Source organism: Zootoca vivipara, chromosome 15, assembly GCF_963506605.1.
Source record: "Zootoca vivipara chromosome 15, rZooViv1.1, whole genome shotgun sequence".
NCBI classification, from domain to species: Eukaryota; Metazoa; Chordata; class Lepidosauria; order Squamata; family Lacertidae; genus Zootoca; species Zootoca vivipara.
In genome coordinates, this window is record NC_083290.1 from 42264981 (window position 1) to 42336374 (window position 71394).

Genomic DNA, 71394 nt, shown 5'->3' on the forward strand with positions numbered 1-71394 from the left:
TGTCTGTGGTAGATCACTGCTAGATCACTGGCACCCCTAAAAAAAGCTCACCCAAAATTTTCCTCCTCCCTAAAAAAAAGCTGAACTATGACCTGAAGCCCTAAACAAAAATGGGCCTCCCTCCCTCCTAAAAGAAGCTCAACAAGTTTGACCTAAACCCAAAAAACCAGGGCTTCCCTTCCTTAAAAAAACTCAACAGCTTTGACCTGAACCCCCCAAAAGGGGGTAGATCACTCCCAGTTTTTAACTCTGTGAGTAGATCAGAGTCTCTTGGGAGGTGGCCACCCCTGCATTACAGTAATTTAACCTAGAGTTTACCAGAGTGTAGGCAGCACAAGCTAGACTATCCCTACCCTGATAAAGTTGCTACTGAACTACTAGGAGAAGCTGATGCAAGGGACTCTGAGCCACTAAATACTCTTGTGCCTCTAGTGATAGCAGTAGTTCCAGAAGTACCTGTGCACAGGCTGAACTCCACCTATCCAATCAAAGGAGCCATGCACTAACAATGCTTCAGTCTTATATGGAATGAGCTTCAATTTATTGGCTCTCATCCAGCTCACCACGGGAAATTAATGCTGGTCTAGTGCCATATATGCCACTGTAAAGGAAAATTAGGGTTAAATGCACATGAGTGGGGGCGGGGAGGCAGGCAGGGAGTAGGAGTTACAGAAACATGCCCAACTGTAGATTTATATAAAGCAGCTGCATTCACACAGCACTTTATTCCATTTTCCTGATGTTAATCTAACTTAATTTCCACATTACATTTGAGCTTTTATATGAAGTAAAGCCACTTCCAGAATACAGCAAAATATAGAACAAATAACATGGAAATGAGCACTAAACTTTATCTGTATTCCACTGTATTTCTGGAAGTGGTTTTTGCATTGTGTGAAAGCTCAGAAGATATATTGTGGAAATTAACAGTTACAGAAATGTCTGGGAAAGGAATAAGCTGCCCTAGGACTGCATCTCTCACACTGACATTCAACTGTGTCCCTTTTCTAACATTTCTTACCATGGGATTTAGCTTTCAAGCTATCAACATAAAAATATAATAATGAGAATAGAAACCCAGAGTTTTAATCCTTACGTGGCCAAAATGGCACCACTCACGGACAAGGAGGAACCTCGACATTTTGTATAAGTGCAGAACATCTTTCCGGGGAAGTCGACCCCCCCCCCAAAAAAAACCTTAAGAAGGCGAGGCCTTGAGCATGCAGAGTCGGTTCATAAGGCTAACTGCTTGGATTCAATAACGGGCGGGCGGTGGGGGGGGGAGAAAAGTCCAGGGAAAGGGCGTGGCTGGCTAGAACCCTGGACAGTCGTGCTCTGCACCACAACACTTCATTGCAGGTAATAGTAACAGTGAAATTATATCTTTAAAGAAAGAGCACGACAAAAGACTTGACGGGTTGCGAACTAGGCGTGGCTAAAAAAGGGAAGAGGGTGGACCCAGTCGGGCTCCCTGCTCTGGGAAGACCGGAAAAGGCAAGGGGTGGCTGGCTGGCCGGGGAAAGGCTCCGCCTGCCCTTCCCTTTGCGCAGACAGTCTCGCTCTGCTCCTTTGGCACCCAGTCCTTCGAGCTGTCGTAGCTGCGTCAGAGCCTCCCCGGCGGTATAAATAGGAGCGAGCGTGAGCAGCAGTCCGCAGAGCAGCCTCTCCCCTTCTGTTCGACGGCGGCATCTTCTTCTCTTCCTCTTTCTCCCCTTCTCGCAGCGCCCGAGCGGCAGCCGACACCATGAGCACCTACGGCTACGAGACTTACTTTCCGTCGTACAAGCGGCGCTACGTGGACAGCTCCCGGATGCATCTGTCCAGCGCTCGGAGCAGCAGCGGCGGCGGCGGCTATGGGGTGGCTCGCTCCACTTATTCGAGCCTCTCGGCGCCCGTCTCGTCGGTGTCGGTGCGCCGGAGCTACACGTCCTCCTCCTCTTCCCTGCTGCCCTCGGTGGACAGCCTGGACCTGACCCAGGTGGCGGCGATCAGCAACGACCTGAAGACCATCCGGAGCCAGGAGAAGGCTCAGCTGCAGGACCTGAACGACCGCTTCGCCTGCTTCATCGAGCGCGTCCACGAACTGGAGCAGCAGAACAAGGTGCTGGAAGCCGAGCTGCTGGTGCTGCGGCAGAAGCACTCCGAGCCGTCGAGGTTCCGCGCGCTTTACGAGCAAGAGATCCGCGAGCTGCGCCTGGCCACCGAGGACGCCACCCACGAGAAGCAGGCGCTGCAGGGCGAGCGCGAGAGCCTGGAGGAGACCCTGCGGGCCATGCAGGCACGCTACGAGGAGGAGATCCTCAGCCGCGAGGACGCCGAGGCCCGCCTCCTGGAGGTGCGCAAAGGCGCCGACGAGGCAGCGTTGGCCCGCGCCGAGCTGGAGAAGCGCATTGACAGCCTCCTAGACGAGCTGGCTTTCCTCAAGAAGGTGCACGAGGAAGAGCTGGCCGAGCTCCAGGCCCAGATCCAGTACGCTCACCTCTCCGTCGAGATGGACGTCTCGGCCAAGCCGGACCTCTCCTCCGCCCTGCGCGACATCCGCGCCCAGTACGAGAAGCTGGCGGCCCGCAACATGCAAAACGCCGAAGAGTGGTTCCGCAGCCGCTTCACCGTCCTCACCGAGAGCGCCGCCAAGAACACCGACGCCGTCCGCGCCGCCAAGGACGAGGTCTCCGAGAGCCGGCGCCTCCTCAAGGCCAAGACTCTGGAGATTGAAGCCACCCGTGGCATGAACGAAGCCCTCGAGAAGCAGCTGCAGGAGCTGGAGGAAAAGCAGAACGCCGACATCTCCTCCCTCCAGGTGGGTCTTTATCCTTTTATTACACTGACACCCCCACCATTCTTCCAAGGAGCCCCTCCCCCTCCAGTTTTAGCCCTGTGAGGTTAGGGTCCAGGTCACTCACTGAGCTTTAATGGCTGAGGGCTGGGGATTTGTAGGTCCTGGTGGCACTCCCAACCCAGGGATGGGGAGCCTGTGCTCCGCTGGCTGGGGCTGATGAGAAGTGGAGTGCAACAACCTCTGGAGGGCCACAGGACACAGGTCCCCAATCCCTGGCTCTTAGGAGGCTGGTGGAGTTTTTGTTGAGTGCATTTCCTTTGCAACCAGAAACAAGGGAGGCAAGAGCATGGATGAGAGGAGCCAATCCAATACACTTTTTTTTTTTTTGCTGCCCAAGGTAAAGCAACAAATTGTGTCCTTCTCTCCCCTCTCTCAGAAGGAAAGGAAGTACAACTGCAGTCCTATAGTACTCACTGAGTAGATCTGCATTGAAGTGCATGATTAATAACTATCAGTTTGCCCCCCTTTCATGAAACCTCAATATCAGCTGCCTGGGGCAACTACCTCACTGCCTAATGGTACCAGCCACCCACCCCACCCTTCCCATGGGAGGAGGTATGATATCATCTCCTCTGCAAGAGTGGGGAGAAGCTACCGCTAGCATCCCTCCCCCCCCGCTCTGTTTCCTTTGTATGAAAATGAATTATTTATGCAGCCAAGAGCCTGCATATGCCTCCCCACCCCCAAGATGGGTGGCAGGATTTTTATTAGAGAAAAAAGCACAGGCGGGAAAGGTTAACTTTCCCATCTCCAGCATGGACACACTGCTTTCAGACTTTGACGAGCACAGTTGTGCATGTCTTTTAACACCTTTGTACTTGGGCTTGGGCAGCTGCTATCCAATTATAGGGTCGAAGGTGGGTGTAAGGATGTGTAGCTCTTGTCCAGGCATTTTCAGTTTGCCAGAGGACACAGTGGGTGTGTCTGCAGCAGACATTTCCCACTCGGACTTGACAGACTTCTTAAACACTGACTGGGAAGCCACTTCCGATGCCATCAATGGCGCTTACTTCCAAGTGGCATCTTCTCATTTAAGGTAGAGTGTTCGGAACCCCTGAGACACGGGCTTGAAGTGACTCAGCCCCAGAAATTGTTCAGCTAGAAAATGCGTAGAAATAGCTCAGTGCTCTTAATAACAGTCCACGTGGCATGTGTGCTTGCTAATGACTAGATATTAGCATGGTTTCTCTCCCTGCTCCCCATCCCCAATTTTTATTTTCCAAGCAATTATGTATTGTGGCATCCCCCCCCCCCATCAATGTGGAGGTACAGTCAGATTGAGATCTTTTGGAACTTTATGATTGGGCAGGAAAAATGATGTTTCTCCATGTGTGGCATGAGGTTGCCACATGCCACACATGGCATTCCCCACCCCCATTTTTCTCTCCCATGCAAGTATGTAATTTGACTGTGAATCTTAAGTAAATTCTGCTGAAACCAATGGAGGGTGGTCTGGAACACCACCCTAATTCACAGCTCAAGGTGCTTGAGATTTAGCCTATTATAATGCAAAGTGGAAAGAAGTTTGCTTGAGCACATGGTTTTAATAGACCATGCTTCCAGGAAAGTGGTTTTAGAAAACATTGGCCAATCTCATGGATTTTCATGAGATTTATCTGTGCAGTCCCATAAGCACTTACTTGGGAGCTGGGTTATGCCATAGTAAACACAAATGTCATATATCTGTTTAAATTCTGTTTAGATTGTGAATTAGGTTGCTTGTTTGGGTCCTTAGGAGGTTCTGAGAAAGTGGCGGCGGCAAATAACAGTCACAACACCCTTTGAATCAAATATGTGCCCTTTATCAGGTTACCACATGACACATCTAAGGAGAAGGAAACAGGCCCTTTCCACCGCATATCACAGTAGGCATTATTATGTATTATCTGTCACTTTTGCCCCTAGATGCACCACCAGGCAAATCTTGCTGAGTTTGTAAAAGTCAGCCATCTAATGGCAATGTCCCCTGTATCCAGCATCCCTTGATAACTTGCTTCTCAATCAGTCCATGTTAGATGTTTGAGAAATTTTGGGATACACACAAGTTCAATACTGCCATGATTAAAGTGTTTAAGTTGGTTAAAATTCATGCATTCCATTTAATACATTTGGAGAATGTAATTCTTGTCTCTTGTCCTAGACAGAGCTAGGTTTTCTGATCCCAGCAAAACGCGGCAGCAGCCTCCAAGTAGGTAATGGTGCAATGCACCAACATCTGCTGGAGGATGCACCAACATCCGCCTCCACTTCTGCCCCACCCAGTTTAACTTGGGAGCTGTCCAGCACACCAGGGTCTGAATCAATGCCTGCTTGCTGCAATATGTTATCTATTCTTTTTATTCTTAAATTCTAAGGCACCAGCTGTATCACCACATACCACACAAACCTATCTAGATTTAAACCAACTTATTCCCTGGGGTATTTAATATTTAAACAGAACTAAATAATCTTTGTAGCATCATATGACTGGAGGTTGAGTAAAATCTAGTCCCTTGATTCTAATCTAGTCCCTCGTGATAAAGCATAATTCAGAATCAAAATCTTAAATCTAGATTCCTATTTATCTAGCTCAATTCATTTTTAAACCAGGCTGTATGGGAGGTTTCGGAGTTGGTAGACATTTTTTAAAAATGCAATTTCTTGTTACACTAAGACCTAAATTCTTGTTACACTAAGACCTAAATTGAACAAAGTTTGGTAAGAACAAGAGCAAATGAAGTTAAAACCTTGTAATGCGTCTGACTTAAAGTTTCTTCTGTTTTAATTCTTGTTGCTTTGTGGTGCCTTGCAAAAAAAGATAAATGGACAGTGCTAAGAATACATTAAATAGTAAGTTCCTTTGTTGTTGTTTTTAAATAGAAAGTGCTCAAAATGAAAAAAGAGGGGGACCACCTTTCAAAATAACCATGGAAAAACTGATATGAAACTCCTCACTTTGGCAACTATACAATATATTCCCAGTTCAATACACTCCTGCATTGCAGGGGGTTGGACTAGATGACCATTGAGGTACCTTCCAACTCTACAATTCTATGATTCTGTCTATGATTCAATGATATCTGCAGGGATAGAGAGAGAAAAATCTGTTATAAAATGCTCCCTATTATAAAACAAAGAATTAGAAATACCCCAGTTAATTCAGATCAATAACTGTTACAATTTAATAGGCAGCACAAACTATAAACTGATTAAGCTTCAGCTTTTGGATCAAAACTATACATACAATACAATCCTAAGCATACTTACTCAGAAGTAAGTCCCCTTGCATCCTTTGTCTCATTGTAAGCAACAAAGTTAAAACTAGCATAAAACCAAATGTTTCAGTTTCACTAGACTTAGCATTATAGTCAACAGCTAAAATCAAATACAGTAAATGCTATTAACAATGCATAGTTGAACTACTATTCAGTTGCATGAATATAATTTTAATTCTGTGTGTTTGCTTGTATGTGTGATTCTTCATAAGGAGTATATTAAAAATAAATGATGTTTCTTTGTTTATGCCATGCCTATTTGTTATTAAGCTGGAAGACTGAACTAAAAAGCTGATATCAAATGAACAGGAAACTGTGTTAATTACACTGATACATTCTTCATGACTTTCATTAGCAAGATCATGCTGAAAAATCCAAAAGATACAGGGAGAATTAATGATAAGCAAAGGAAAAAAGAACTACCGGGAGTTCATAAAGCATTAAACAACCCTCTAAATGTATCCTTTGAGGACTGCAACTAGAATACGTTCTTGTCAATCTGACCTACAATTTACTAAATAGCAGCAGCTGAATTTAAGATTGACTATTTCTGGAGTTTGATCTGTTGAAACAAGTTCCAGAATCATAGCCATATTACTCTGTTGCTGCAAAACCAGTCCTTTTGCACAATATAAAGACTAACATATTTATTATGGCATAAGCTTTTGTAGACTCAAATCCACTTCACCAGATGCACTGCCTAGCCCTCGGGTTCCCATCATGGCATCCATGGGCAGATAATCCTTGGTACTCAGCAAGTTTCCAGGCCCCTCTGAAATTTTAAGCTTTTTTTTTTTTAAAGTGGATTTTTGTTTTGGTTGCTTGGGGAAAGTGTGCCTGTTTTGGGATGTATTGCCTGTTTCTTTCTATCTCTGTTTTGTTTGGGTTTGAAGGAGGGGGGAGATTTTGAGCACCACCAGTTTTTCTTCTTTGAAATAGGTACCTTGCAAGCCTCTTAGATGTGCCCCCAGATCCAAAAAGGTTGGGAACATTTCATCTAGCCCATGAAATCTGATGCGACAATGTTTCTTAGTCTTTAACTGGCTGCAAGAGTGCAAACTTGCCTATATCAGCAGTGAGTCAAAGTGAGTTCAGTGGGACGTTCTCCTAAGTTTGTAGCCTTAGTTCAGGCATCCCCAAACTGCGGCCCTCCAGATGTTTTGGCCTACAACTCCCATGATCCCTAGCTAACAGGACTAGTGGTCGGGGAAGGTGGGAATTGTAGTCCAAAACATCTGGAGGGCCAAAGTTTGGGGATGCCTGCCTTAGTTGGTTTTTGAATGAGACCAGCATTAGAAGCAGATTTTCTCCAATCTACAGCAAGTAAAGTAAAGAAAGAAAAGGGAATAGGTGTGTCTTGGTCTTCTGTGGATTGTGCCCATTATGTATAAGCAAGTTCTGTTGGGACAGGTTGGGTATAAACTGGCTTTCTTTAAGTTTTAAGTCAGTTTAACAAAATTTTTGGACCAGGTTTCGAGCCCCATTCTTAACCATGGATAACGCCAACAAATTTAGCAGTGGAAAAAAATATGATTTAGGCTGTGAACACACAGAACAATTAAAGTAGCCCCCCCCCCCCGAATTCTGAGAACTGTTGTTTACCAGAGCTGCAGTTCCCACCATCCTTAGCAAACTACAGTTCCCAGGAATCTTGCAGGAGGTGTATTTTAAATATATGGCATGTACTCAGCATTACACATATGGCATACAGAATAGAGTGGCTTAGAAGAAATACAACCCTATTTTTCAAATCCTCCTGAAAGTTGTTTGGTTTTTTTAATTTGTGGAAATGCAAACAAGCTTGTGATGGGTTACATGAAAAAAAGTTAGAAGTGTCAGATACCTTTTGAAATTTCAAGCATTACAAAGTGACTGGACCACTGAATGTGAGGAACACTCTCCTTTGTCAAGGAATGGTAGCATTTCTCTGAACTTTACAAGAATGAATGAGTTCGTGCTCTTATCTCTTTCCTTGCTCCCAACAGGATACAGTCAGCAAATTAGAAAATGAACTGAGAACTACAAAGAGTGAAATGGCTAGGTATCTAAAGGAGTATCAGGATCTTCTCAATGTGAAAATGGCTCTGGACATTGAAATCGCAGCATACAGGTAATCTCAGAAAAATGTTCAGCAATCACAGATTTATTTATCCCTCCTTCTAAAAATAAATAAATGTAGTTTTTATTTTTGTGTTGAAGACTGTGGTCAGCTGAAATTGGTGGTGGCCTTTACACATGCAATGTCTTGACAACAGGAGTGCAATATTTTGTTCAGTTTCTCTGCTTCAGCTAGTTCCAAAATAAATAATTTTAACTGATCTCTAACATATGATTTCACTGAAAACTTAGAAATAAAACTTCTGTTGGAATTTGGCAAGCAGTATAGCTGTGAGCTGCATTGGTCTTTCACAGACCGGTGAAGATTTAAAAATTGACGAAGCTTCTAAATAGATTTCATGACCAGACTTCATGGCCATTGAAAGTACATTAAACTTTGAAGGCAGCCTCACCACCATCTAGTGAGGGTGAACTCATGTGAACATGAACATCTGAGTATCAGTCCTCAGCTGACATGAATCATGAATCCTGCCTCTGAAGGATGCCACATCCATGTGCAGCCTTGGTCATCTGCAGTTTCTTTGAGCAGATGAAGACTCTGTCTCAAAGAAATGGTTGCTCAGCTTTGATGGTGATGATCATGCTTAGCTCCTCAACAGATGGCACCAGCTGGAGAAGATGGGAGCCTCCTGACTCTCAGACGGGTTCTGGGAGGCACCCAAAGGGTGCATTTTGGAAACAAGCTCAGTAGATTTTATAAAATTATAGTTTCAGACAAATAGAAGATCAGGCCAAGCCCTCAGTGTCACAAACTAAAAAAAACAAGGGAAGGTGAGTACAAGGCAAAAAGTAGAGAATAGAGATCTGTTTGATGATGTCAGAAGAGCGTGGCAAGCTTGAAATGGGTGCTTCTATGCAGCTGGGCCCAGACTGCTTTCTTTCTGAAAGCAGAAGCCAAGTCCTCCGGGATGCATCTTTGGTTTGTGCATATAAATAGGATTGGTGTGTGTGTGTGCATGCATTTTACTCACTCATGGTAAATCCATTGACATGATATCATTGTCTAATAGCAATCTCCTTTAATAAATTTCCATCTTGGTTTCCAATATGCCAATTGCCTGATGCTCATGTGCTTCTTCCTCCACCCCCCTCCCAGGAAACTTCTGGAAGGTGAAGAGACCCGGCTTAGTTTCACCAGTGTTGGAAGCATGAGCAGTGGTTATACGCAGAGCGGCTCCACCTTTGGAAGGTCAGCCTACAGTGGTTTGCAGAGCAGTTCCTACTTGATGTCAGCCCGCTCCTTCCCTGCCTATTACTCCAGCCATGTGCAAGAAGAACAGATTGAAGTGGAGGAGACGATTGAAGCATCCAAAGTAGAAGAGGCCAAAGAGTCTCCTCCTTCAGAAGGAGAGGAAGAGGAGAAAGAAGAAGGGGAAGGAGAGGGAGAGGGAGAAGGGGAAGGAGAGGAAGAAGGTACAGTTGTTGCTTTCTCCCTTCCCTAACAAAAAGAGCAGAATTTGAAATTTTAATGAGTTCACATATTTTGAAATGGCTGAACTTTTAAATTTAGAGATGTTTTAGCCCCAAATTATGACCCTTATAGCTGAATTATCTGCCATTCATTTCCTATTATTAAGATGCAGCTTTTTTAAAAAATCACACACACAGCTTTATTGTGGTACATAGACCCAAAACACAGTACAACAATAGTATATATCAACAGTTATTAAGGTGTAAGGTTGGAGACAGGATGTTTGTGTTACTGTGTTCCGTGAAGTGGGACTATTGTCCTTTGTTTGTTTCTCTTTGCTGTCTGATGAGAAAGAGGAAGGAGCTAAGGCAGAATGCTCCGAGTGTATTATATGTAAATAAAGTAGATTAGCCAAAATGCTGTGCTACTGAGGTCTGTTACGCAAACTGCTAACACTCTGCAGATCCCTACCGGTAAGTGTGCTGCTGCTTCTTGGTATAAGTTGCTGTCATGTTCGGGCTGAAGAAAGTGTTTGAAGCTCCTGAACGACTGACCAGGAGAGAGAGAACATGCCAGTTGGGCATGTGTCTCTGCCAGGGTCCTACACAAGAGTAGGACAATCCTAACTGCCAGTAGAGGAGCTTTAGCCTGTAGTTATTGATTTCTGATTTTTATAAAAACAATAATAACACTTTTGCTAATATGAAAAACATAATATGAAATGCAAGGATTTATTTATTTATTTAAAAAAAACCACTTGTAAATTAATCTTAGAAGTTTGCACATTTGAAGTTTGCTTTGGTTCCATTTACTGCAACAAGATGGTGTCCATTATGGAGCAGAGTGCTGTTGGTTCCAGTGTTTTATTTATTCCATTTAAACCGAACTATTTGCAGAATCAATGAATCCAATATTAGATAAAATCAGAAAAATAATTTTAAAAAACCCTTTTGAAGACTTCAGAAGCAGGGCTGGCCCAGTATGTTCTGCTACTTGAGGTAAAACATGAATCCCCTTCCTCCCCATCATGGCGCATAGTATCCCTTGGCATGCACAGAAACTGGTTTAAAGGAACCTTCTCATTCAGATTAATAAGTAGAGCAAACATAGGGTTGTATCCACAGGATGTCTGACTAATCTAAGAAGCTCTTCATAAACTTTGACTTATTTTCAAGAAGCACTGTCTTGAAAGCACCCGCCTTCTGGACAAAATAGAGTTTCCCCTTGTTGGAATTTAAAGCCATCCTCTTTCTACTGATCCAAAAGTAAGAGCTGTTCCACAGTGGAACGAACTCCTTCAGAAGGTGGTGGACTCTCCTTCCTTGGAGGTTTTTAAGTAGAGGTTGGATGGCCATCTGTCATGGATGCTTTAGTTGAGATTACTGCATTGTAGGAGTTTGGACTAGTTGACCCTTGGGGTCCTTTCCAACTGTATCCAATTCTGTGATTCTGTGTCCGTGGACTTCAGTGGGTCTGTTTGGAGCAGAATCAGCATTGGCTACAACCCATAATCTACCATGCTACTTGCCTGCTCTTCTCATATAATCAAAGAGATGAGGCCAGCGCATAGCTGAACGTTTGCTCTAAGGCATGGTATTCCCCCCCACACACTTTCACACACACCCCTTTTTCCTGCATTTACCCATGATAAATTACTTGTGTTGCCTGAACTATCCATGTTGGGAAGGCCCGGGAAGTGAGGGGGGCAGCTGCTGACTTTGCCTTCTGCTCCCTTACTTTGCCTTCTCTTGTTGAGAAATGTATGACCATGAAATGCTTTCAAACAGGGCTTACTCCTGATCTTCTCCAAGTGACTATATAACAGCATCCATTGCCAACTCTGTCTACTTCACGCTGCAGTGAACCATTCAATCTATTTGTTTTTTTGTACCTTTTCTTCCAGGAGCCACGGAAGAAGAATCTAAAGAGGGTGACGGAGAAGAGGAAGAAGGCGAAGGCGAGGAAGGAGAAGAAGAAGAGGGAGGAGAAGAAGAGGCTGCTGAGGAAGCAGATGAGGGAGAGAAAAAGGAAGACGAAGATGAACAAGAGGATGCTGGTGAAGAAGAAGCCCCTAAAGAGAAGAAGAAGGATTGATATAGACTTGGATGTAGGTTTCCCAGATAGTTTAAGTGACTGAGCTAAAATTGCTGTGCCATGTATTTAAATCCCCCTAATGTTCTTAGGTTTAAAGAAGTTAATTGTCTCTATGCCTCTGTTTCCCCCCTCCCCCTTTGATGCAAAGGAACCCCAACGCTTGCCATGTGTCCCACTGGCTGCTACCAAACTAAGCATGGTGTCTTCTAATGAGTCCCAGAGCAATGTGCAATTTGGCTGATTCAAACCCAAATAGATACCTATATTTAAAAAATAAATTTTAAAAAAATCAAATTTTAAGAAAGCAGGGAAGCCAGTAGGGAAGGGGGGGAAATATATATATGTCAAAGCTACTTTCAAAGTTGTTCTGGAAACCTTGGATGGTGACTAACAATAACAACAACAATGAAGTCTGTGAAATCAAGCTAGTCAATAAAGTTAAAACAAAGCTGCATACACAATTTTTTTTGGTGTGTCTTCAGTATTTCTCATTCATGATTTACTGCAAAAAGTTTACAGCCAATTCTATAAATGATTGGAAGTAAGGCTCATCATGTTTTGTAGGGCTTACTCCCACGTAAGCCCATGTCTGATTGCTACCTTTGAAACTAAACACATTGATGGTGAAGAAACCAATGGTGAATGGTGAAATCCATCCATTTCAGTGATAGCCACATGCAAGAGTGAGCAACTTTAAGCCTGCCTCTGGTGGAAAATAATTGTTGGAACCAAGATAATGAAACAAAAAGAGCGTGAAGAGGATGTGTTGGGATAACACTGAAACTGATTCCTCTCAAAAGCTTTGCAGAGAAGAATAGTGAAAAGGGAAATCACACCTCTTGTGTCCTCATTAAGAGTAGGCAGGCAGGCAGGAAATCACCAGACATTTTCCCTGGAATAATCCCAATCATATGTGGAGCACATAACACCCTTCAACTCAAGAGTGGGGGACTTGTAGCTCTCCAAACATTGTTGGACTACCATTATTCCTAACCATTGACTTTGCTGATTGCTGGAGCTTATGGGAGTGGGAGTCCAACAACATCTGGAGGGTCATATCCCTCCTTAACATCTAAGGAACCATTCACTAGCACAGCCCATGTCATTCCCAGTTAAATGGATCATGCAAATTGAATGGGTTAATCTTGGCCCAACACAAACAACATATTTTGGTATCTTTCAAGCTAACAGTTACTGTGGTAGAAGGATGGCCCACATCACCTGATGCATTGCAAATTTCACTGTAAAGAGTGGCGCCACAGGATACAGAGGAGGAGTGAGTTGCACATGGAAATGAAACAAAAGGGCAGCTTCTGGACTGGGTTGCAAAACTAGAGGGCTACTGCTGAAATTTGCATCCCAAGAGGGGCTTGTCCTTCCCAGCAGCACAACATTGGATTCAGAGGCATCCTAAGCACCATCCCTGTGTCTCTATAATAGACTGCTCCAACCAGCCAGCATGGCTGCTGCCCTTCAGTCCCCACATGGAATTCTGCCCACTTCTTCCCCCGCCTTCCCAAAAGGACACCTTTCTTCATGTGGTAACAACACACCACTGCGTTACCCCTGGCCACCCCTTCTCTTGCTGGTCCCACGGTGTGCGCGCTGGCGAAGCTCGACTGAGCGGAACCCAGCACTGGGGAAAGGAGAAGGAGGCGTGGCTTGGAGTCCTCGGAGGTGGCCTCCCGCTGCTGCCGTGGTCGCCTTGGCACTCCCAGGTCCTTGGAGAGGCTCTGGAGCAAAGTCTGGCCGCTCAGGAGCTGGTTTGGCCAGCAAGGCGGGAGGGGGCTGCCTGTAGCCCACCAGCTCATAGAAGGGCTGCTGCCTCAGCATGATCGTTTCGGTGCTGCGCTTTCAGAGGGGGGCGCTGGAGGGACCTTTGCGCCACGGCGCTGGATGGGCTTAAGATGGCCCTGAAGAAGAGTATTTGCATGGCTCAGTACTTAGTGCTCCTGGTGTTGCTAATGGCATCACTATCAGGTCCAGCCTGTATTTTTCACTGGCCTGGTATCTTCCTTTCATACTCCAAAAATCAGCTAAATTCTACCCCTTTACTAAATTTAGGGTTATGGGGAGACTACCCCCCCCCAAAATATAACAATAATTACCTCCTTCTTAGTCTTGTGGTAGCCAAGGCATGGAGAACCTTTGACCCTCCAGATGTTGCTTAACTACAACTCCCATCAGCCCCAAGAAGTGTGGCCAATGGCCATGGATGATGGGAACTGTGATTCATCAGCATCTGGAGGGCCAAAAGTGCCCAATACTTGGGTTAATTTGATGTAGTCTGATAAAGATACATTAAACCAGGTATATCCAATCTTTTCAGACCCAGGACCCACTTTTCACCCAAGCATCCATTTGGGGACCCATTTCTTAATGTTTTACCATATGTTTGTATGGTGGTCATTCTCCTGTTGCAGCCCACCTTGGTTCAGGTTGTGATCCAGTAAGTGGACCCTATTGGATAGATTTTAATGAGAGGGAGAGGATGTTTTATTTATTAATTATCCTTTCTCTTTCCACATGTGTGAGAATGCAAGTACCTATTTCAGCAGAGTTAAAAATCACCACTGTGTATAGCTTATATTTAGAAGCTATTTGGGTCAAGGTTGTATAACTTTCTACACAATTGTGCTATCCTAGGATGCTTAGGCAGGCTTGGACCATCTTCTCCCTCTTTATGTTTCCCTCTTAACAAAGAAATTACTCAGACTGTTTAAGTAAACAGGAAAAATACAAGGTTTACTCACATCATAGTCTTGCTCAGGTTCAACAAATACAGTGATGAAAATCAGACAGGCAACAATCCTTGAAAGTTACAAAAGTCCATAGTCCAATTCAAAACGGAGTGCACTCCCCAGAGAGCTTAGCAGACATCCTGCCCTATTGCAGGTATGCAGAGTGCGGTGACAGGATGAAGTCAAGGTTAAGTTTCTATTGTTTCCCTTTCCACCACACAAGTTTGGGGATATGGCATCTTAGAGTCCCCTGTTCACGGCTATCTGGCAATCATGCACTTGGGATTTGACTGCAGATCCGCCAAGAGGTCCCAATCCAGTAGCTGAAGAGCAGTGTCTTCACCCACATGTAGGGAACTGTTGTTGCTATTTATAGCTGGTGAGAGCCACAGTCCCTCAGACAACCTACGAGGGCTCCCTTATTAATTGTGGGTGGGCTCTCTCTCTTTCACTGCACTGCACTGTCTGTCTCACCAGAGGTTTAAATTGCTTGTTGCAGGACTTTTGAAACTAGGCTGCATGAAACCCGACTCCTGGAGCCACAGATTAATCACACTTGTGTTAACTTTTGAAATAGGTGATTGGATTTATGCCGAGGGTCTATTAATGTGTGTGCAAGCACTCAGAGTAGGAATTTGAAAGAAAGGCACTCTGCACATGGCTAGTCACTCATTTTGTTGGAATATTAAGACCATGAGCATAGTCAGGATTTATTTTAGCGGGCAGGCATTATATTTGGGGAGGAAGAACCAAGTTATCTGCAACACAGTTGAGCACTTAGTTATTTCTATTTATTTACTTGATTTTGGGGGCAGCTCCCCCCACACCCACCTGGCTATGCCTGTGATTAAGACACCAATTTAGAGGTTTCCTTGTTCATTTTCCAATAAATAAATAAATAAATAATAAAAACCATTTTAGGTCTTAACTAAGACGCAGGTGGCGCTGTGGTGTAACCCACTGAGTCTTGGGCTTGCCGATCAGAAGGTTTGAATCCCCGTGACGGGGTGAGCTCCTGTTGTTCGGTCCCAGCTCCTGCCAACCTAGCAGTTCAAGAGCACATCAAAGTGCAAGTAGATAAATAGGTACCGCTCTGGCAGGAAGGTAAACAGCGTTTCCGTGCGCTGCTCTGGTTCGCCAGAAGCAGCTTTGTCATGCTGGCCACATGACCTGGAAAAACTGTCTGCAGACAAACGCCGGCTCCCTTGGCCAGAAAAGCGAGATGAGCGCCGCAACCCCAGAGTCGTTCGCGACTGGACTGAACTGTCAGGGGTCCTTTACCTTTACCTTTAAGTCTCAGTTTAAACCCCAGGAGGTCAAATTTGAAGCTGAACTTTTATTTATTTATTTTTTTAAAATAATTTTTATTAGATTTTTATACAAACAAGACAAACAAACAAATCATGCAATATAAAATCTGTCCCCTCAATTACCCTCCACCCGCGAGTCCACTTCTGCCACCAGTAGTACCCGCGGCCGTTGAGAATCAAAGGGGTCCAGTATAAGGCTGGGTTTGACCTCCCCCTCCCCCCTCCCCCCTCATCCCCTCCCTGCCACTGAAAGGACAGGGATGGAGGGGCTCTGGGGATTGGTTTCCCCTCAGCTGCTCCTTTAACACAAGCCTTAAACAAAACATAAACATAATACCTATATATATAAACAACAACAACAACAACAAAAGAAAACAAATAAAAATTTAAAAATTCCCAATTCTTATTTCTTCACATTATAATTGTGACTTCCTCAAATCTCTTCTTCCTGGTTTTCCTAACTTCTCTAATTGATTGTGGCGGATTTTCTACTCCAATTCCAAATCTTATCCTTATAATATTGACTTATTCCTCCTCCTTCTTCATGCTGCCCCCCCAGTCCCCTCCTGCCACAAGAGGAACCTGCGAGGCGCAGCACTTCAAAGGTTCCATTTTTGTGTCTGGGCTTCCCTCCCCCCCTCCTCCCCCCCCAGAGCACCTTCTGCCACCAGGTGCTTCTGAGCAAAGAGAGGGGGGAAGGCGGCCCTCCATCCAGACACTTATCTGAACACAAACATGTTGCTACAAATCCAAAAATTGTTTCCCAAGCCATTCTTCTACTCCCCTCCAGAAAACTAAATTTTTATATCTATTCACTCTCCTTTCTCCTCCCGATGTCTTTCCCCCCCCTTGGATCAGCAGTCCTTTAACGAGCCAAGATTTCAGAAACCGTTAATCAATCACCAAAATACTTTTTAACTAAAATTTTTCACCCCACACCTGTTCTTTCCCACTTCCAAATCCAGGCCTCTGTCCCCCCCCCCCTCTGCCTTTCCTTTCCCTCAATTGCCCATGCCCAATTTTTAGTCCCTCCAGGAGCCTTCTTTTCTTGAGTCTTTAATTCATTTTGTTGTTCTTGACAGCTGTCATTTTCCTTTTCAAGTCCTTGTTGTTCTTCCTCCAAGTCGCATTTTTTATAATCCACCTCAGTTTTTGCAGAATCCACTTCTTGTTCTTTGCTCTCAAATAGGCTTTCCACATTATCCTCTAAGTCCTGATCTTGAACCAAAGTCTCTAAACATGTTGGACTGGAGTGTTGCAGTGTCCTATGAATGTCCTTCAGAATCTCTAAATAGTTCAAAACTGTCTCTTGGAAGCTTGGTGAATACATTGTTTTCATTCCTTCTAACCACAGACTGGCAGGAGATTAGGAGGCAGAGTACACTGGAAATTTCCATTCACTCACGCTTTCCTCCATCTTGCCTGTTCTTTCCATTGTCTTTAGTTTTCCAACAATAGAACATCTCTTAATTCCAGATACTTCTCTTTTAATATAATCTTGCAGCCGATTGAACTTTCAATGAATTTTTATGAATTTTCCTTGTCTTTTAGCAATTTTGACAGCTTTGACAGCTGTCAAATAAATTTCCCCCTTTGTGCACTTACTGTTCCTCAGAAGGTATCGGCACCGGGGTTTGTAATGGAGTATAAAGTCTTTGTTTCTTTCGGGTGCTAAAAACAAAGTCTCTTTTTCGGCTTTGGAATGTTTAATGCGCCTCTTAATTGACCATTAGGAAGAGATCGACTCCCGTTTTTGAATCTCTCCTAATTTTCCCGATTGTTAATTTTAAAGTCCAAAAGTCCAAATGAAGATTTAACTTACTTTTTGAAAATCTTTTATTTTCTTGGGAGAATCTGCCGCTGCCCGGTAGAAGACTCGGGGCTTCGCTATGTCGGAGGTAACGATGCCGTCCAAAATGGCTCCCGCAACTCCACTCCGCTGGCTCTCGGAGACTCTACTGGGTCTCCGGGCAGCAGAGGAATCGCCCAACGGAGCCTGCCGGACCTTGAGCCCTCGGGACGCCCTTCCCGAGGTTCTTTCGGGGAATCCGCGCGCCCCACGGAATCCCCCCCCCCCCCCCGCGATGCCAGGGACTGCAGAGATCGCAGTCCCTGCGTCTTCTTTGCCGGCGCGGCAGACCGGAAGTCCTGAAGCTGAACTTTTAAATTTAGGGATGTTTTAGCACCAAATTATGACACTTATAGCTGAATTATCTTTCATTCATTTCCTATGATTAAGGTACTGCTGGACTGTACCACTTTAGACTTTACTGTGTGTGAGTGAGTCATACATATGAATTCTGCTGTACATCTGAAAAACACTTTCCTCCATGCAGTACATTAGCATAGGACGAAATTGTTATGGTAATTAATTTATCATGTTGGGTGGGAGAAGCATGATCCCTCACCTTCAGCACTGAGCAGAATTCTTCCTCCTTAGCGTTACTGCCTCATTCTGAGTAAAGCGTGATTGACATAGACAAATCAACGTCTAATGATGCTGGTGTTACAGCCAGGAAGACCATGGACTGCTTGGAATGGAAGCCTGCAAAACTGCTCTTCTTTAAGTGAGTGGAAAAGTCAAGGTGAAATGTACAAATAAACAGCAGGGAAAGAAATGAGAGTGTTATAATAAAACCTCTGATTATCTAATGGGAACACATTTTGTTCAAAAACTTCAACTTTATGGCACTTTAAATAAATCTGAGGTGGCATAAGCTTTTGTGGATGTCAAGTTTACTTCATCAGATGCATGAAAGCTTATGCATAAATTTTAGATTTGTTAATCTTTAAGGTACTGCAGGACTCACTGTTATTTTTGCTGCAACAGACAAACTAACTTTCCCACTCGATTCTGCTCAGATATTTTGGGGGTCATTTTCTTTTTCGTTACTAGTATTTAATTGGTTTAGAACCAGTGGTGTCTAAACTTTTTTTCAGAGAGGGTCAAATTGGATGAAGTGAAGGGCCGTGAAGGTTTAAGGGTTGAAGTTGTTGAGGTTTTTTTTTAGGATTTTACCCCAGGAAATGAACTGCCACAGGGGCCGGATTAAACCGACCAGTGGGCCAGATTAGGCCCCCCAAACGGACTTTGGACACGCCTGCTTTAAAGAAACAGTAAAGGTACAAGAGAAACAAATATCAACAAATATAGGGGTTTAGAAAGTAGGGTTAGGACTGCAGCCTAAGTCAATAAATATCCCAAGAATAACGTAATGTTTAGGATGGTGGTTATAAACAAATTAATACAGAACACATTAATTTTTGAACTTAACATTAACTTTAAAAAATTGAGAAACAGAGCTGAGCCTTGGGATATAAACAATTGATTCTACAGAAATCAATTAATGGTGTCCAATTTGCATTAAAATTATTCAAGTTTTGCTTTCTCTCCCCACCTCTTAACCCTTGCAGAATTCATTAATTTTGCCATAACTGCTAAGCTCAGCTCCACATCCCATCTATTCTAGTAGGGATGACATCTCCAATATTTTGCCTGCAGTATCTTGGGTGCTTTTTTACTATATATGCTGCTAGATCTCTGTGAATTGTTCAATGAAGTCATCACTATTCCAAATGGAAGTAAAGATCATGGGATCTAAAGGGATATGGGGGGCATTGTTCCACCATCACTTGCTTCAAACATCTTGTAGAACACAGGGCTGTATCCAATTAATGATTACTTAGAGTAGACCCATACTCTAATGGACATAAGTTAGTCATGGTCAATAATGGTAGCCTATCTAACTAGGTCTACTCTAAATGGACGACAGAGGACGAGATGCTTGGGCAGTGTTCTCGAAGCTACGAACATGAGTTTGACCAAACTGCGGGAGGCAGTGCAAGACAGGAGTGCCTGGCGTGCTCTGGTCCATGGGGTCACGAAGAGTCGGACACGACTAAACAACAACAACAACAAATGGACCTAGCATTGGATGCAACCCACATCTTTTGGTTAAGGCTTTCTCTGACCCATAAAATTGCATCCTGTTATTAATAAATGTGTCCGACTCTCCTGTTATTAATAAACGTGTCCGACTCTTCGTGACCCCATGGACCTGGCGTGCTATGGTCCATGGGGTCACGAAGAGTCGGACACGACTAAACGACTAAACAACAACAACAATTAATAAATACCTGCATTTTAATCCAGTTTTACTGAATTTTTATGGGATCTTGCTGCATACCGCTTAAAAGCTTTAAAAAAAACAACAAACTGGTTTAGACAGGCTGTTAAGTAAATCAATAAAAGTGTGTTAGAAAGAGCGAGAGTTCTTGGCCGGTCGGGTTTTTGTTTCTTAAAGGAAAAATGACTGGAGTTCTGAAGGGCTGCGGTAGAGACCCTAAACTGCTCATGAATACAGACTACGCTCCAGCAGACAATTGGGGGGTGGGCTTACTTTCCGAAGCTCAGGGAAATCCAGCAACCACAGAGCACCGCCGCCGCTCCTTTCGCAAACCTGCGTCTCCGTGGGACGTCCCTGCTGGTTTTGCTAGGAACAGTCACTTTGTCGGTCTCGTGGCTCAATCTCGGAGCTTCGCTTTGACGCATTGCAGTAAAGGAGAGCCGCGTACCAGGCAAATTGGAGGGCGGAGGAGGTGAGGGAGAGGGGGGAAGAAAAGAAAAGAACCGAGACAACTTTTGCTGGCGCTTTACATCCTGCGCAGCAAAGACAGAGATACAGAGACAGACAAAGTAACTCCAGCTGAATTAATGGGGGCTTGTTTTTGTTGGAGCCTTGCAGCCAGAGCAGAAATAGGTATCATTTTACCCAACGAGGACACCTTTAGTAGGTTTTCCAAACTGTGAAGATATTTTCTGGAGGCAGACTAGTTTTTCCAGGGCAACAGAAAGCAATGCACTCTGCTCATGTGTAACGATGCCCTTATTTGTAGAATTACTTCACGCCCGTTGAGGCCGAGCCTTTGCATTAAATCATATTCCATGACTGATTTTTTTATTATATCCAGGCACTGCCTTCATCCCCAGACAGTTCAAATACTAAGGAATACTTTGTGGGGGACGACAGGGCACAGTTAAAGGTGTGTATAACCTTGGACTAAGTGGCCTTGCAGGAAAATTCCCGCAAAATGATAAATTCTGTTGAAACAAAGTGGCTCTCTAGTGTAACAATTGACATCTTTTTCTGGTTGTGAAATGTCAAAGCTCTTTGGGTAGTCATGGCATGATGTCTTCATCTCTATCTCAGTGATGGCTGGTGTCCATTGGGACTGACGGGATGGAAGGCAGGGAGCCCAACAGCAGGTAGCGTCAGAGACAATGACAGGCAGAGCATGTCTCCTTCTAGTTTTGTCCCCATCCTCATCCCTGCTGAGTTCCACAAGGGCAACACTGACAGCAAGAGCCACCCCATAACTGGTTGAAAGTAAAAAGACAGGTAGGTAGGGGTTGGCTGAGGGCAAAACTAGCCTCAAAGGACCACCCTCCACCGCTAGATCTGATCTATATCTATGCATCTGCTCTAAATTATCCCCCACAATTAAACAGAATCAAAATGCTTGCACATCTCTGTATGATGTTATATGTCAGCAGCTGAAACCTCATGGCAAAATGAAATATTCATCGGAATTAAACTCTCCTATTTATAAATATTTTGAAATGGCAACTCCACTGGGCATTTTAGATGCATAAATGTATTTAGGGGAAACACTCAAATTGGCTTGTTCCGCACATTCACACACACATTTCAGCTGTAGATAAAAAAAAAGTACTAATGCTGAATCTGCAAAAGGATGCTGGAAATACAGCTTTGACCCATGGGTGGAAAGGGAGGGTCTCCACATGCAGTAGAATATGCAAGACCTTGTTCCCTGGAATTCAATGACAGATCTTGATAACCAAGATCCAGCATAGTGTAATGGCTAGATCGGGAATGGTTAACGTTGTCTTCCAGAAGTCTCCAGCTCTCATCATCCCTGACCACTGGGCATGCTGCCTGAGGCTGATGGGACTTGACATCCAGCTATATAGTTGGAGACCACTGGCTTGAGTAGAAGACTTATACCATAGAGTCCCTGGCAGTTGGTACGAATCCTGCCCAGCCGCAAAGCTAACTGGGTAACTTGGGGCTCTTAGCAATTTAGCCCTTTGTGCTTGTATGTATGAGTAGGAGAGAAGGACACACATGCGCACACACACATTCATGTTTACTTCCATGCATAGACCAAATGCATAGCAGGGGAGGAGGACCATGTCTGAAGGCCCTTTCTTCACCAACCAGCCCCCCTGCCTTCCTTACCAGCTGTGTGTTAGGTGTTATCTGTACAGCTGTATGCACACAAGCAGCTGTTACCAAAGTTCACTGGGCATACAGATGTATGGGGCAGACAGGCAATATCAGGGGCAGGTCCAGTATGCACTGTCTCCTCCACAGGTATAGCCTTAATGAGAGCAAGATCAAGAGTGAGTGCAAAAGAGACCCTTCACTGTATTGAAGTTGCACAATGAAATGACAGGTCTTCTTAATGGAGGTAGAAATGTAACCCAGAGAGTGGCTGTTTTTGCATTCAGAACTAGAGTTTGGGGCATTGAATTGCCTGCAGACAGAGAGCAAATTGGGATGATGTGGTTTTACGTTTATTTATTCCCTCTTTAAATTGAGATAACTGACTGCCTAATAGTGTAGAGTTTGGTAGTTTCTTTTGCAGAACCATCTACTCCATAAGGGGTATGTATCTTGTCTTCAGGTGCTCAGCAGCCTTTTGATTCCAATAAATGTATGAGGAGGGGAGGCACAACTTAGATCAGAATCTACTGAAAAAGATGTGTAGTAGGTCAGCAAGGATTTATAATTGTCAATAGTGTACAATTAATCTTTTTTATTAAAAAAAAAATCAAAATATTATGCTTATCCCTCAACTTCACTATTCCTCACCTGTAAAATATCAATATTAATTGATTGACCAAGTTTGCGCAGCATGGGTGGTCTGTTTTCAAGTTTTGTATTAGATGTGATTTGTGTTTATGTTTGTGGATATATGCAGGTTAATCAGTGAATGACTTATGGGCTCCTATCAGTAACTGGCTCCATACTCTGAGGCATCGTTTTGCTTCTGACTGTGATCAATGGACACCAAGCAGTCCTGAAATCTGCCAACCTCTGTTCTAGAACCTCTTCAGCCTTGGGCTGCAGCTTTACTCCCAGCCTGAGTTAGGGATCTACTTGCAGAGCACAATCTTATGTGTTGTATCACATGCTAATACTGCTCAGAGTTGACCCACTGAAGTAAAAATACATGACTAACAGGTGCACTCATTTCAATGGGTCTATTCTGAGTAGAACTTAGTTGGCATGTTTGCTGAGAAGCAATTCCCACTGTCTTTGCTCTGGGTAAACATGCATAGGATTGTAACCTAACTTTGGGCAGGGTCCATAAAAACAGACAATTGCTCCATCTGGCTCAGTATTGCCTACTCTGGCTGGCAGAAGCTTTCCAGGAGTCCACACAAGCATTTTTCCCAGCCCTAACTGGGGACAACAGGGACTAAACCTGGGGCCTTCTACATGCATGGTTGAAAAGCAGTTGCTGTACAGTATAACTGAGCTATGATTCTTCCCAGTGGTAGATCTCATTATTTGCCTGCAGAATGTTTGAGGGTCCTTATTATCTCCATTTAAAATGTCAAGTAGTGAGTGATGGAGAAAAACTCAGGCTGAAGCATGGGTAGGCAAACTAAGGCCCAATCGGGGACAGTCCAGGAATCAGTGTGTTTTTACATGAGTAGAATGTGTCTTTTATTTAAGATGCATCTCTGGGTTATTTGTGGGGCATAGGAATTCATTCATACTCCCCCCCAAATATAGTCTAGCCCCCCACAAGGTCTGAGGGACAGTGGACCAGCCCCCTGCTGAAATTTTTTTCTGACCCTTGCCCTAGAGAACTGCTGCAAATAGGATGGAGAATTTTGAGAGGCCAGTTGCACACAGCTTTACCTAAAATTCCCTATAAAATATAGAGTTCTTTAGGAGACAAGTCACGTTAGAATGATTTCCCTTTATGAAGAAGTTTAAAACCACTGGAGTAGAACTAACAGTTAACTTTTATACCATTGATGTCAAAATTGAGATCAGGAGCTGTCCAGGGCTGCAATTCTAAGCACATTTCCCTGGAAAGGAAATTCCATTGAAATCAACAGGGAATACTCACAGAAACAAGCTCTTAAGCTTATCTGGATACCAGCCAACATTAGCAGACAAAGGACTGTTATGAAATCCCCCTTGGCCTTCATGGACTCCTCTCATAGAAGGTAAAACCAGGAAACTCATCACTGATTCATAGTCCTTAGGAATTGTGTTCAAAGCTTGTATTATGTGGTCTATATTTCATTGTTGACTTCGTTCCATTCCTTCTGAATTACAGATTCTGAGCTGGCTCAGTCATGTGTGCCCAGTGGGAATCATGTGATAATTGGACTGAGTGTGCCCTTGCAGGTCTAACACCAGAGGTCACCATGATATGGTTGTATGAAACTCAATACTTTCTGGAATCAAAGGGTCAGAAATGGAAGTTGGAAAACAGCACAGGAATTGTTACCTTATCCTGTGTCACATTGTACTGGGTGATCAATGCAGAATAAAGTCATTTACTTGATCTCCTATCAACTTGCACTGTTTGCAGCTGCAACAAAGGCAATCCAAATGAGGATCTTGAACCAAATGCCTGTGGTTTGTAAAGCTGACTCATTAGTTTGAGCATGCAAGGTTTAATGTAATTTTGATTGCATTTTAAATAGAGTGCATATTTATCTTGGTTTATGTCTGTGCTAGTGGGCATTTTACTATATTCGCAATAGCCTATGGCTACAAGCAATAATGCTGATTAGATTTTAATGCAGCCCAGCATTTACCTTCCTAGAAGCATGTTCCTAGTTTGCTGCAAGGACTGAATAATTTATAAAACCTTGGAACTATATGAGAAATCCAGGCAAAGCCAGGCACATTTCCAATATGACCTTTATTGAGCACAAATTGCTGTGACTGCTTTACATCAAACAACAAAAGGTTGCATACTGTGCATGTCAAGGTAGGTTCTCCCATGAACAAAAGTCCATCTTAATTGCACTAGTGAGGTAAACATAATGACTAAATAGCTTAAGGCCAGGAGAGTTCTGGGTATGATTAATATTATTGTTATTACTCATTCATTCATTCGTTTGTTATTGTTTGTTTGTATTTGGCTCAGTTGATTCTTTGCATAATACATCTTAAGACGTTCCTCAGAACCGTCCCATCAGCAGCTTAGGAAATTCAGCAACTTCTTCTGTAAGAATAACAGCTCATGCATTTTTTTTAAAAAAATTCTCTAATTTCTGCAGAGGGAGCACATTGGGCTTGCATGCATTCCCCCTGATATCCCTGGGTATTGCACAAAAATAAAATCAGAAATGAAAGAGTGGATCTGGAGACTCCACGAGAGAACCCGTTCTGCTTCGAAGCCATCACTTACATGCATTTTGCAGCTGTCATATGGCTTAACCTTTTGCACCAACCCAAGAAGGGGGAGAAAATGATTATTTTAGTCACTCTCCTTAACTTCTTTCAATACGGCATGTGAAGAAGTGACCTTCTCTACCTTCTTAGTGGACACCAACTTCTCTGCAACTGTCTCCTCATGCTCTTCTGTCTTCTTGGTGACAGTCACAGACTTTGTGATGTATGTGGTCGTCCCGTCATCCCCTTCACTAGTGATTTTCTCAACTTTTTTGGTTACCATGACTTTCTCTTCACTCTTCCCTTTCTTCTCCTCTTCCTCAGAGGGGCTTATGTCTAGGCCATTGGTCACCACCCCTTTGTCTTCCTCCTCTACTTGTTTTGCCTTGGAGTCTTCTTTTTCTTCACCCTTCTCTTCGACCTCTCCATTCACTGCTATGTCTTCTTTGGTGGACTCTTTGGATGCTTTTACACTTGTTTCTGTCTTCTCTTCTTTGGAATCTTTCTCTGTACCAACTTTTGCTGCCTTAGTGACTGAGATGGTCTCTTCCACTTCCTTCACAGGGGTCCCAGCTTTTTCTGGAGTCCCAGCTTTTTCTGGAGAGGCTGCTTTCTCCGGAGTCCCTGCTTTTTCTGGAGAGGCTGCTTTCTCCGGAGTCCCTGCTTTTTCTGGAGAGGTTGCTTTTTCTGGAGTCCCTGCTTTTTCTGGAGATGTTGCTTTCTCTGGAGTCCCTGCTTTCTCTGGAGTTGCTGGTTTTTCAGGAGATGCTTTCTCTGGAGTCCCTGCTTTCTCTGGAGTTGCTGGTTTTTCAGGAGACCCTTTCTCCGGAGTCCCTGCTTTCTCTGGAGTTGCTGGTTTTTCAGGAGACCCTTTCTCAGGTGTCCCAGCTTTCTCTGGAGATGCTTTCTCTGGTGTCTCTGCTTTCTCAGGAGAACCTGCCTTTGCTGGGGAGGTGGACTTCTCCTCTTCTTCACCTTCCTCCTCCTTTTGCTCTTCACTTTCAGCTTCTTTATCATCCTCTGCTTCTTCTGCTGCAGGAGATTTAGGTGGAGATGCTTTGGTCTTTTCTACTTTCTGTGGTGCAATGGTTTCTTCCACCTCTTCACCTTCTTCCTCTGCTTCTTTTTCTTCCTTGCTTTCAGCTCCAGCTTCTCCCTCCCCTGCTTCCTCCTCCTCTTCTTCCTCACCCTCTTCCTTTTCACTCTTTTCTTCTTCTTTTTCAGAGCCTCCTTCTTCCGCCTCATCAGACTTTGCACCTTCATCTTCCTCACCTCCTTCCTCCTCACCCTCCTCTTCTCCTTCTTCTTCTTCTTCCTCAGCTTCTGGAGCTGCTGCTTCAACTCTGGCCTCTTTCTTGGCTATAATTTCTTCCTCTACAGCTTCCTCCTCCTCTTCCTGTTCTTCCGGTGCTGTTCCAGCAGCCAGTTCTGCAGCCATAGCTGCAAGGGCCTCATCCAGTTCAGACTTTTCATCCTCAACTTTTGTCTCTTCAATAATTTCTTCTACAAATTTGTGCTGGACCTTTAGCTTTGGAGGTTCGACTTTGGATTTTTGTATTTTGGAAGATGATATTGTTACTGAAGGTTGCCTATGTGTAAATGTTGGACCAGTGATGCTTCCAGAGAAGGCACTGAATCTTGTTTCTTCACCCTCAAGAAGTTTCCTAGGGAAAGAAGAGGGAGTAATTAACATCCATCTCTAACATTTCAAGATGAATTTTTGAATGAACAAGCACCACTTATGATAGATTTAAAAAGCTATTTTGAGTAACTGAAAGTTGCTTCTAGTTTGTTAAACTCTCAAATAGCATCCCATACCCTGCAAACCTGTCAGCCCATCTTCTCCTTCTGAACTAAATTGCTGACATAAATGGAAAAGGTACCAACAGAAAACCTAGATAAGGGTTGGGGAACCTGTGGTCCTCAAATGGTATTGAACTACAGCTCCCATCATCCTTGGCCATTGGCTATGCTTACTGGAGCCATAGCTGCCAAGTTATCCCTTTTTTAAAGGGATTTTCCCTTATGCTAAATAGGCTTCCTCGCGAGAAAAGGGAAAACTTGGCAGCTATGACTGGAGCTGATGGGGGTTGTAGTTCAGAAACATCTGGAGACCCACAGTTTCCCCGAACCCTGACCTAGAGGAATGGGGGGAAAATACATTGTGTTTGGGGGAAGTTGCAGACTTTCATTTAGGAGAAAATGCCCCTTTCATATTGGACCTGCTTTAGGGGCCTATCAATGCATTTGTACCATCATCAACTACCACACCAATACTCTCTCCTCTCAGACCAATTGCCTGCCTAGCAACTAAGGGACAAGACTAGCAAATTTGGAAGGAAAGCATCAAGAATCAATGTGAACAATAATCAGCTAAGCTTCTTCATACACATCCCATCATTAGATGGACATTTTTCTAGCTATGCATAACTTGTAGAGCATTGTCCACAAATAGTGCCCTCTTACTAAAATTCTATGATTGCCTACGGAGAGATAAATATTTGTGTTGCTTTTTAAAGGGCCATTGTATATAAGATTATAAATTCTCTATATTTACTTCAAAGGGGGAAAATTTAACCATGGGCTTAACTTTCATATTTCATTGATTTCATTGAGTGAGTACTTAAAGTTTAGCTTTTATATATATTTTTCAGTATATAACCTAAGAGTGAATTAATACTGCCTTTAGATAGCTGCTTTCTGTCCTGTGGACAATTAGCACGCACACACACACACACACGTTCCTGGACAGTGAAACAAAGGAAAAACAACAACAGCAAAAATTCAAGTAAGTGTTTAAATCTCAGGACTAATATTTACTTTGTTCGAAAGTATTGTTTTTTTCCTTAGCATTATTTAAATCCAGGAATCCACACAGCAATAAAATATTTGTAAGAGATATGGGCAAATATAGAAGAACTATACTCCATCAATCTAAATTGTGTTGTTTCAATATTTAGCATTTTTGCATATCAATATTAAATATTAATATTAAATATTAAAATCTTCCCCTCTGGAGAAGGAACATAGCTCAGTGGTAGAACATCTACATCAGGCACCCACAAGCTGCGGCCCTCCAGATGTTTTGGCCTACAACTCCCATGATCCCTAGCTAACAGGGCCAGTGGTTGGGGAAGATGGGAGTTGTAGTCCAAAACATCTGGAGGGCCGAAGTCTGTGGATGCCTGATCTACATTGTATGCAGAAGGTCCCAGGTTCAATCTCCAGGTAGGGCTGGGAGAGGACCCCACCTGAAACCCCAGAGAGCCTCTGCCAGTCAGTGTAGACAGTGTAGACTGAGTTAGATGGTCTGATGGTCTGACAGCTTTCTATGTCCTTATGAACATAGCAGACAATGCTGCTTCCAAAACTATGCAGTGCTCTGGGTGAGAAATACTATTATGGCTGGGCAGACAATTCTGGGCTTTGTTCAAACCATTGCTTTGAACATAAAGCAGTTTCCTATGTTCCTAATTTTGTTTATTGGTAAATGTGTGAAACAATATATGCGGGCCAAGTCATCTCATGATGGTTAGGCAACCACTTCAGGAAGTAGAATTTGGATGAGAAAGGCAGGAAGTTGTCATTGATTGGTTGGATGACATTTCCATAGTCTACCAACTGGGCCAACACTGTCCTGGCAATAATTTTATTAGTAGTCATTTCTAGTCTGCTCATCTCCCACTGAAAAAGATTTGTACTTTAGCATGTCCTTTTGGAGTATTTCATAAGCTTAACTTATCTCTCTCTTTGCCATGTTACAAAAGCAATGCAAATATGATGGTGTATTAAGAAATTAGAAATTAAATGGAAAATTATAATGGATAGAGAAAGCTTTGCATTTTCAGCCTAATTTCACTTTCTTGTTTGTATTATTGATTGTAAATTTTAAGGGGGGAAATGCTGAAGAAGAAAATGATAAATAACCCCTCACTTCCAAGGCAGCACCCCAGTTATGGAATATTCTCCCCCAAAAGGTGTGTCCAGCACCGATGCCATAGTCTTATTGGCACCAGGTGAAGACCTTTGACTCCCAGGTTTTGTTTTTTTAAAAGAAGTGGTCTAAGTGTTTTTCATAGTTTAAATCTCTACTGCTAGTTTTTACTTTGCTGTGGATTTTAGAAATTGTTCTATGATTTTCATATTTACTGTAAACTGCCAAGACAACTACCTTGATTAAGCACATAAATGTTACAAAAATGCCACACTACTAAGTGTGGCACGCTACTCTGATCCTCAGATTGACTCCTAAGCATATTTAATTGGAAACTGATCCAACAGGTATCAAGCAAGTCTGTTTCCAGATGCAGTCTTGAATCACAACCCTAAACATTACTGATGACCAGACAATGATACTCTTTAGCACAAGAAGCTAAATGGTAAATGTTTAATGATTCAGGCTGGAGAATTGCTAGGGAAGGGGAAGGTGTGTGTGCCAAAATAATTCAAACAAACAAATAAAGTCTAAAAGATGGAAACAAGTACAAAAGTCTGCCTGATAGAATCTTCTCTTCATTTCACATTTACAAGTCAAGGACGTTCTTGTGTTTTAATTGCTATGTTGTTTAAATAGGAATTCTTTCATTGCATGTTTTAATTATTTATGTTTATATGTTAACATTTGTGTAATTGGTTTTTATGCTTCTTAAATCACATAGAAGTCTATTTTGGCATTAAGTGGTTTATTTATTTATTACCACCACCATTACTAACCATAATAATCACCATGAATTTCCCTATCAATGTGTCTACTAATCTTTGGTATGTTACCCTGCTAATGTCTTTTCTGCTGAATGTTATTGCCCAGGTTTCAAATTGTGCTAAGAATCTGGCAAAGTGCCTTGCTTATTTGTCAACAATGCCTTGTGGGATTCAAAGATTAGCCCTGTGGGGTTGTTTTGTTGTTGTTGCTGCTGCTGCTACTGGAACCAAAAACATCTGCAGTGCAATTCCTAAATCAGCCACGTCGGCATTCTGTTCACTATACCTGTATGCAGCAATTTCAATATCAAGAGCCATCTTGACATTGAGGAGATCCTGGTATTCCCTCAAATGACGAGCCATCTCCCATTTTGTGCCTCTCAATTCATTTTCCAGTTGTTGAATCGTATCCTGCAACCAAGACACAGGCAGTTCTTTAGAATAGTTACAAGCAAAATGTAAATAGGAGTGCAGTGGTGAATAAAAGCATTTTATTTATTTATTAAACTATATATCTACTGTTATTCAGAAAGAAATATTAGAGCAGTTCACAAAAATAATACATAAAGCCATACAGTGTGTGTGTGTGTGTGTGTGTGTGTGAGAGAGAGAGAGAGAGAGAGAGAGAGAGAGAGAGAGAGAGAGATCAACTGTTACAGAAGAGTATTTTCTTAATTACCAGCATACACCTGAAGAGCATACAAAAGTTTTCAACATGCAGTTAAAGGTTAAAACAGAAGGTGCCTGCTAGATCTCTATTGCCAGATCATTCCACAGGACTGGGCTAGTGATGCTAAAGGTCTTATTTCTTGTTAGATGAGCCTTGTCAACATGGGGGATGACTAACAGGCTGTTCCTGCAAATGATCTCAGTGACTGTGTTTGGAAATGTTTGTGAGGAGGATTTGGATGGAAGAGTGATTGAACTGTGAGAGATGGGATAAGCGAAGATTGAATTGGGCTCCTCAACCCCTGAAGAAATGGGTTGCGAGGGTCTCCATCTCCTCAACTTGACCAGCCAATACTAGATGTGATCCAATGACCTAAAGATCTCTTTTCTTACAGCAATAAAAAGCTCATAGGTTGTGAGCCCCCAGGAAACTAAGTCCCAGGAACCACTGGTCTGGGAAGGGTGGTAGTAAATTGCTATTCTTGTGTGAAATATTGAGAGGAACCTAATGGGATTACTGAACTTTATGGGATTACTGAAAAGTTGATGAAGATTCTCCCCCTCAGTCTCCATATCAACCATTCCTATAGACTAAAATAATCAAAACTAGAAATATCTATGCTCTGAGAAATTCTGTTTTGGATTACGGTAACTTCTAAGAGAGAAATCTGGAGCAAAGTCATGAAGGACACCAAAAAAGATTCTACACAACATCAATATCTCAGTTTGCTATTGTTATCATTTATTTAAGATTGCCTCTTAAAATTACTAGGTAAAAACTGTAACCCGGTTAAGACAATATACTTAAATGTAAGCCAGTTTTGGAAATTGGACTTCATCAATGTGTATTTCTCTATTTTGTTTACTGGAGTGCTCACTGGAAGGACAGATCCTGAAGCTGAGGCTCCAATACTTTGGCCACCTCATGAGAAGAGAAGACTCCCTGGAAAAAACCCTGATGTTGGGAAAGATGGAGGGCAGAAGGAGAAGGGGACAACAGAGGACAAGATGGTTGGATGGTGTTCTCGAAGCTACGAACATGAGTTTGACCAAACTGTGGGAGGCAGTGGAAGACAGGAGTGCCTGGTGTGCTATGGTCCATGGGGTCATGAAGAGTCAGACACGACTAAACGACTAAACAACAACAATTTTGCTTGACCAAGCTGTGAATCACACTGACCTTTGAGAAGAAAAAATTAATTTCCCAAATTGCTGTAGTTCCCGCAAAAGATATCTACAGAGTTTCACCTGTAATCCTTGTGCTTCAAAATGCAACTTCTGAATTATGGAAATTAGCTCCAAAGTTAGTGCTAGGAACATTGCAGCCTAGCACTAACTCTAGTGTTCTTTACTATCCACACCTTTGTTAAACAGAACAATATAATTATTTAAAAGTTTAGGTAAAATTGTGTATTTGTTAAGGTTGTGTAGAAAGGGCAACTTAAAATTCTTCACTTTATTTGTGGAAAGAGAAATGGCCAGTTCTCTCAATTTCTCTAGAGGAAGAAGAAAAGATTGCAACAATTTATTAGAGTTGGGGCTCACCATTAGCAGAGTTTATTTATTAAGTTTAGGGCAATAAATAAGTAAATTAAATGGTGGAGAAAATTATGTAAAGTGATCTATTTCTAGTGAAGAATGAGAAAAAGTAACTCTCAAAAGTTTTCTCAATTAAAAAATCATTTGAGAAATTTGGGCTCAGCTCCAATATTTGAGGCCAGCAGCAAAATATAGTAATTTACTTTAGTCTAACTATGCAACTGATTTAAAAGCTCAGAGTCTAAATCCATTGAGTTAACTAGATCTGCTGCAATCTGATGCAAAACGCTTACGTGAGTCGATTGCACTAGATACTACTCTACTTAAAAAGTAATATCTATAGGAAAATTGATGGGAAATGTTGCCAGTATTTGTCTCTTAAGACTAAAACTGCACACCACTAGCTCACTTCTAAGCCCATTGACTTTAGCAAGCAGTAAGGTAAGGTTGCTGATGTGAAAAAATGTTCTATGTGAAAGAATGTTCTATTCCCCTTGTGGTGGAAGTTCCTGCAGCCCTCCTACAAAGTCACTTCTAGGGGTCTGAAGCAGTTTTTCAGGGTGTGCCCTCAGGGGCTGCAGCTGGGGAGGGGAGAACCTCATGCAACCCCCTCCCTAGTATGGGTGGAGAAGGGTGCCTTTGACTCAGGCATGGGTGGCAATGGCTGTTTCCATCCAAACAATTACATTAGAATGAAATCCCATGGAGTTCAGTGCAGTTTTGTCGCATAGAAAGCATTATTTTTTTCATGGAGCCTAAGGTCATATTTTCGAAAACATTTTCCATAAGTATTTGGTGGATAAATGGTTAAATATCTGGAAACAAAAGCCTCTCTGTTGTCTTGAGATAATACCCTTGAGTGGTCTCATCAAATTCAATGTTGGTTTCAAGTTTGCACTGCAAGATATATTTTTGCTATGTTATTTATGTATCTGAATCCCATACTGAACAAAAAGCACATTGCAATTAAATGCATAAGTCACTAGAGCTTTTGCTATTTGTGGGGCATTAGAAGTAGGCTGAGGTAGAAGGCAGTACAAGCTCTCTTTCATGTCTGGACTTTGATCACATTATGCAATCCTGCATTGCCTCATTTCGCACCATAAAAAATAGGGCTTACTTGGTCTATTGATTTGCTTCCCCCCTAACTAATATTTATTTTAGAGGGATTCAAGTATTTTTCAGATGCTCTGTCCAACGTCATTCTGCAGTGCGCAAGTTCCTTTATCAGTGGAAATCTTTGAGGGCTGCCTCTTGCACTGGAAGGGTGGTTTTATGACTTCCCTGGTGCCAGCAAGTTCTGCATTGCAGAAGTTTGGGGTGCACTTGGCAGAGGGATCCATCTCTGAGATTGCTTTTTTGTTGTCTGGCTCATCTTATTTTTATCCATAGTCACCTCCTGGCAGTTAATTCAATGCAAGCACAGGTCCTCACTGCAATCATGTTAGCCAAAGCCACTTAAAGCTTTGTGATTTGCCCAGGTGGGGGTAATGAAATTGTGTTCGCATACAGTCTATAGAATTCTAGCTCAGAATCCATCTTCCCATCCCAAAGCAGGCACTTTGGGGATTTGCCTTTTGCACTGAACAGCTCTATCAGAAAATCTGCTCAGCACTTTTAGCTTCTGCATTGCTGAAGTTCAGTAGACACTGATGCAGGATGGTGGCTGCAGTGGTACTTGCATTTTGCAGCAAATATAACCTTTAATTATCGGCATACAAAACACAGCACCCCACTGCTGTGTGAGCTTTTTCTAAATTTTATGATGAATCATCCTGCGAAAGTCCATCCTGATTCCCACAGATTCACCATGCTATGAGAAAAGGTTCTTTGTCAAATAATGATTATTAATAAAAAATAAATACCAATAAAATATTATTTCAAATGCATTGGTTTTCTGTTGCAGAAATTATATGTGCCTGGTTTCATTTTACACAAAGCTGTTGATCGGATTTCCTATTCTTTATTGATTTCTTCATACACACTTTAATGTGAGTTGCATTATATTTAAATTTTCAGAAATGCTAATACTGTAAGAATAACAGCCAGCAGTTCTGGATAGCAATTTTCCCCATGACGTTGGTGCTGCTTTGAGTCAGTTACTATTCTCTGGAACATTAAATTATATCCAGTATCACTGGATCAGAAAGAACTACTGTAAAGGTCATGCTTTGCAGCTCGGGTAGTCATCAAAGGATCAATTTTTAAACTGCATTGCCACAACATATTCATTTTTATTGTTACTACTAACAACTTTGGGAAGCAGCATATGCATATTTTTTTCAATTCTTCCTGTGCTAGTTCTGCAGTCCATCAGTTATGGGATGTTCTGCATCAGAGAGGCTTATGATTGGTGAATGGAGTTCCAGAGCTATCACAAGAACTTCCAAAGTGGCACTTCTTTCAGGCTAAGTTTATCATCCTTCATTCCAAAGTCAGTCTTGTCTTAGGGCTCGATACTTTCCTACACTCCCAGAAAACGCTTTATTTTATTTTTTACCAGAGAGCTGTTTGGAAGTGGATGATTCCATCCTGCATGGAAGCAAGTAGGACCCCTCCTTTCTCCTTTGCGGAGCTGCATTTTGTATGGGACTAGGCAGGCAGAATCTTTCCCATCTCTGCTCTGCCCTTTAGAGGAGTGGAGCTTAGCCCAAGTTGTGGGGTGGCTCCCCCCCTTCCTCTCCTCGGAGCTGCACTTTGCTGGCAAGAAAAAACACTTATTATCCACTTTAAAAAACCAAAACCAAAATAAATATTTTCATTATGTATTTTGTAGCATCATTGCCCCATTCCAACTAACACACACTCACCAATGCAATCAAAGTATCCCTTAGGACTGAAGTACATAGGAAGCTGCCTTATGCTGAGTCAGACCACTGGATTCACCCTCCTTAGCATTGTCTAGGGGTGACACTCCAGGGTTTGAAATAAGGAGATGCCTTGGAGACAGAACATGAGGCAAAGGTGAAGCTCTGTCACTGAGCTATGCCCCCCCCCCCTTGGAAAAAGACAAGAAACTGAAGCACATTTCCTGGCAGAGAATCGCTCATCCTCCACCCCTTCCATTCATTTGGCATAGAGTCAGTTGGCACCCCCCCCATGAGGGTAGTCAAGGGGGACAGTGCTCCCCTAGAGCAAGTAAAACAATAATATATTTAACTAACTGAGGTTCTGCCCCCTAACATGAAGCTTGCCCCCTAACATAAATCCTGGCTACGTCCATGGATCCCCCACTCTCTGAAATCTAATTCATTTTGAGGGTGTGGTGTGGCACAAATGTTAAGACTCCCCTTTTCACTTTCAATGGCACCAGGGGAAAAAAACACGTTTTGGGGCACATTTCTGAAAGAGTAATGAGGATTTTTTTTCCACATTAAGGTGCCGGTTTGAATGCCTTTCCCCGAAGTTAAGTCCTATCGATTCCAATGGAGTTAAGTTTTGAGCAAGTCTTATTTTGAAGTTCAGTTTTTGATTCAGTTGGGATTCCGTTGGAAAGTGCCCTTCCTTCAAGTAACAGTAGGGATCCTGCAATGGGCGGGCCGTGGTAGAACTGCTTACGGGTGGAGGGATTGCCCCGCCCCTTGAAGCGCACCATCTCCTGACCGCCCCGCCCCCCCCAAAAATTGGATTTTGCATGGAAACAAATGTAGGCAGCCGCAGATGGCAGGTGGAGAGCGTCCTCCCCCCCAAGCCACGCCCACCACCAGACCCCCCTCCCCGCGCCTACCTGGTAGGTGGAGAGGTCGTGGTTATGGCGCTCCTCGATGTCGGTGAGTTGGCGCTCTAGGGACTCCTTGGTGCCGCGGACTGATTCGAGCTCGATGCTCTTAGCCTGGAGCTGCCGTCGGTACTCGGAGATCTCCTCCTTGGCCGAGCGGATGGCTTCCTTGTTCTGCTCGGCGGCCTCGGTGAGCTTGGCGTAGCGGCACTTGAACCACTCCTCAGCCTGGACCATGTTCTGGTCGGAGTGGCACTCGAGCTGGGAGCGGATCTCCTTCAGGGCGGACGACAGGTCTGTCTTCAGGTAGTCCTTGCGCTCGACGGTGACGTGCGAGGCCTGGATCTGCGCTAGGAGGTCGGCCACCTCATCCTCGTGGTTGCCGCGGAGGAAAGCCACTTCGTCCTGCAAGGACTGCACCTTCTTGTCCAGCTCGACCTTGACCATGGACGACTCCTCGATGTCCTTGCGCAGAGCGCGGATGATGGCCTCGGTGTCGTCCCGGAGGCGCGCCTCGTCCTCGAAGCGTTCCTTGAGGCGCTGGATGTCCTCCTCCAGGTGATCCGAGTCGAGCTGCAGCGCCGCCTTCTCGTGGTTGACTTGCTCGAGAGCGCAGCGCAACTCCCGCAGCTCCTGCTCGAAGGCGTCGCCCAGCTGCGAGCGGCCCGCCTGCTTCTGCCGCAGCGCCGCGATCTCGTTCTCCAGCTCCTTGTTCTGCTGCTCCAACGAGTGCACTTTCTCAATGTAGCCGGCGAAGCGGTCGTTGAGGCCCTGCAGCTGCTCCTTCTCGTTGGAGCGGCTCAGCTTCAGCTCGCCGCTGCCTCCGCCGCCGCCGTTGAAGAGCGACGACTGGCTCAGCTCCAGGCTCTCGGAAGAGCTCAGCACCGTCGAGCCGTAGGAAGCCCGCGCCGCGCCCAGGTTGCGCTTGTAGGACGAAGAGACGGTGCTGGGGGAGCTCCGCGACCATGACTGGGACCTGAAGCCGCTCGAAGGCGACATGCTGGCCCGGCTGAAGGTGGTCCGGCTGTCGGCCACCCGCCGGTAAGACGGGTTGCTTAGAGGCTCCAGCGTGTAGCTCATCTTGGAAGACTTGGGGAGAGGCGCTTGGCGCTGAGTTCACGGCAGCGGGGACTCTGCAGAAGCCAGCGCCTTATATACGGGAGACGCACGTTGTCTGGAAAGGGGACATGCTGGCCGGTATGAGGTAGCGAGGAGAGGCGGGGCCAAGGGACGGAAGCCCCGCCCTTTGAGAGTAAACCACACCCTTTTCTTCAGATTCTCCCCTGGAAAGAGGCACCCGAATGCCAGACTGTCCTTTCACGAACTCCTTCCTTCCTTAGCTACTTCCCCCCTCCACACCCCACTTCGCGCCTTCTGAACGGAATTTGAACGTTCACTTACGGTTCTGGTGCACTTTTTGTCTGCGAGGTGAGTCTCACAATGTTCAGTGGGGCTTAAGTGTGCATATGGGAGTGCAATGGTGTGCAAATCCCCCCGGTAACCCACTCCTCGCCCACATTTCTACCTCCTTATTCTTGTTTCATCCAATCCTCCCCTCCCCTCTGCCTGTCTCCTCCCAAGTCGTCCCCCCCCCATTTCCTGCCCCGGCTCCCGACGTCGCTGCAGCGGCCCCGTGTGGAGCAGTCACCCAACGAGCCGCCGCCTGGCCCACATCGGGCAGGGTGGTGACAGTGGCAAGGTGGCGGCGTGAGTGGCTACTGGATCCCTTTCTAGGGCATCCAGGCAAGCATCGTACGCTGGGTTTGCGGGGGGGGGGGCGATCTGCCGCGGTGGGTTTTCAGGTAAGGCGCTGGCGCGTGTGTCATGTCTGTGATGTCTGTGTTCAGTCATGGCGGCTTCAGCACCAAGGCCAGCGCCGCAGGGAAAAACGGGCAGTGGACGGCCTAAGGAGGAAGAGTTTCGCTGCTGAATATACCTCCCCAGTACCGGTGTGTGTGCGTGTGCGTGTGCGTGTTTGGTGCCTGAATTTTTGCTTCTAAACGGACATAGCAAAGCTCGGCCGTCCTGCTGCTTTTCTGCAAAGATCTAAATGTGGAGTTGATTCCCCATCTGCAATGCAGAGCGGCAGGAAGAGCCCCTTTCGATTTCCCAGCAAAGAATTTCTCTTTCCTGGAAAAACAGACAAGACTTTTCTATTAAAATATGACATATCCTCATTAAAAGGAATCGCGGTTATCAAAGGATCAGTAGTTAAAGCCCTATCAAAGGCTTGACATTGAAAGGTCAGACAGCCTGGGGCGGTGGCTGAGTGGGGCGGGAAGAGAGGTTTAAAAGGAATACCGGTAGATGTCTAAAGTAGTTAAGGGCTGGGAAGGCTACCCTACAGTCTAGCCTTTAACCATTGTGTGAGTGATATTGCATTCACCAAGCCTTAAGTCACATTCTTAATAGCTGTCCCATCTGTCTATCTATCCTTCTATTCATTACACACCCACACCCATTTTTTTAAATCTGGAGTTTTTATATTTTAAAAATACACATATTGTTTTCTGCAATATACTTACATGGCAACACCCCTGTTTCATTTCTGAAACCTATGAGGCTCTTCGCATCTGAAGAAAGTGAGTTTCCATGGAACTAAATGGGGTTTACTTTACTGAAGACATTCATAAAATTGGGTTGCACAGCTTGCAATTTCCTTGCAGCAGCAGGTGCCCATCTCACACTCCACTTATTTCACAACTGCCCCACTGAATCAAGTGGAACAACTCTAGAGTAAGTTGCTCATGAACTGGATCATTCCACACTCAATGGAACTGGTGTGACATGGTGTTTTTAAAATAAAATAAAATAAAATAAAATAAGCAGTTTAAAAATGGTTTTTTAAAATGAAATGAATAAGTGAGTGAGAATTCATTTCTAAACCAAGGGAAGACTTCTCTGTGTGTATCCCATGACAAATGATGAAACACAGGCATGCCTGAAGGACTTTTCCTCAGAGGTAAGTCCCACTTCATGAAATGTGCAGCCTTAGTCAGACTTGTTTTGCAGCTCTTGCCTTTGCAGGGTTCAGAACATGGATGCAGATTTCTAAGGAGGCACCTGCAAAATGATTCTAAGCTTGGCTAGTTATGAGTCCTCTCTCTCTCTCTCTCTCTCTCTCTCTCTCTCTCTCTCTCTCTCTCTCTCTCTGTGTGTGTGTGTGTGTGTGTGTGTGAGAGAGAGAGAGAGATATGTTATTGTATTCTTGTTTGTGTGAGAGAGGTTATTCATGGTGCCACTATTACCCAAAGTTGGAAGATCAACTTTGAAAGCCATCCGGAAGTTCACACTGCTGCTGGCTCATTAATATGGTGTTGTCATAGAACTGCAGCACTGCAGTCAGCGGAGAAAGGAGACTGAAGCAGGCTTCTTTGGGACATTTGCAGAGTTGCATTTGCACAGACAGCTGGTTAGATTGACTCTTTTTAATATCCTTCCGACCATATGTGACCCAAAGGTGTCATTTTTATCACAGCATGCATCCTGTGTATATTAAGACTGCAAACATGCTTGGGAACAAGCCCCATTGAAATATTGGGACTGACTCCTGAGTAGAGTAGAGATCTATCTATCTCTATCATCTCTATTTTTCTAGAAAAAGAGGTGCCGGAACTCACCACGAATGCCTCCCTTGTTCTCTTATAATGGCAATGGCACCTACCTGAGAGGTGCTGGAACTGAGTTCCGGTAAATTCCATCTGAAAAGGCCCCATATATATCCAATGTATCAAACAAGTGACTTATAGGTTACAATTTGAAAAGAAAAGAAAAATCTTACATTTTGTAAGGAGGCTGGTTGTATCCCAGACTTGTCTTACACTGAAGTTAATGGACATAAGTTACTTAGGTTCATGGTTTTCAATTGTTCTTCTCTGAGTAGGACTTAGTTGGCTGCAATCCAATGCTATGATGCAAGATGACACTGCAGAGAAGTACCTAAGAAGAAGCTTGATTTCACAACCAACTCTCCCTTCCTTCCTTCCTTCCTTCCTTCCTTCCTTCCTTCCTTCCTTCCTTCCTTCCTTCCTTCCTTCTGATGTATGGATTAATTGCAAGTCCATACATCTAACACAATGAATGCTTATTCAGCTTGGCCTATTTATTGAATATTTAAAATTTTGAAAACTCTACTTGTCTAATGATTTCAGTGCAGTTATTTTCATAGCCCACACAATTCTTCTGATAATGTCATTATTTGAAAGTATCTGTGGCTGCTATTTCCAACCCACATTCTTCAGAGTGGTGTTATTAAAGACAATAAGGTTGCTTCAGAATAAGTGAATTATAGCATACTGGAGAAATGAGTGTATATTTATGAAAAAATTTCTATATCTATTTCAGATATTTTTAAAATGCAAGATTTTCATTTCCAATGATTTATTGCTCTTATAACATGAACTCCAGACCATAAATGTGTGGCTGGACAATATTACTTTCCTTATATTTTTATGAAGGTGATATGAAGGTTAAAATAAATGGGTGGGCAGTTTGCAAAAACTTTTAAAGAAGCCAGTTCAGCTGCGACATCAGTGGCTGCAATTATGCATTCAGTTTGACTGCACATACCCAACTAACTGCATGTGGGATTGCAGCAAGTATATCTTGCAGCTCTGGCACAACTTCTACTTAAAGGGAAAATACACATATTTGGAAGATGACTCTGTTATTTTATTGGAACTGTTTTCCATGTCTTATAGCCTTCATAGGTTTTTAACCCTAAAGCTTATTTTAAGAAGACACCCTCCCCACCCCCAAAAAACCACACAATTCCAAGCAGAAGAATCCCTTACATTCCAAAGCTCCCATCATTCCTGACCAAGCTGGATGGTGCAGACGGGAGTTGGAGTCCAGCAGCAGAGTCCAGGAGTTCAGGGCTACACATCCCCCAACCCATTCCCACCTCTCAAAAGTAAAGGTTTTCTTTGAAAAAGGTCAGCTATGCAGAGACAATGGGTTGCATAGTTTTCATTCTGCTTCAGCAACAAAACTTCTCAATGAGGAGGCAGTAGAAAACCAATGCCATTTTTTATTGGCCCTTTATGGTTTAAGCTGAGCAAGAAAAAGGAAGAGAACATAATGCAGAGAAGTATCCTATGCTTTGGGATGTGGGTGGCACTATGGGTTAAACCACAGAGCCTAGGGCTTGCTGATCAGTGGTTCGAATCCCCACAACGGGGTGAGCTCCCGTTGTTCGGTCCCTGCTCCTGCCAACCTAGCAGTTCAAAAAGCACGTCAGAGTGCAAGTAGATAAATAGGTACTGCTCTGGCAGGAAAGTAAACAGCATTTCCGCGCACTGCTCTGGTTCACCAGAAGTGGCTTAGTCATGCTGGCCACATGACCCAGAAGCTGTCTGCAGACAAACGTCAGCTCCCTCAGCCAGTAAAGTGAGATGAGCCCCGCAACCCCAGAGTTGTCCACGACTGGACCTAACAGTCAGGGGTCCCTTTACCTTTACCTTTAACCTATGCTTTGCATACAGAAGTTCCCAAGTCAACCCCAAGCATCTGCAGTCAAAAGAATGCAGCAGCAGGTGATGTGAAAGATCTCATCCTGGAGAGAAGTGACTAGTGGGAAGAGCCACAGGGTTCTGTCTTGGGCCCAGTCTTATTCAACATAAACGACTTGGATGATGGGCTTGAGGGCATCCTGATCAAGTTTGCAGATGACACCAAATTGGGAGGGGTGGCTAATACCCCAGAGGACAGGATCACACTTCAAAATGACCTTAATAGATTAGAGAACTGGGCCAAAGCAAACAAGATGAATTTTAACAGGGAGAAATGTAAAGTACTACACTTGGGCAAAAAAAATGAAAGGCACAAATACAGGATGGGAGACACCTGGCTTGAGAGCGGTACATGTGAATAGGATCTAGGAGTCTTGGTAGACCACAAACTTGACATGAGTTAACAGTGTGATGCAGCAGCTAAAAAAGCCAATGCAATTCTGGGCTGCATCAATAGGAGTATAGCATCTAGATCAAGGGATGTAATAGTACCACTGTATTCTGCTCTGGTCAGACCTCACCTGGAGTACTGTGTCCAGTTCTGGGCACCCCATTTCAAGAAGGATACTGACAAGCTGGAACGTGTCCAGAAGAGGGCAACCAAACTGGTCAAAGCCCTGGAAATGATGCCTTATGAGGAACGGCTTAGGGAGCTGGGTATGTTTAGCCTGGAGAAGAGAAGGTTAAGGGGTGATATGATAGCCATGTTTGAATATATAAAAGGATGTCATACAGAGGAGGGAGAAAGGTTGTTTTCTGCTGCTCCAGAGAAGTGGACATGGAGCAATGGATTCAAACTACAAGAAAGAAGGTTCCACCTAAACATTAGGAAGAACTTCCTGACAGTAAGAGCTGTTTGACAGTGGAATTTGCTGCCAAGGAGTGTGGTGGGGTCTCCTTCTTTGGAGGTCTTTAAGCAGAGACTTGACAGCCATCCGTCAGGAATGCTTTGATGGTGTTTCCTGCTTGGCAGGGGGTTGGACTGGATGGCCCTAGTGGTCTCTTCCAACTCTATGATTCTATTCTATTCTATTCTATTCTTCCGGAGAACTTGGAGAGTCACTACCAGTCAGAGTAGACAGTACTGACCAATGGACAAATAGTCTGACCCCAGGGCTGGGCTGGTATCAGTGGTGGACTTGGTTGGGTCTCTTCTAAGGGCCCACACACCAGCGGGGTGGGGTGAGGGACATTGAGAAGAGCCACTTGTGACCTGCTTGCTTCAACCACAAGCACTTGTTCTGGCCACTACTAGCAAGCAAGCAGCTGGTAGCAACCTTGGTGAAGAGGAGGAACAGGTGGTGGAAATGGTGATGAGAATATCTACGCTCAGCCAATCCCCCCACCTTCTTGCCTTCTTCCTTACAACCACTGCCTTCCGTCTTGTCCATGTAGATCTCAGCAGGGAGGAAGGAGAGAAGACTAGAATTAGTTGGATCTGCCTGTCCTTGGCTCTGGCTCTGCTTACTGTTGGTCCCTCAGTCTGCCCCACCAGTCCCAATATGCACCACCCACCACTGCCTGCTGTGCTCCTATTTGAACTTCCCACAATGCCCTGATGCAACACTAAATTGTGCAGGAGCTCCAGGGCAGGTGTGCTGGAGGCCTGGCTGCTGCCCAAGGATGCCACATGTCTGTTGAATGCATGTGATGGAGTCACCTTCCTGAAGCTAAGCCAGTCTGGATCTGGTTGCTGTCTGGAGGCGAGACTGCCTGGCTCCAGGATTAGTCTTATGGTTCCACAATAGCAGGGGTGGCCAACTCCCAAGAGACTGCGATCTACTCACAGAGTTAAAGACTGGCAGTGATCTACCCGTTGGACGTGCCTGCACAATAGGGTCTGTCTGCCTATCACTTGCAACTGCAGTTTATTTTTATGCTATTCTCTGGCTAGAATATGAATTTTGCTGCCTCAAATTCAGTGGAGAGGTGTCATTTGAAAACACCTGAAAACGTGCTTCTGCTGGTTTAGTTGCCTGCTGTTGAGATTGTTGCTCACTGCCAAGCTACTCAAGAGCGAGGCTAGTGTGGTATTTGTGTCTGTTCCCAGGAGAAAGGAAGTCTCTTATCTCTTTCTCTTCACGTGACGTTTACACTGTATTGTACATTCTTTCTTCCGGCTCCCAATATTAGACAAATTTATTACAAAAGGGCTAACAACAGCCATTGGCCACAATAACCTCCAAGCATAAATGCTGATGCTGATGATGGGGTTGTATCCAACTCAGAGGAGACATGTTGACATTACTGGACCTAAGATAGCCCATGTCCATTAATTTCAATGGATTGTATCCAATGCTAGTTCTACCCAGAACAGACCTTTTGAAGTTAATGGACATGACTCACTTAAGTTCAGTAATTTCAATGGGTTTAAACATTGTAGAACTTAGTTGGATAAAAACTATCCTCACCCTCACAATCTGTTAAGGTACCTATTTTTTTCTAAGTGCCGTACAGATATTAAATTGTAAAACACTCCTTGCTCACAGGCTGACAATCTAATAGATGTGACAGTCCCAAGACCATTCTTTTACAATGTAAGCATTGGAAGAAGGTCCAGGATTCGAACAGGAAACAGTGTTTTCACCAGCCTCTTTGTCAGACAGCAGTGGTGTGTATCGTCATGGAAAACATTGTCCTCCTGTGGGCTTTCACAATTGCCTTTGGTCTCATGAGAAGAGGAAGAGGAAGGCCAGAGGTCAGTGGTAGAGTATCGGCTTTGCATACAGAAAACCTCAGGTTACCATTTCCAGCTAGAACTCAATATTCAGACGGGAATGTTCTCCATCTGAAACCCCGGAGAGCAGCTGCTAGACATTGTGGACAATACTGAGCTGGATAGATCAATGATTTGGCTCAGTATAAGGCAGCTTCCTGCGTTGCTAAGGGGGAGTGTCATGGGTCAAGGAAGCAGTCAGGGAGAGCCCTTTTGATTGGCTGATTCTGTGAAAAATTGTATGAAGTCTCTATTCCCCCTCCTTGGGGAAAATTGTGTAATTTCCAAGTGAAGCCTTGGAAAGCATGCCCATCTCTAACAAATACATAACATTGGGTGCGTAGGTGTGAAATTTTCTGAGCAAATCTGAATTTGCTTGGGAAACCCCCTTCTTTCCCCAAATTGGTCCCAACTCTAATTTCAGCACAGCCTTCTTCTTCTTTTTTTGTACTCATCTATAGCAATCTGCCAGATTTGACAGGAGGTGGCGACAGTTAATTTAAGCAGCATATGCTACTCAAGTGATCAATGAAACATTCAGTACCAAACTTTTTCGTTGGCTTTGCTCTGCTATATTCATTATTCAGTAGGTAATGTGACACCCACCCACCCGCAAATCTGTGTCTTTCTTGAAGCATTTAACTTTTCCTTTTATTGACTTGCCTTTGCCAGACAGCTAAAACTGGAGTGCAGATCCCTGTAAAAAGATAGTGTTTCTACAAGGAAGACACAGGGAAGAGGAAACATTTGCTGCTTCGAGTCTCATTTGTATCTGGGTTAATTGCACTTCCTGGGGATGTGTCTAATTGATTTGTGGAGAGAGAACTAACTGTCTGCCACTTGGCAATGACGCTGCAGAACTGAATCTCTCTTTCTGCTAGGGTAGAAAAGACAGAGCCCAGCCGCAGCCTGGAGATGAGAGGATTTCCAAGGGTTGAAGGGCTGGGGAAGGGCCATAGCCCAGTGGCAGAACACGTGACATGCATGCAGAGGATCCCAGGCTCAATCCCCAGCATCTCCAAGCAGTGGCAGAGCAAGGTGGGGGCATTGGGGGCAGTCTGCCCAGGTGTCATCGGGGGGGGGGCAACATTTGCCGTAGGCTTGGGAAGTTGGGAGTTGCAGGAGGGCGGCGTGCCATTGCCCCACACTCCTGGCTGGAGGAGGCAGGCAGGCAGGGGAGAGGATGGGAAGGAGGCAGGTGAGCAAACAATGGATGGGATGGGAAGGGGAGGAGAAGGTAGCAGGATCAGTGGGTGTGCCTTTCATTCTGCCTGGAAGACGAGCGCCTACAGCTGGACTATCAAGTGGATTTAAAGGGTCACTTCGGGGGTGGCACTGCAAACGCGGAAAGGATTTTGGCCGGCACTTAAAAAGGGAAAGTGAGTTTCTCTCTGATAAACCCTTTCGGCCTCACCTCTGCAAAGCTCCACATGTTTCTGCCCAACCCTGCCCTCAGCCAACCCCCCACTTAGAAACCACTCTTGGGTTATTTACTTCTGTGTGCTGCTTGTGTATCTGTGTCTCCCTTGTCTTTATTAGGGGCTATTCTCTTGCCCATCCTTTGATATCTATGCTACTGATTACTTTTGACATTTTAATTTTAGAGAAAGTGTTTAATTATAAAGGATCTGTACTATAAAATAACATTGGTAACAATACATTGAAGCATAGTTGCCAACTTATCCCCTTTTTAAAATGGAAATTCCCTTATGCTGAATAGGCTTCCTCGTGAGAAAAGGGAAAACTTGGCAGCTATGCATTGAAGGCAAGTAAATATTTTTGGAGGGTGGTGCAAGAGCTCTGGAAGCATCCCAAAGCCCTAGCACCTCCATCCCAAAGGGGATAAAATGGTCAGACTTTGGCACTCTTTTGCCCCCCCCCGCCTGTTACATTAAGTCTTCAAGTCTTCAAGCTGTGCCTGCGCATGCCTGACAAATCTGGCCCATTGCCTCTCCCCCGTCAAAATTTATGTTTTCCCCCACCTCCAGTCTCAATTGTTGTATGACCCTTGTTGAAGCCAGGGTGTCGGAGGACTGGTTTGCTGCAATGTGAAAGTTCCATCTGTGTAAAAAAGGTAAATAATAATAATTATAGCATTTGTGTAATTATATATAATTGTAATTATATATAAAGTATAATTATATATATAATTATATAAACCACAGAGCCTAGGGCTTGTCGATCAGAAGGTCAGCGGTTTGAATCCCCATGACGGGGTGAGTTCCCGTTCTTCGGTCCCAGCTCCTCCCCAACTAGCAGTTCGAAAGCATGTCAAAGTGCAAGTAGATAAATAGATACCGCTTGGGCAGGAAGGTGTTGTTGTTGTTTAGTCGTTTAGTCGTGTCCGACTCTTCGTGACCCCATGGACCATAGCACGCCAGGCACTCCTGTCTTGCACTGCCTCCCGCAGTTTGGTCAAACTCATGTTCGTAGCTTCGAGAACACTGTCCAACCATCTCGTCCTCTGTCGTCCCCTTCTCCTAGTGCCCTCCATCTTTCCCAACATCAGGGTCTTTTCCAAGGATTCTTCTCTTCTCATGAGGTGGCCAAAGTATTGGAGCCTCAGCTTCACGATCTGTCCTTCCAGGGAGCACTCAGGGCTGATTTCCTTAAGAATGGATAGGTTTGATCTTCTAGCAGTCCATGGGACTCTCAAGAGTCTCCTCCAGCACCATAATTCAAAAGCATCAATTCTTCGACGATCAGCCTTCTTTATGGTCCAGCTCTCACTTCCATACATCACTACTGGGAAAACCATAGCTTTAACTATACGGACCTTTGTCGGCAAAGTGATGTCTCTGCTTTTTAAGATGCTGTCTAGGTTTGTCATTGCTTTTCTCCCAAGAAGCAGGCGTCTTTTAATTTCGTGACTGCTGTCACCATCTGCAGTGATCAAGGAGCCCAAGAAAGTAAAATCTCTCACTGCCTCCATTTCTTCCCCTTCTATTTGCCAGGAGGTGATGGGACCAGTGGCCATGATCTTGGTTTTTTTGATGTTGAGCTTCAGACCATATTTTGCGCTCTCCTCTTTCACCCTCATTAAAAGGTTCTTTAATTCCTCCTCGCTTTCTGCCATCAAGGTTGTGTCATCTGCATATCTGAGGTTGTTGATATTTCTTCCGGCAATCTTAATTCCGGCTTGGGATTCATCTAGTCCAGCCTTTCGCATGATGAATTCTGCATATAAGTTAAATAAGCAGGGAGACAATATACAACCTTGTCGTACTCCTTTCCCAATTTTGAACCAATCAGTTGTTCCATATCCAGTTCTAACTGTAGCTTCTTGTCCCACATAGAGATTTCTCAGGAGACAGATGAGGTGATCAGGCACTCCCATTTCTTTAAGAACTTGCCATAGTTTGCTGTGGTCGACACAGTCGAAGGCTTTTGCATAGTCAATGAAGCAGAAGTAGACGTTTTTCTGGAACTCTCTAGCTTTCTCCATAATCCAGCGCATGTTTGCTATTTGGTCTCTGGTTCCTCTGCCCTTTCGAAATCCAGCTTGCACTTCTGGGAGTTCTCGGTCCACATACTGCCTAAGCCTGCCTTGTAGAATTTTAAGCATAACCTTGCTAGCGTGTGAAATGAGCGCAATTGTGCGGTAGTTGGAGCATTCTTTGGCACTGCCCTTCTTTGGAATTGGGATGTAGACTGATCTTCTCCAATCCTCTGGCCATTGCTGAGTTTTCCAAACTTGCTGGCATATTGGGTGTAGCACCTTAACAGCATCATCTTTTAAAATTTTAAATAGTTCAGCTGGAATATCATCACTTCCACTGGCCTTGTTATTAGCAGTGCTTTCTAAGGCCCATTTGACTTCACTCTCCAAGATGTCTGGCTCAAGGTCAGCAACCACACTACCTGGGGTGTACGAGACCTCCATATCTTTCTGGTATAATTCCTCTGTGTATTCCTGCCACCTCTTCTTGATGTCTTCTGCTTCTGTTAGGTCCTTACCACTTTTGTCCTTGATTATGGTAATCTTTGTACGAAATGTTCCTTTCATATCTCCAATTTTCTTGAACAGATCTCTGGTTTTCCCCATTCTATTGTTTTCCTCTATTTCTTTGCATTGCTCATTTAAGAAGACCCTCTTGTCTCTCCTTGCTGTTTTTTGGAAATCTGCATTCAGTTTCCTGTATCTTTCCCTATCTCCCTTGCATTTTGCTTGCCTCCTCTCCTCCGCTATTTGTAAGGCCTCGTTGGATAGCCATTTTGCTTTCTTGCATTTCCTTTTCCTTGGGATGGTTTTCGTTGCTGCCTCCTGTATAATGTTACGAGCCTCCATCCATAGTTCTTCAGGCACTCTGTCCACCAAATCTAAATCCTTAAACCTGTTCCTCACTTCCACTGTGTATTCATAAGGGATTTGATTCAGATTGTATCTTACTGGCCCAGTGCTTTTTCCTACTTTCTTCAGTTTAAGCTGGAATTTTGCTATAAGAAGCTGATGATCTGAGTTACAGTCAGCTCCAGGTCTTGTTTTTGCTGACTGTATAGAGCTTCTCCATCTTTGGCTGCAGAGAATATAATCAATCTGATTTCGATGCTGCCCATTTGGTGATATCCATGTGTAGAGTCGTCTCTTGTGTTGTTGGAAGAGAGTGTTTGTGATGACCAGCTTGTTCTCTTGACAGAACTCTATTAGCCTTTGCCCTGCTTCATTTTGAACTCCAAGGCCAAACTTGCCAGTTGTTCCTTTTATCTCTTGATTCCCTACTTTAGCATTCCAATCCCCTGTAATGAGAAGAACATCCTTCTTTGGTGTCATTTCTAGAAGTTGTTGTAGGTCTTCATAGAATTGGTCAATTTCACTTTCTTCAGCACCGGTAGTTGGTGCATAAACTTGGATTACTGTGATGTTAAAAGGTCTGCCTTGGATTCGTATCGAGATCATTCTGTCATTTTTGAGATTGCATCCCATTACAGCTTTTGCCACTCTTTTGTTGACTATGAGGGCCACTCCATTTCTGCTACAGGATTCTTGCCCACAGTAGTAGATATGATAGTCACCCGAACTGAATTCGCCCATTCCCTTCCATTTTAGTTCACTGATGCCCAGGATGTCGATATTTATTCTTGTCATCTCATTTTTGACCATATCCAGCTTACCTCCACTCATGGTTCTTACATTCCAGGTTCCTATGCAATATTTTTCTTTACAGCATCGGACTTTCCTTTCGCTTCCAGGCATATCCGCAACTGAGCACCCTTTCGGCTTTGGCCCAGCCGCTTCATCAGCTCTGAATCTACTTGTACTTGTCCTCCGCTCTTCCTCAGTAGCATGTTGGACGCCTTCCGACCTGAGGGGCTCATCTTCCAGCGTCATAACTTTTATATGCCTGTTGTCTTTGTCCATGGAGTTTTCTTGGCAGGGATACTGGAGTGGCTTGCCAGTTCCTTCTCCAGGTGGATCACGTTTAGTCAAAACTCTCCACTATGACCTGTCCATCTTGGGTGGCCCTGCATGGCATAGCTCATAGCTTCTCCGAGTTATTCAAGCCCCTTCGCCACGACAAGGCATTGATCCATGAAGGGGGGGCAGGAAGGTATATGGTGTTTTTGTGTACTGCTCTGGTTCGCCAGAAGCGGCTTAGTCATGCTGGCCACATGACTTGGAAGCTGTACGCCGGCTCCCTCGGCCAGTAAAGTGAGATGAGCACCACAACCCCACAGTCGCCCGTGACTGGACCTAATGGTCAAGGGTACCGTTACCTTTTTTAATTATATATATGGCTACCCATTCACACATGGAAGGCAGAGCCAACCATTTAGTAGAACTTGAGAGCTTTTAAATTCATTTTGGGAAGCTCTCCATACCTCTTTCTGTCTGTGTTTGTGAACTGGTTCAATCCATGGGTCTCAGGAACAATACTTAACTGCCAGTGTGGGGGAACCTTTGGCCTGCTTGGTGTTGCTGAAATACAGCTCCCATCAGCCCCAGTATGTGCAGTGACCAGTGATGATGGGGACTGAAGTTCAGCAACATCTGGAAGCCCAAAGGTTCCCGACACCAGCACTACTGAAATAAATGAGAGCAACATGGGATCTCTACTGCAGTTAGACAATGGCCTCCCCTCCTTGTCCCTCTCTACACTGCCCAACCCAACCTTCTTGAGTTCTCTTGGTTCCATTCCCACATCCTTGTGGAGGAAGAAAAGATGGCAGTTAATGATTAGAGACCAAGGTTCACACAGGTGTCTGATTATTTACGTTTTGCTTTTATCGTGCCCTTCCTCCAAGGAGCTCACATTCTACCTCACCCCAGCAGCCTTGTGAGGTTAATTCAGGCTGAGATATGTCTATGATCATCCACTGATGATCCACTGGGATCTTCGCATAGGGGAAATAATAACCTTTTACTTAGACTAGAAAGGGTTTCCAGTCTTCCTTAAAATATTCTAAATTTGTATCTTTTAACAGTTCCATCCATTTTGCCATCTCTGCGATGTGCCAAGATTTTGATCAGGTGATCATATCAAAGGGTATTGTGAGTTGGGCCCACCCCAACTCTTGAATCTGAGTCCTTATAAATGCTAAGCATGTGCTCTGCCACTGAGCTACAGCCTTTAGGGGGGAGGGCAACTACCAGGACGCCCTTGACCAACACTCTCTCCTTCCTCAGTAAAGTTAGGGTCAAACTGCACTTGACCACGATCAGGGGAAACACAAAGGGCCAGGCTGTCAGGAATGCAGGTCAGCACGAAGAAGCAAAGCCAGTTTTCAGTGCTCAGTCAACTTTTTATTCAAGGAAATGAACATACAACTCAGCGACACTTCCCAGTAGATCTTGCCCCTGTGGCAGCAGTTGTCAGGACTGACGGTCCCTGCCTTCTAAGGCTCCTCCTTTCCCAAGCAGTCTCAAACAGCATCTGAGCATCTTTGGCCTCTGTTCCACTCTCCTCATTATTCTGTGCATTTTTGGAGACAAGGCTGGAGGGGAGCTTGTCACAGCAGGAGAGGGAGACTCCCTGGATTCCTCAGCAGCCTCTTGACTCCCCTCCTCTGCTTCAGCCTTGGAGTCTGAACTGCTCCCTTTCACAGGTTCTTCCTGCTCAGGAAACTTTGTTGCCTCTTCAGCATCCAGATCCTCCTCTCAATCTTCTCCCTCTGACCTCCCCTCTGTGTCCAAATTGCAGAAATTGGCCTCTTTGCTTATAGTGACCACTGACACATGGCTTTAAAAACAAAAAAGAGGAGACTAATTTGCAAATGCTGTATATGTATGCACCTTAGAACATATCTGCCAGGGGGACTCCTTACATCCTGACCAGCACTTCACCCAGTGATAGCGCTAGCAGCGGGTCAGGAGGAGGGAATGAGGAATGGAGCGGAGTGGAGAGGGGGCTCTCAGACGTGTCAGAGCCTAGACACTGACCCAGCTGGCCAGAGGAGGAAGGACAGCGCAGCGAGGCATCGGAGCCTCTACAATGCACCAGCCAAAGTACGGGAGAAGGAACGCAGCCCCTTCTGGTGCCCGAATTGAGGCGCGCGCCCACATGCAGGGCTAAGGGGAGGCGCTTTGGGGTGCCCAGGCCTTTATGCTGGTCCAAGAAGCAAAAGAAGCCATTGCCGGGTTCTGAATTGGACTAGGCCGTCATGTTTTCTGATATCTCTGCACTATAAATACTATGCACAATAAAGCTCTTAAAGACAGAGCAGACTGGAGCGTCTTTACTCGAGAGTAGCCACAACAATCCCCTGACAATATCTATACCATCAGGTGCCACAGAAAGGCACTAGACATATCAAGAGATTAATCACATCCTGGTCATCATTTCTTTGAGCTCCTGCCATCAGGACGGAGATATAGAACAATGAAGGCGAGAACGAGCTGTCTCAAGAACGGTTTCTTTCCTAGAGCAATTTTGGCCTTAAATGGAAATTCTGGACTTTGAAGTCATTTTATTTTTATTTGTTTATTGTTCTGTATTGTATTGTGCTTATTAGTATTTTAATTCGTGTGGAGTGTCTTAATTGAGTTGATACAGCAATCGAGAAATGACAATAAAGATTTATTCTATTCTATTTTAAAATGATTGCTACCCTACTGAGTCATACAAAGTAGATAGACCCATTGGTTTAAGTGAGTCTGAGTATGAATTAGCTGGATGCATGATTTTACTCTGAGTATGACTAATGTTAGATAATGTTACAACACATATCACTGTAGTGGGGAAGACCACAGCCTATGTGTGTGCACGTGCTCAGTCTTCTGCTGCTGATGGGCCGTTCCAGGGCCCCTGCTTTCCTCCTTTACTTTTAAACCAGATTTGGAATGGACAGCCATTCAAATAGAGGTCATCATACAGAGAACTGCCACCTGTCCTTATCCCGTCCCTATCCTAACCTTATCCTGCCACCTGTCCTTATCCTAACCTTCTGGTAGCCCTTCAAATGGACACAAATCTTCTCCAAAGCAGGACACCTGACCACCCTGCTTGTTCTGCTAATGTTTGCATGTGGTTCCAGTTGCTCTGTCATTGAGACCTTGTCCATTTTCCACATAATTTAATTAGGCTGCATTTGGGGGGTATTTTTGTATTGTTTCCTAAACAAACGAAGATGTGAAATTAGACTCTCTTTAAAAAAAGTACTAGGGATGTAGTGAGACCAGCTGTGAGTCCTGAAGACCGCTCCCTGCAAGGCCCTTTCCACCTGGCCTAGGGGGCGGGGCTCACACTCACCTAAGCACTACTAAAGTGGTTCCTGGGGAGACCAGAGGGTCATGCTATGCCTGACAACAAACACTATTGGATTCTTTTGCCCCATCTTTTTTGTGCCTGCCAAACAGCTGATAATATTTTATCCTCTTGTTAATTATACTATTTTAAATGTGCATTTTATATCTGACCTCACTTAGCAATTAAAAAAAGTTTGGGTTTGTTTGTTGTTAACTTTGTTTGTGTTAAATATGTATTCTGTAGTTGACCTCCTTCGTAATGTTTTATTTTGAAATCTTTAAGATATTTTTGTTTTCTGTTAATTATGTTGCTTTGACTGTATTTGACATTCTTCAGATTGTTTTATTGATGCTTTAATATTCTGTAAACCGCTTTGAGATTTTTCTTAATTTATATACTGCTTTGTATTTTAAAATACATACGTACATTCATACATACCTGGGATGCTAGGATAGGAAGCACCCACATGATCCAGCCTATCTAAACACACATGGTGATGCGTCAGGGGAGCATCGTTAGAGCAGCAGGCACAGTGCAAATGTTGCTTGAATTGGTCCTTAGATGGCATGGCAGAGTCCAGAACGAAGCTTCTTCACTGAAAACACCACCCCAAACCCTCCCATGCTAATACTTTGGGAAGTGAGGAATATAGGGAAAAATAAAGGGGCGTGATGGTTGCATTGGAAGTTAGCAAGGAAACTGTAGGGACTTGAACCCCATCCTGGGAACCAGGAGCGCCAACCACCAGTGTCTTTTGCTTTTTCCCCCTGCAATGCAACAAGGCGAAAAGCAAAACCTGAGAGAACACTCTGCAAATGTTCTCCCAGGGGAAAAAAACCTTAAGAGTTACCTTAAGAAATCTGCTGCAAAAGGCTTCCACTTCTGACAACTCAGTCACTGCAACCTGAAAGAGCCATAACACAAACAGTTGCATACAGAACACAATACAGATTTCCACCCTAGCCAAGCAAGGGATACTCACCTAAATGTAGGTCAATCATGGAATACCATTTTGACTAAAGCAGCACTGTCCTAATGCTGGTGACTCTCACTGCAGGGTTTTTCTTGATGAATCAAGAGCTCTTATTCAGATTGCATCTTTCTCGTGAACTGAACAGAACTGCTTCAGGTACAGTGAGCTCTGGGAAGCCTGAAGAAAAGAGGAGCTGGAACAAAAGAAGAAGTGTTCTCCTACCTGCAGGTGAGCCTCATTACAACCTGAAAGAGTCTTAGCACAAAGAGTTGCAGACGGAATGCAACAGAGATTGTCTCCCTAGCCAAGCAAGGGATACTCACCTAAATGTCCTTCAATCCTGGAATACCATTTTGACTGCCATTTTTGATTGAAGCTAGATAAGCCATTAATCTAGAGGGGCAAAATAGAGAGATGAGATTCAGATTTGAATCTCTGCCATTAACCTTGGTGTGGAAAGAGGGAAGATTGCTCAATGCTCACCCTTTTGTTTGTCCATTTGAGGTGTGACTTCATGTGTCTGGCAGCTCCTTCAGTTGTGTTGCTATGTAGAGTCACTAGGTTGTCCCCAGACACCTTCCACCAATCCTACAGTTTTTCCACTGGAATCCTCCACTTGCAAGACACATTGTAGACATATTCCAGATTTTATGGCTCCATTTTAAGATGGGAATATACAGAAGAATCCTTTATTGTAACAGGCGCAAACCATCCTGCTGCAACCTTAAAATGTGTAAGGGGGAGGGATTATAGAGAACCCCCCCTCTCATCAGGAGCAGTCCGTCTCCAAGCAGTCATGAAAGCGCGGGGTCTGAAGGGGCGAGTCAGGAGACGGAGAAGGAGTGCCAGGGCTCTGGCAGCATGGGAGAGCCCCTGCTCCACAGGCAGGAAGAGAGAGAGGCGGGAAGGGGGGACAGGGAGAAAGCAGATCGTAGACCCTTCCCCCACGACACCGGAATTAAGGAGGAGGAGAAAGGGGAGGAGATTCACTGTCCCGAGGCTTTTATGTTGGTCAAAGTAGCGAAAAGGGGCAGTGCCGGATTCTGATACGGAATGAGAAGACATGAAACTGACAGCTCACTACACTGTAAATAACGTGCACCAATAAAGACTTCTGAAAGACAAGTGTGTGGAAGGTCGTTACTCAGGAGTAGTCTTAACAACCCTGACAGCAATCCGGCACTCTTTGAGGCTACTCTTGAGCAAGCGGCACCATGAGTTCAGCAGAACTGGCAGAGGCTAAGGCAGCGGCCGAGGCAGCCAGATTGGAGCTGCAACAAGTCACGGCCGCGGCCAAAAGACAGCTGGATGAGTCAACAAGAGAAGCAAATGTAGCGTGCATAGAGATTGACAGGCTTCTTCAAGAGGTAAGACAAAAAACCCAGAGGGAGCAGGAACTGCTGGCTCACGCGGTGTCATGGTCCGGTTGGCGGGCGTCAGGACCAGAGGCAAGATGGTGGTGTAGAAGCAGGAACAGGTGCAGGGCTGAGGGTCCAGCAGCAGGCAGTCGTAGGGTCAAGGAGCAAGGCGTCAGCAAGGCGAAGGTCCAAGGAGCAAGGAGAAGGCTCAAGGAACAAGAAGCAAGGCAAAGGTCCAAGGGTCAAGGAGCAAGGCAAAGGTCCAAGGGTCAAGGAGCAAGGCGAAGGTCCAAGGGTTGAGGAGCAAGGCGAAGGCAAGGCAAGGCAAGGGTCCAAGGAGCAAGGCGTCGGCAAGGGTCCAAGGAGCAAGGATCAAGGCGTCGGCAAGGCAAGGGTCCAAGGAGCAAGGATCAAGGCGTCGGCAAGGCAAGGGGTCGAAGGAGCAAGGATCAAAAGGCCAGATGCAACCAGGCAGGGATAGCGTTGCTGTGGCAAAGAGCTGGAGGGAAATGCTGGGCTTTTATCCCTCCCAGCTCCTGCCACCAGGTGCAGTGAGATATCAAGTGGTCTCACCTGAGTGGCCACTCCTTGCTTCTCCAGCACAAGCTGAGGCAGGCCCCAGTCCTGCAAAGCACTACAGGCCTGACTTCTGCCCATACTCCTGACATGCGGCCACGCTAAAAGCACAGCTGGAGGAAAGGCGACTAGCAGACCAGAGGGGACCCCAAGGGGGTTTTGGCAGAAGAGTCCCGTCCTTAGTGAGCAAGTTCAATGGGGACCCTCGGAACTACCTAGGCTTTGAGACAGAAATGAGATACACCTTAAAACTGCAGGATGAGGAGTTCGCTGACGATAACCAGAGAGTAGCATTCGTGATTGAGCACCTGGAGGGACCGGCGAGAGAGTGGGTCCATCCGCTCATCGCAGCGGAAAATCCAGCACTGCAAGATATAAAACAATTTCTTCAAGCGATGAATAGACAGTCGTACCTCGGGTTGCGAACACCTCAGGTTACGAACAACTCGGGTTACGAACTGCGCAAACTCGGAAGTATCTTCGCCGTGTGCATTTGCGCATGTGCAAAGCGCGAAAATAGCGCTTTGCGCATGCGCAAAATGGCGTTTTTGGGTTACGAACTTTTCGGGTTACGAACTGCGACCCGGAACGGATCGCGTTCGTAACCCGAGGTACCACTGTAATGTTTTTGAGCGATGCACAAATTGACATGGTCAAAGAGGAGTTGCATGATTTAAAACAGTGTAGCATGACGGTGAGAGCTTACTGGTCTAGACTCACAATGCTGATTCACATGCTGGGATGGGATTTGAATTCAGAACCAGTCCAGTCTGCATTTTACCTAGGACTGCACCCTGAAGTTAAGGATGAGCTTTTGAGAGGTCCGAGGGCAAAAACCATGGATGAACTGAGTAAAGCGGCTTTAGCGGTGGGGGTGAGGCAAGAATCCAGATGGAACGACAGGCAGACAGCACGGTCGATGCGCCCTTGGTTCCCACGCTCTCAGGAGAAATCTGCTGCAGCTGCATTCCTCCCACCCCCCGCCCCCAGAGCCCATGCAGATTGAGGGAGCACGCACACGGGACTTCCAAAGCCCGATGGTGCCAAAACGGAAGGAGGGAAGGGGAGGCAACTGCTTCCTTTGCAACGCCCCGGATCATCAGGTCCGCAAGTGTCCCAAGCGCAAAGAATGGCAAGGGAAGGCGGGGAGGGTGGCCCAGGAAGCAGAGGACACAGCCCAGCCCCAGGGAAATGGGGTAGCGTGGCTGCAGGAGACTAGGGGCAGCAGCCAGGCACAAAGAAAATGAGGCAGACCCCACCCACCCTCCCGCAGATGGCAGAGCACAGCCACCCCACACCGCCCAGTGCAGGAGTGGTGGTGGAAGTTACGTTGACACTGCCCAATGGCTACCCTTTAAACGTGCTAGCTCTCATCGATTCAGGGGCTTCAGCCAACTTCTTTGATAGAACTTTTGCGGAGGCACACCAGATTCAACTCCTGCAGCTGGACTTCCCCTTGCAAGACTCCACCATTGATGGCAGGGAGTTGTTGGGAGGCACTACCACTCATCAGACACCCCCCATGCAGATGAAACTGGGGAGACATTCCGAGACACTGACACGGACCACCTTGTCCAACCCACCCATAGTTCTGGGCATGAGCTGGCTGGCACACCACGACCCCTCCATAAGCTGGCACCAGAGGTCCCTCACGCTTGGCTCAGACTACTGCATAGAACAGTGCCTGCAACGGCGACAGGGGGAGGGACCACCTCTGGCCACGGTGGCAACGATGCAGGTGCAAGGTGGCGTCTCCATCCCCAAGCCCTACTGGGACCTGCAAGAGGTTTTCAGTGAAGCAGAATCAGACCACCTGCCCCCGCACAGGCCATTTGACTGTCAGATCAACCTACTGCCAGGGGCCACGCTACCGCCTGGAAAGTTGTATTCCATGTCGGACCAGGAGCTGGCAGACCTGCGTGCGTTCATCGACAAAAACCTCGAGAGGATTTATACGGGAAAGCAAAGCAGCAGGGGGCAGTCCAGTGTTCTGGGTGGACAAGAGAGACACGCCCCAGAGGAGGCTTGTAGTGGACTTCCAGAGGCTGAACAGTTTGACGGAGCCTTTGGCCTTCCCAATGTCCAGGGTGGACAATCTGCTGGCAGCGGTGCGACGAGGCAAGATTTTCACAAAGCTGGACCTGCGAGGGGCATACAACCTGATCAGGATCAGGGAAGGGGATGAATGGAAGACCACAATGTATACGCCGCTAGGTGCATTTGAATATTTGGTCATGCCCTTTGGCCTACAGGGGGGCTCCGCCTGCTTCCAAGCTTTCATGCACCATGTCCTGGGCTCCTTGCTCTTCAAGAACTGCGTCGTCTTTTTGGATGATATCCTGATCTATTCTGACACCCCTCAGCAGCATGAAAAAGATGTCCGAGAAGTCTTAGAGTGCCTCAAAGAAAACCACCTGTATGTGAAATTGGAGAAGTGCAGGTTTCACACCACAGAGGTGGAGTTCCTGGGCTACATGCTATCGGACAAGGGGTTGGCTATGGACAAGGACAAGGTACAGGCCATCCTTGACTGGCACAGCCCCAGGACACGCAAGGACGCCCAGTGCCTTTTGGGCTTTGCCAATTTCTACAGGAAGTTCATCAATAACTTCTCCCACGTCACGACACCCATCACAGACTGCTTAAGAGGCAAGCAGAAGTTCAGGTGGACGGCGGAGGCGCAAGCAGCGTTCGAGCTCCTGAAGGTGTTTGCCTCAGAACAACACCTGTTTCCCGTGGTACAGGACGCACCACTATGCATTGAAACAGATGCTTCTGACTGAGCACTCGGCACAATTTTACTGCAACTGAATGCCAACAGGGAATGGCGACCGTGTGCGTTTTTCTCCAGAAAGCTGAACCAAGCAGAACGCAATTACACGGTCTTCGACAGGGAGCTTCTTGCCATACATGCCGCCTTCAAACACTGGAGACACTTCCTGGTGGGCACCAAACACCCCATCCAAGTGCGCACAGACCATAAGAACTTGGAGTTTTGGAGGACGGCCAGAGTGCTCAACCAGCGGCAGATAAGGTGGGCGGAGTTCTTCTCCCATTTCAACTTCTCCATCCACTACATACCAGGGGAGCAGAACGTCAGGGCGGACGCTCTGTCCCGCAAACCAGAGTATATGGAGGAAGAGCAACCACTGACTCCCCAACACATCTTTCCCCCATCTGCCTGGACTTGTGGGGGAGCGGTGGTGAGTGACGCAGAACTGACCAAACTGACAGCAGAGGATGAGTTTGCCAAGCGCATCTTATGAGACCTGAGGGAGGGGAAGGGGACAGACAAGGGCTTTACGGAAAAAGGGGGCTTGCTCTTTCACCAGGGGGCCCTGTACCTACCCACCACCTCTCCGAGAGGTAAGGTCCTCCGACAGATGCACGACAATCTGACAGCGGGGCACTTTGGAAGGGACAAAACCACACAATTAATCATGAGACACTTCTGCTGGCCAGGGGTGCGGGAGGACGTTCGAGACTACGTCAGAGGCTGCGACACCTGTCAGAGGGTGAAAGGGGACAGGGCAGCGCTGGCAGGACTGCTGGAGCCGTTGCCCACACCAAATAGGCCCTGGGAGGTGGTGTCTGTAGACTTAGTCACTGATTTGCCCTCTTCAAGGGGCAAGACAGCAGTGCTGCTGGTGGTGGACCTCCTAACCAAGATGTGTCACTTTGTACCGTGCGCAAGGGCTGTCTCAGCGGAGGAGACTGCAAAGCTGTTTGTGGACCACATATTCAGACTGCATGGCTTACCATTGAGGGTGATGTCAGACAGGGGGAGGCAGTTTACCTCCAGGTTCTGGCGCAAGCTCATGAGCACGTAGAGGTAAGCCTCTCCATGGCCCGACACCCCCAGACCAATGGCCAGGCAGAGAGAGCCAATGCTATACTCCAACAGTACTTGAGGTGTTACGTCAGCCAGAGGCAGACGGACTGGGTAGATCGTCTGCCACTGGCAGAGTTCGCCTACAACTACGCAGTGCACGTCTCCACAGGAGTATCACCCTTTAAGGCCAATTATGGGTGGGACCTCAGAGCATTCCCGGGGAGGGAATGGGAAGAGGAGGAGGGGCCCGCAGCAGAAGACTGGGCGGAGGAAATGGAGACAGTGCACCAGCAACTTAGGGAGCATTTGGAAAGGGCCAAAGAATCCTACAAGAAGGGAGCGGACCGCCACCAGCGACCGGGAGAGGTCATCAGGGTGGGGACAAGGTGTGGCTATCCTCAGAAGGGCTACCAGCAATGGGGAGGTGCAAGAAGTTGGCTCCAAGACGCTTGGGGCCGTTCACAGTCACGCATCAAATCAATCCAGTGGCGTTCAGGTTGGAACTCCCAGACTCCATGAGGATACACCCGGTGTTTCACAGGTCGTTGCTATCCCCCTACAGGGAAAGCACCAGGCTCAGGGAAAGCACCACACCACAGACATTCAGAGGGACAGGGAACCACAGAATCTCAATGTAGCCACTGAAATCCTGGACTCACAATGGGGGGAGGGGGGTCTTCCTCATGGCCTTGGAAGACACTCCGGCCACCCAAAATGCCTGGATGCCAGTTCATGCGGTGCAGGAGGAATATTTAGTGGAGGAATTCCTTGCGCTGTTTCCGCACACTGTCATGGTCCAGTCGGCGGGCGGTTGAAGCCCTGGCTGAGGACGTCAGGACCAGAGGCAAGATGGTGGTGTAGAAGCAGGAACAGGTGCAGGGCTGAGGGTCCAGCAGCAGGCAGTCACAGGGTCAAGGAGTAAGGCAGAGGCAAAGACGAAGGTCCGGGAGTCAAGGAGCAAGGCGTCGGCAGGGCGAGGGTCCAAGGGTCGAGGATCAAGGCGTCGGCAAGGTGAAGGTCCAAGGATCGAGGAGCAAGGCGTCGGCAAGGCGAGGGTCCAAGGAGCAAGGCATCGGCAAGGCGAGGGTCAAAGGAGCAAGGAATCGGCAAGGCAAGGGTCCAAGGAGCAAGACGTCGGCAAGGCTAGGGTCCAAGGAGCAAGGCGCCGGCAAGGCAAGGGTCCAAGGAACAAGGCGTCGGCAAGGCAAGAGTCCAAGGAGCAAGGAACAAGGAGCAAGAGGCCAGATGCAACAAGGCAGGTATAGCGTTGCTGTGGCAAAGAGCTGAAGGAAAATGCTGAGCTTTTATTCCTCCCAGCTCCTGCCACCAGGTGCAGTGAGTTATCAAGTGGCCTCACCTGAGTGGCCACTCCTTGCTTCTCCAGCACAAGCTGCGGCAAGCCCCGGTCCTGCAAAGCACTACAGGCCCCAGAGCCTGACTCCTGCCCATACTCCTGACACACAGGCCAAAACCATGGCACATCGGGAGGGAGGCATCAGAGGCACCTGCAGGGGAGGGGAGAGATACCTCAGGGGAAGAAGAGCCGCAGGGATCGCTGTGGGAATGGGAAGCAAGGTTTCAGGATCAGGGAGAGGAGTATGAGTTCGGCGCTCCTTCCAGCGCAGAAGCCCCGATCACGGACTGGGAACAGGTGTTCACTCCCACGGGATCAGACGAGACGGACTTCCTAGGGTTTCAGTTGTCACCTCCAGTAGGAGCACGTTTTCACCCCCACCAGCTCAGATGCCACGGAGTTTTTGGGCTTCCAATCCTCTCCACAGCTGCCCATCTCCTTGGGGGAGGAGGGGAGCCTGTAGGGGGGTGGATGTAAGGGGGAGGGATTATAGAGAACCCCCCCCTCTCATCAGGAGCAGTCCGTCTCCAAGCAGTCGTGAAAGCGCGGGGTCTGAAGGGGCTAGTCATTTTGATAAGATATTTCCCCCCTAGTGAAGCAAAAGGATACTCACCTAGATGTGGTTCAGTCACAGAGTGCCATTTTGATTGTCATTTTTTCATGAAGCAAGTAAAGAGAAATAAAAAAGGAGAGACCAGTACAAAAGCATTGCATTGAAAAAGATTAGTCTTCATCCAGAGACTAGTTAGTTTGTAAGGTAAATAAAACGTTAAGACTTTAAAGTGTCTTAGCACAAGAGTTGCAGGTGGAAGAGAGATTTCTTACCTAGAAGCCCTTCAGTCAGAATACATACAACTGCATTGTTACTTTAATTATGATTTGTGTGTGGAGACCTTTTAACCATCTCCAAGAAATAAATTCAGACTCAAAATTTTGGTTTGTTTTTTGGCAGAATTTAGGCCACAACTTTATTGATTACAATCAAGTGAGTGGTTGCATAGACTCTGGTTTGACTAGCTACCTGCAGCCCTGCAGGCAGCGCTGACTCTGGGCACAAACCATAAGTCAGCCTTGGGTGAACACCTGGGACAGTGGCAAGCAGGAGCCCCACTCGACCTCCACCCAGATGTGCCCTGGACTCAGGCTCAGGGCACACCACTGCATGGGGAAGACCAACCATGAGTCCATGGATTCCATCCTAAAGGAATACCCAACGCATAGGGTTGGCTAGCCATCCTGCCACCCCATTAACCTGAACCAGAGCCTATCTGCCACATGAGCCACTCACCCTTGTAACCAATCCCTTATCCCCCCCCCCTGACATGGAGGTCACCCATAAAGCATTCCCAGTCACAGAAAAATGAACACCGTCAGGTCTGTAAAGGGTTGCATTGTGTGCGGTCATGCCCGGGTGACGGATGACCGTCCCGCCCAATGACAAAACCTTCTTGGCCACTGCACTCTAGATGCGCCTTCTGGCCCACTCAGTGGCAGCTGGGCAATGACACCCTCTCCATTTGTGTTGCAGCAGAAGTTGTGACCAAAATATTTTCAGTCCAGGAAGAGCTGGAGCACCATTGCCACAGGTGTGCCCCTCTTGGACACCTTTGCCGCAACGTTGGAATAAGCTCCTCCCAACACATGCCTCGTCTGGATATCCAGGACAGCCACCCGTGGCCAGGAAGCCCAAGCCTCCGTCCAAATCCAGACTCCGCTGCCCTCTTGCTGGCCCAGTGGACAATGCTGGCCCAACAATCCAGATATGCATGGGAGGCAAACCTAGGAATGAACAGAAAAGGATTACCAGCCACACCTCAGCACCATTTCTGAACATAGCCCCTGTACGCTTTGGACTTCCAATGGCCCAGGTCCTTAATACTGTCCACGGACAGACCTAAATGCGCAGCAGTAGTAGCTGCCTCAGTGCAAAAAGAATGAGGTGTGAACTCAGTGGCCGACAGGCCACATGCTGCAATTGCCTTGCGCATTACTGCAGCAAACTGATGGCGGTTTAGCAAAGACGCATCCTCATGAACCAGGAAGGGACCACCCCCAGGCGGGCGAAGAGACAGATAATAATAATAATAATAATAATAATAATAATAATAATAATAATAATAATAATAATTATTTATACCCCGCCCATCTGGCTGGGCTTCCCCTGCCACTCTGGGCGGCTTCCAGCAAACATTAAAATACATCAAATATCACAGATTAAAAACTTCCCTAAACAGGGCTGCCTTTAGGTATTTTCTAAATGTCAGGTAGTTGTTTATCTCTCTGACCTCTGGTGGGTGCCACTACCGAGAAGGCCCTCTGCCTGGTTCCCTGTAGCTTTGCTTCCCGCAGTGAGGGAACCGCCAGAAGGCCCTCGGCGCTGGATCTCAGTGTCTGGGCAGAACGATGGGGGTGGAGACGCTCCTTCAGGTATACTGGACCAAGGCCATTTAGGGCTTTAAAGGTCAGCACCAATACTTTGAATTGTGCTCGGAAACGTACTGGGAGCCAATGTAGGTCTTTCAATACCGGTGTTATGCGGTCTTGGCGGCCACTCCCAGTCACCAGTTTAGCTGCCGCATTCTGGATTAGTTGTAGTTTCCGGGTCACCTTCAAAGGTATCCCCATATAGAGCGCATTGCAGTAATCCAAGTGAGAGATATCTCTTGACATCCTTAACAGGACAAGGGCCAGGCTGAAGTGTGGCAGGCAGTCGCATTAAGGCTCCTCTGTCCAGCTGGTCTGTTTTTGAATTACAGACGGTCAGAACCAGCTCAGCATTTGACAGCTGGATGTCCTGCAAAAGCAAGCCCCTGGAAAGCCTGTCCCCAGATGTCTCCAACACCACCTCACCCACATGCAATGCACCAAAGAATGCGACTGAAAATGCTGTTGCAAAGAGTCTTGCCTCATAATTGGACCAGCAAATCAGCCTCAGCTGCTTGCGCATAGTGCAAATCAAATCAAAAGTAACTAGCCATCTACCTGACGCTCTGGGAGGCTATAGCCTCGCCCAGCCCTTAAGGGCTTTCCACACTACAAATCTGGAGCAAGGATCCCTTTCATAGAGGGACTTGCAGAAAAAGGCTATGGCAGAAGGATGAATTCAGATGGACTTGACTGCACGCCCCAACATACGCAGGTGAGCCAAATATCGCAACACCAGCTGGGTTGTAGGGCATTCAGTGCCTGAATTACCAGGGAACTGTGCATTAAATGTTTAAAAAATCCATCCAGTTCTTCTTATAAGACCTCAAAGTAGAAGGAGAAATAGTTGCCACTACTCACTGCATGACAGTCAGCTGCCAAGGTTCCAAAGATGAGGAGGGAAATATTCCGGAAATTGCTTTCACATGCTCCTTCTTTTCATCCAAAGACTCATTAGTTTGAAAGGCAAATAAAACTTGATCCCCCCTTCAGATTCCTTCATTTATCTTCATTTTCTCTTGGCTTTTCCAGTCCAGTATTTTTAATTTTCCTGGTTCTCTTTAAAATCTCCATCTTGATATTTTTCTGAGTTTTCAGTTTAAATTTTGCTTGGCTAAACACTTTTGGAGGGGACTTTCTCAAAGTCCATCATCAGTCTACAATTTACTGTCCCTGTGTTATTAGGATCAAGTCTTTTTGGATCTTCTATTTTTCTTCGGTTTCCTTTTAATTTAAAATGTAATGCCTCTCTCTCTTAACCTTTTTAGGGACGAATACCTAAGATACAGTATATGTGTGCAGTATTTGAAATCAACCACAGCAGAGATCACAGGTGAAAATTACCTGTGTCCCTTTTTAAAGTTGTAAATGATGAATTTCAGCAGAGCGAAATCCCCAATGGTTTTGAAAAGCAATCTAACCTAATCTGGTTTCAGTTGCCTTTTCAAACCTCTTTCACCTTCCCCAGCCTCCCTCTCCTAATCCCTCTGCCCATTAGCTCCTTCAGCTCTGATCAGTGAGAGGGCTAAAACCAGTATTACAGCCAAGGACAGGCTCACTCCCAGGAATGCGGCTCGCTCCTTCCGCCACCAGTAGGTCATAACCACACATAAAAAAGTCCCTTGCAGCATTAATACAGTGGGTGCAAATGTCTTTGTTTTTTACATGGGGTCACTTCAGGGCTTTGATGGGAAATGAGTATTTTCTTTCCAAATTAGTACATTCTGGAAATACAAGGGAATTGAATTTGTAATCCACCCAAATCTAATGGATTACAAACTACAGGAACATGACCTGTAGTGGAAAATAAGGGAAAGACTATGGAAAGGGGCTGACTTGGATCTCTGTGGCCCCCATTGAATTATATGGAGCAAGGTAAACGGGCTGCAATCTGGGGCACAGTTGGAAAGGACAGCAGTTGCTTCTCACTCCTGATACTTATGCTGTGTATACACAACATTCTATGATAGAATGAATAAAGACTGGGTGCTTGTTTTTTTTTAATATAATGGCTTAAAAAGAAAGTGGGGGTAATTTTAAATCATTGCGCTTGTGTTTAGCAAACTGGCCGTCTTTCCCTTGAAAATTGCTTTGTTGAATACCAGGGGATAGGAAAAACATCTTTTTGTATGCTTGTGCGGCAGCGCATCTACTTATAGCCCAAAACTGGAAAAGGGAGAAAATTCCAACGGTTGAAGAATGGCAGATTAAATTAGTAGAATTTATGAATTTAGCCAAGATGACAGCAGCTATTAGAAATGTAATTAAACAAAAAACCAAGGTTGAGTGGAAATATGTTGAGGATTTTTTGAATAAAGAAGGTATAAGAACGGAATTGGTGATTTGCTTAGATTGAGATATACACAGGGAGAATTGTATGAAAGATTGAATTAGGGGAAACTCCTCTGGTTGGTGTTTTGTATTAGATAATGGAATAGATATAGCAAGAAATGAATATGTATTGAGAGAAGCGGTGTATAAACAATGGGAAGTCAATTTTAAGGTTAAATTTTCTCTTTTTGTCTGTTTTTCCCCTTTTATTTCTATTTTGTATGTTTATGTATTTCTTGATTATTTTTGATTGTTGGATTATTTCTGTGTAATTTTTAAAAAGAATTTAAATAAAGACTTTTTAAACTAAAAAATTTAAAGAAAGAAAAAAAAGAAAAGAAAATTGCTTTGTTGAAATATACGGTAATACCTGGTTGGTGGGTGGGAAGGGTTTGGTGTGACTGAAATAGATGTACAGCTCCACTAATTACAGAAGAAAATTCATTTCACTTTGACGATTAAAAACCTCAGTGTTTGATGCTTAAGAATGCCTTGTGTGGTTTAAAGTTAAGTGCTCTTTTCTCTGTTCTATCTCTGTCTTAACTTTAACTGCCATGACATGATTGCATAATTATTGTAGCTTGCAAAACCGGGTGAATCTTAGCACAATGTGTAAAGGCACTTTCCAGATAATTATCACTGAAGTTGGACTGTTATTTTACAGGAAAGCAGTTAGAGCTGAGAGACCATGTGAAATTGCTTTGGATATGGTTTTATTCTGCTATTCAACACAGTTCTGTGATGCATGACGTCTTTCATCCATTTGCCATTGCCAATGGATTCAAAACTCTCCTAATCAGCATTCATTTTTAAAGGAATCTGCCTTGCTTGGTGCACTTCTTTCTTGCATTGGGCAAGGAAAACATTGCCACTGAGAGGAGTAGAAGGACATAAAAACTGTAAGATGGTAAACTGGTATTTCCCTTTAAAATTTTAGCAGCCACTGGCCCATTTGAAAATGGGGGCTGACTGGGTAGTACTCCAAATAAGACCACACTTGACTTGTCTAGCTTGATATCCTAACTACATATGATGTGACTGCAATGAAAGGTTTTTGCTTGAGATGATAGCTTCTTTGCAGGACTATTCAGTAGTTAATCTTTTCATACCTGGCAGGAAAATGTCAGTGTCAAGACAGATGATTTCTCACTGGGAGAAATGTTTCATTAGGGGTCCATCTGGTTCAGTGTTTATATTAGTGCACTCTGAGAAACCGCTAAGATTCAGAATACAGTGTTATTTTGCTCCATGTTATGTGTAATTTTTTTGTTTGCATGTGCAACAAATGTATTAACTAACTACAGTTTCCCATGACATCCACACTCAGAGATTTCTGGATTGACTGTAAGCAAAAATAAGCCAGGAGTAAGCTTGTTTTCATGTCCTGTTTTTTGTTGTTCTCAGATCACTTTCTTAGAGTAGGGGACAAGGGTAATGCCATGCTGTGTGGCATTGGTTGCCAACAATGCATGTATCTGCCCATAGAGGCCTTTCCGACTAAGTGTAAGGAAGAACTTTCTGACAGTAAAAGCTGTTAGGCAGTGGAACAGACTCACTCGAAGGGCAGTGGACTCACCTTCCTTGGAGGTTTTGAAGCAGAGTTTGGATGGCCACCTGTCATGGATGTTTTAGTTGAGTTTCCTGCATCACAGGTGGTTGGACTAGAAGATCACCCTCGGGGTCCCTTCCAACTCTGCAATTCTATGATTCTATGAATGATGCCATTGTGGCTACTCCTAGACTGCAAGCCTGAAGCTGCCATCTTGTGTATACTTCCTGGGGAGGAAGCCCCACCAAATTCATCCATGGAATTGAGCTTCATGGCTGCAACCCTACACATAGGAACAAAGGAAGCTGTCTTATAACTGAATTAGGCCAGTGCTCCCATCTGGCTTTCTATCAATGACTGACAGTGTCTCTCTAAGGATTTCCCCCAGCAGCCTTACCTGGAAATGCCAGGGACCTAATCTGTGACCTCCTCCATACAACACAGGCACTCCACCACTGTGCTATAGCTGTGCCCCCAAAAGAACACTGGCTGGATCACTGGGACTTCCTTCTAAGCACAGTTAGGGTCAAACTGCACTTCCCATGATGAAGGGGAAAATAAAGAGCCAGGCTGCCAGGGTTGGAGTCAGATGCAGGTCAACACGAAGAAGCAAAGCCAGTTTTCAGTGCTCAGTCAACTTTTTATTCAAGGAAATGAGCATGCAACTCAGTGACACTTCCCAGTAGGTCTTGCCCCTGTGCAGCAGTTGTCAGGACTGACGGCCCCTGCCTTCTAAGGCTCCTCCTCTCCCAAGCAGTCTCAAACAGCATCTGAGCATCTTTGGCCTCTGTTCCACTCTCCTCATTATTCTGTGCGTTCTTGGAGACAAGGCTGGAGGGGAGCTTGTCACAGCAGGAGAGGGAGACTCCCTGGATTCCTCAGCAGCCTCTTGACTCCCCTCCTCTGCTTCAGCCTTGGAGTCTGAACTGCTCCCTTTCACAGGTTCTTCCTGCTCACGAATCTTTGTTGCCCCTTCAGCATCCAGCTTCTCTTCCCAATCTTCTCCCTCTGACCCCCCCTCAGTGTCTCACCCCCAGTCCCCAGGCTCTGAGTCTTCCTCCTCTGGAGTCTCCCTTGGGGGTTCCCCACACTGGTGGAGGAATGGGGTGCGGTGTGTGCCTCCCCAGGTGTCATCCCTGAGTGGGGGTGACATCGCCATGGCTCCCCCCATGGATGTTAGCTCTGCTCCAGTGGACGGCTAGCCCCACCTCCGTGGGCGGCTAGCCTGCCTCCGGGTGCACAGCATGTGCTGGAGCAGCTAGCTCCACCTCTGTCTCCAGGTAGTGCTGGAAATGACCCCTGCCTGAAAGAGAGCTGATGCCAGCAAAGGCAGGCAGTACTGAGCTAGATGAACCAGCAATCTGACTCAGTATAATGGCGGCTTCCTGTGCCCCTGTGTTCTTAAGGCCATATTGCAAATGCGTTTTTATAAAGCATACTTTCATAGAAAATATAAGGCTGAGTATAACATAAAAACAGAATATTCCAATGGCAACAGCAAAAATATTGATTTAATCTGGTTGGGGTTTTTTAATTTAAAAAACAAACAAACATGTTCCAAAGGCTTGTCTGAACAGTACAGATTTTAATAGACTTTTGAAAGAAAGCAGGGATAACTCTTGCCAGAGTTCTATTGCCAAGGAGTATCACAAGGCAGGGACACTAAAGGCTTGGTCACTGGTAAGGACTGAGGGACCACCAAAAGTACCCCATCCGAAGAGCTCAGTGATCAAGGTGGAACATAACACTTTGGGCCTGAGTTCCTTAGGGCTTCGTGAATTAGCACACAAACCTTGAACTTGGTATGATAATAATAATAATAATAATAATAATAATAATAATAATAATAATATATTTGGATGCCCCCTCCATCTGACTGGGTTGCCCAAGTCATTCTGGGAGGCTTCCAACATAATATAAAAACACAAGAAAACATCAAGCATTAAATTCTTTTGTGTACTTATATAAATCCTATAAGCTATGCAAGTAAATAATTAGGAACAAGCATGTAGCATGGAAACTGTAAAGTGGCATATCTGTGGGCACAGGTTCATTGAAAATTTTCTCCTATGAGCTTCAACATCTGCAGTTGACAATATGCATTAAAAGTGAAAGAACTGTGGAAATAGAAAAAAGTCAAATATTGTTATATTCATCCCAGTTCTCTGAATACCAAGAATTCCAGGGCTGCAGCATGTACTCAGACTTCTTGTGGTTGTTACATTTATTGCCTGTACTTCATCAGTAAGTCCCAGGGCTGGTTGCTACAATTTAAAGTTCAGTATTTAAAATGGTATTAAAAAGAGGTATGTTCTTTTGGAAAGAGATCACTCATATGGCATTTTGAAATAATTTCCACCGCACCAAGAGTGTATTGAAAACAATAGAGCACAAAACACATGACATGGAATTCTCAAGCATGTTCATCAAGTGTTAAAAGGTATTTATCTACCAGCATTCTCCAGCTAATCGGGTTAAATTTGTCTGTCTTTCTTTTACAGGAAGATCAATCAAAGAGGAAATCTCATGACAATATCGACCTACAAAAAATGAAAGATTCCTACCAGTGATGTTGCTTAAAAGGTCCATACCTGGAGACTAGCTTGCGATGGAGAATAATCTAATATTGTTTGATTTTTTAATGTAATAATGTTTTGCCACACTGCATAAAAGTTTCTGGATTCTCCAGTCCTTTTATCAATCACATTTGATTCCTTATTTTCTCTGCATTTTCTCTGTGCTTTGTAATAGTTGCACTTATTTGCAAATGTACAGGCAGAGCAGGGTCTGTGTCAACAACTGGGGCGGGTTGGCATTTGTTGTGATCCCATGCGCCATCCAGGGGTCTACTGACAAGGGCCCCCTGGACCTGCTCTTCCAGTTTGGTGTAGTGGTTAAGAGTGGTGGACTCGTAATCTGGTGAACCGGGTTGGTGTCCCTGCACCTCCACATGCAGCTGCTGGGTGACCTTGGGCTAGTCATACTTCTCTGAAGTCTCTCAGCCTCACTCACCTCACAGAGTGTTTGTTGTGGGGGAGGAAGGGAAAGGAGATTGTTAGCCACTTTGAGACTCCTTAGGGGAGTGATAAAGCGGGATATCAAATCCAAACTCCTCCTCCTCCTCCTCCTCCTCTTCTTTTCACCATTGCAATGTGCTTGTTCAGCCAACTCTCACTCTGGCCAGGTGGTTTGAAGGAAGAGCTGTAGAAGCAGGAGCCACGGACTGCTTGCTCATTGATTTTTTTTGCCTGAAAAGCACAGCAATTGGAGAAAGAGAAGAGAAGTCCAATTTTTGATGCCATCATATACATGAATTTATCAAAATGCTTTTTTGTGTAGCATCACCAAGTGCATGGGGGTGGGGTGGGGGCAGGGGGTGGGAGAACGATCCACAAAGAAAATCTTGATGCAACCATGCATCAGGATGCTGATGTTGATTTTAGAGTGTGTTATTCAGGACCATGTGAATACTGGTAAAGTGGAAAGAGCTGGAGGGAATAACTCAAATGAGCCAATGGTTCTAAAAGCTGTGCTGAACTGTGCATGTTCCATTTTTGGAGTTTAATTATGCAAATTCTCCTTGTAGAACTGGATTTCAGGAGAAGTGGGACTCAGAGACACCTGAATTGCTTGAATGTTCACAAACATTCATAAAGATGGATGTGAAAACCCACCTTGCCCCATATGTACCTACTTACCCATTCTTTACATTCTGCCAGGGAGGCCCTATTAAGAGTGTCACATGATGTTTGCCTTGTTTTTACAAGAAATAGGTAATTCGTTGTGCCTGCTCCTTGGCTATCAATATTAAGGAAACACCTTTGGTTTTCATGTCCAGATGTTGACCAAGTATGCCATGCCATGCCATGCCATGCCATGCCATGCCATGCCATGCCATGCCATGCCATGCTATGCTATGCTCTGCTCTGCTCTGCTCTGCTATGCTATGCTATGCTCTGCTATGCTATAATATTATAATATTTGCCTCCACTGGAATACAAGTTCTTATTAGATCCATGGAAGCATAATTGTGGTAAGAGCTACTTTTGGTGGTACTGGTCATTCATGCCAAATTTTCAGGTAGGAACATAGGAAGCTTCCTTATACCAAATCAGACTATTGGTCCATCTAGCTGAGTATTGTCTATGCTGGATATCACTAGTTCTCAGGGTTTCTTGCGGGGAATGGTCTTAGGTTTTTCCTAGAGATGCCAGGAATTGAACCAGTGACCTTCTATATGC

At 45.2% G+C, this 71394-nt stretch overlaps 2 protein-coding genes across 3 annotated transcripts; one reads left to right on the forward strand and one right to left on the reverse strand.

Annotated features, from left to right (window-relative positions):
- The first annotated feature begins 1668 nt into the window (after window positions 1–1668).
- NEFL (neurofilament light chain) lies at window positions 1669–12167 on the forward strand. 2 transcript variants are annotated; one of them, XM_035139989.2, is made up of 4 exons: window positions 1669–2800; window positions 8079–8203; window positions 9308–9624; window positions 11526–12167. In XM_035139989.2, the coding sequence occupies exons 1-4, from the start codon at window positions 1745–1747 to the stop codon at window positions 11714–11716; spliced, it is 1689 nt and encodes a 562-aa protein (XP_034995880.1). In that variant the 5' UTR covers window positions 1669–1744; the 3' UTR covers window positions 11717–12167. The 2 variants fall into 2 exon arrangements, with proteins under 2 accessions (XP_034995880.1, XP_060124315.1); XM_060268332.1 differs by having other exon boundaries at window positions 9308–9400; window positions 11526–11677.
- Window positions 12168–24728: 12561 nt separating this feature from the next.
- NEFM (neurofilament medium chain) lies at window positions 24729–36959 on the reverse strand. Its single transcript, XM_035139909.2, has 3 exons — window positions 35856–36959; window positions 30207–30331; window positions 24729–26883 (listed from the first exon to the last, which is right to left on the reverse strand). Exons 1-3 carry the CDS (start codon window positions 36924–36926, stop codon window positions 25305–25307), a joined length of 2775 nt encoding a protein of 924 aa, XP_034995800.2. The 5' UTR covers window positions 36927–36959; the 3' UTR covers window positions 24729–25304.
- Window positions 36960–71394: the final 34435 nt, after the last annotated feature.

Coding starts and splice junctions, on each gene's coding strand:
- NEFL (XM_035139989.2), top strand. CDS start 1,745: ATGAGCACCTACGGCTACGAGACTTACTTTCCGTCGTACAAGCGGCGC. Junction 8,204..9,307: donor ATTGAAATCGCAGCATACAG/GTAATCTCAGAA, acceptor CCCCCCTCCCAG/GAAACTTCTGGAAGGTGAAG. Junction 9,625..11,525: donor AGGGGAAGGAGAGGAAGAAG/GTACAGTTGTTG, acceptor CTTTTCTTCCAG/GAGCCACGGAAGAAGAATCT.
- NEFM (XM_035139909.2), bottom strand. CDS start 36,926: ATGAGCTACACGCTGGAGCCTCTAAGCAACCCGTCTTACCGGCGGGTG. Junction 30,332..35,855: donor ACGACCTCTCCACCTACCAG/GTAGGCGCGGGG, acceptor TCTTGGTTGCAG/GATACGATTCAACAACTGGA. Junction 26,884..30,206: donor ATTGAAATTGCTGCATACAG/GTATAGTGAACA, acceptor TTCTTTCCCTAG/GAAACTTCTTGAGGGTGAAG.